General features: G+C 41.7%; 3 protein-coding genes across 3 annotated transcripts; all 3 read left to right on the forward strand.

The window, feature by feature from the left end:
• Window positions 1–4,578: 4,578 nt before the first annotated feature.
• Window positions 4,579–8,985, forward strand: LOC121829019 (odorant-binding protein 2b-like). Its single transcript, XM_076568624.1, has 6 exons — window positions 4,579–4,713; window positions 5,850–5,983; window positions 6,719–6,792; window positions 6,871–6,972; window positions 8,584–8,685; window positions 8,795–8,985. The coding sequence occupies exons 1-6, from the start codon at window positions 4,579–4,581 to the stop codon at window positions 8,821–8,823; spliced, it is 576 nt and encodes a 191-aa protein (XP_076424739.1). The 3' UTR covers window positions 8,824–8,985.
• A 12,149-nt stretch (window positions 8,986–21,134) lies between these two features.
• LOC121828539 (uncharacterized) lies at window positions 21,135–25,463 on the forward strand. The gene is made up of 5 exons (XM_076568750.1): window positions 21,135–21,269; window positions 22,631–22,764; window positions 23,488–23,561; window positions 23,637–23,738; window positions 25,303–25,463. The coding sequence occupies exons 1-5, from the start codon at window positions 21,135–21,137 to the stop codon at window positions 25,461–25,463; spliced, it is 606 nt and encodes a 201-aa protein (XP_076424865.1).
• A 15,290-nt stretch (window positions 25,464–40,753) lies between these two features.
• On the forward strand, window positions 40,754–44,872 carry LOC143272800 (odorant-binding protein 2b-like). The gene is made up of 6 exons (XM_076568751.1): window positions 40,754–40,855; window positions 41,852–41,985; window positions 42,706–42,779; window positions 42,863–42,964; window positions 44,465–44,566; window positions 44,678–44,872. The coding sequence occupies exons 1-6, from the start codon at window positions 40,754–40,756 to the stop codon at window positions 44,704–44,706; spliced, it is 543 nt and encodes a 180-aa protein (XP_076424866.1). The 3' UTR covers window positions 44,707–44,872.
• The last annotated feature ends 27,217 nt before the right edge of the window (window positions 44,873–72,089 follow it).

Genomic DNA, 72,089 nt, shown 5'->3' on the forward strand with positions numbered 1-72,089 from the left:
AGGTGGGTAGCCCCGGCAGCAATGACTGACCAGTTCAGCTACTACCCAGGCCCACAGATGGGCCTTGGGTTGACCCACCCTAACATCTACCCCATCTAGGACCTGCTGAAGCTTTTGAAGGGACTGGTCCTGCAGAACAATACCCTCAGAATCTCTAAAACTTGGGGCATCCATGGGATATGCCAGAGGAGTTTCAGTGAGGATCCAGTGATGGTGGTATACCAGAAACCCCTGGCCTTGAACTGGAGCAATGACTCATTGAAATGAACAGTTGTTAGTAAGCTGATGGGACAAACGTGTACACTATATGACACAGAGGCTCCCAATGCCACCAGGATGAGTGAAGAGATGTTAGAGAGGTGGAAAAAGACTTTTTTTTTGGTTAGTTTTGTTCTTTTTTGTATGTGTTTGTTCACTTGTTTTGTTATATGTTGTTCGGGGGGTGCTGCAGGAGTGATGGGAGAATATGGTGGGACTGGAATACGATCAGAATTGGGGTATATGATGTAAAACTCCCGAAGATTCAATAAAGAAGTTAATTAAAAAAATAAATAAAAATAAAAACAATGACACCATGTAATTTGAAACAAATGGATGGAACTAGAAAAAAAATCATGCTGAGTGAGGTAACCCAGATCAAGAAAGATAAATATGGTATGTACTCATTTATAAGTGGATATTAACTGTAAAGTAAAAAATAATCATGCTACAAATCAATGACCCAGAGATGCTAGCTAAAAAGGAAGTCTCAAGGAGTTAGGGTCCTTGGGTCTCCCTGGGAAGGGGAAATAGAAAAGTTTTTGTGGGTAGACCTAGGTAGGAGGAGAGGGGAACATAAGGGATCATGTGGTGTGGAATGAAGGAGAATACTGAAAGAGATGACTGGAAAAGGCATTTCATGTCAGGTAAACCTAGTACAAATGAAACTTCTAGGAATCTACAAGGATGACCCCAGTTAAGACTCCTAGCAATAGGGGATATGTGGCCTGAACTGGTATCTTCTATGACCAGGCAAGACTCCTAGGAGTTAGAACAGAACATCAAACCAGCCACATAAGCTTTGACCTACAGTCTGTCCTGCCTATGGGATGTGCTGGGATAAGGGTAGTGCAAAGACTGTGGGAGTGGCCAACCAATGACTGGCCCAGCCTGAGACCTATGCCACAACAATGAGCCTACCCCTGACACTCACTGCCTATAGCACCAGGACCCATAGGCTGAATGGCCCAGAGACCCAGGATAGAACCAAACACAACTGAGCAAAAATAAAAACATCATTGTAATGGTGCCAATGATATTCTGCTCTACTCACAGATTTGTGCCTGGTACAATTGTCATCAGAGAGGCTTCATCCAGCAATAGATGGAAATAGATTCAGAGACCCACATCAAAACATTAGACAGAGCTTGGGGAATTCTGTAGATAAGTGGGAAGAAGGATTGTGGGAGCCCGAGGGGTCTAGGACATCACCAAAAAACCTACAGAATCAACTAACCTGGGCTCAGAGACTGAATGGATAACCTGGAGCATACATGGGATTGACCTAGGCCTTCTGCACATTTGTTACAGTTGTGTAGTTTGGTCTTCTTCTGGGACTCCTAACAGTGGGATCAGGGGCTACATTCTCTTACAAGTTTGTCAGCTTTTAGGATCCTATTCCTCAAACTTGGTTTCTTTGTCCACCCTTAATAAGGGGGGAGGTGCTAAGTCTTACTGCAACTAGATATGCCATGTTTTGTTGATATCCATGGAAGGCCTCCCTTTCCTTATTAGGGACAGAGAAGTATTGGATGGGAGCCAGCAGAGGGGATGTACGGTATGGATGGGGAAGAGGGAATGTAGGGGATGTAAAATAAACAAATAAAGGGAGAGAATATTCCATGAAGAGGAAATAGCTACATTGAACTCTACTCCTTTCTCAGGCTCTTCCATTTTCTCTGGCCTCTCTTTATTTTTATTATTATTGTTAAGAGATATTTTTATCCATTTTACATACCAACCACAGATTCCCCTCTCCTCCCTCTTGCCTCCCCCCAGCCTTCCTCCTCAACCCATCCCCATTTCCACCTTCTCCAAGGCAAGGTCTCCCATGGGGAGTCAGCAGAGCCTGGTATATTCAGTTGAGGCAGGTCCAGGTCCCTCCTCCCTGCACCAAGGCTGTGCAAAGTGTCTCACCATAGGCACTAGGCTCCAAAAAGCTGGTTCATGCACCAGGGATAGGTCCCAATCCCACTCTCTGGGGCCCCTAAACAGTTCAAGCTAAACAAGTGTCTCGCCTATCCAGAAGGCCTAGTCTAGTACCAAAGGGGCTCCTCAGCTATTGGTCCACAGTTCATGGATTTCCACTAGTTTGGCTGGTCATCTCTGTACATTTTCCCATCATTAACTCGATGTCCCTAGATATTACCTTAGATAATACTTTAAGGTATAGGATAGAAGAAAGAGGACAGCCCTGTCCCTGCTGACTTCAGTGATATTGCTTTGATGTATCTCCACTTAGGATGATACTGGCTGTATGAATTCACTCCTCCTAGGTATAGTTCCTTCAGAGCTATGATCATGAAGGATGGTTGGCCTTTGTCAAAGGGCTTCTCTCCATCTCAGATGGTTGTGCCATTTCTGTCCCTAAATATTTCAGTGTGATATATCCCATTTATTGCTTTTTATATATTGGACCAGAAGGATAGTAGTAAAATATATTGATATGTTGTTAAATGCTTTCTCTAAAGGTAACTGACAGGTTTTGCTTACATGTTGATCAGGAAATCAGCCTACAATTTCCTTGCTTGGTTATGTCAAGATGATACCAGCTTATTCAAAGAGTTTGGTAGCATGCCACCGCCTTTTTGATTTCTGGAATGGATTCAGGAATGTTGTGTTCATTCTTCGGAGAATTCAGCATTGGACACATTTGGCCCAGGCTTGCTCCAGTGAGAAGACATTTTGTTGCTATTTAATCTCACTGCTCACTGCAGAACTCTTCATGTTGTCCGTGTTTTCCTTTTTAATTTTGTGTATCTCAATGTAGAACACTGGTCATTTCTTTTTTATTTTCCAATTTATTTGTGTATAAGTCTTTAAAGTATATCCTGAAGGTCCTCTGATTTTGAGGGATTATCCACATGTCTTCTCTTTTATCTATTGTATTTAATTTTAGTTTTTATTTTGCTTTGTTTTGCTAAAGGTTGACATTAATGATACTCTTTTCAAGATATAAATTTTTATTTTATTTCCTCTTAATGCTGTTAATTGTGAGATCTTGCCCCTAATCTTGTTTGCATCTTGGTGGATTAGGAAGCTGAGTGCTCAGGAGAGACCCAGATGGGAATTCCACTGACATCCATGTCTTCTAGAGAGGACACAGTGCCAAAAGTTCCACATTTCCCCCAAAAAGTCCTTCACAAATGACTAAGCATTCAAAACCCAGATCCTGTGTATGCTATTTCATATCCAAAAATACCATCCTAGAAACCAATACATAAACATTAATAAACAGACATTAAACACACACACACACACACACACACACACACACACACACACACACTGATAGGAATGCACACAGACACATGTGCACACACAGAAAAATGCATACACACAGTCACACATAGAATGACATGCCCATATATGGGCAATGGCACTATTCATACAGAAAAACACACAAACACGCTGTATCTGCATATTCAAAACAGACACAACTGATACAAATGCACAAAAGAACTACACAGACACAAATTTACACAAGCAGGCAAAGGCACTAGCACATAGAGACAGTTGCACACATTAACACAAAAACATAAATATTCATGTGCAATCTCCACAGCTACCCAGACACATAAACACATTTTATGCACTCTGACACAGACAGCTACATACACACACAGAAGTAGGACAATGCATTTACACTGTGATGTGACAGAGAACTAAAGAGAAATGAGAAGTAGGAAACCTGGGAACTATTGTCAGAGACCCTCCTCCTAAGGAATCCTGGAAAGTGTGAAGGCCGTTGCTCAATGAAAAGGTGGGTTGGGATTCATGTGCATTTTAGGGCCAGGCTGCTAGCTTGGTAGAGATCAGCTGTGAGGGTGTGGAGAGTCAGGGAGGTGTGCTGCACTCTCATAAGGATAGAAAGCAGAGGGGAAGACAGGACACAGGGGTCAGGGTGCTGAAGTATAAAACCATAGCCAAGTCCTCAGGGGAATGTGCCGGAGAACACACTGCCGGGTACTACCCTGTTGTGTGGAGACAGGCTGGTGGCTCCTCTTGAAACAGGAGGTTCTTAGGCGGACAAGAAAGTATTGTGGCATCGTTTAACAGGAGTAGAGCCAGGCATGGGGAGGTTGAGACCATGGGAACCCTTGTTATCCTTCTGGCTCTGAGTTCTCAGGTGTCACTTCCCACTATGATGACATTCTCTCTCCTGACAAGGCTTCCTGAGATTAAGTGAAAGCACAGGCAGTTGACTAATTATAGGAATTAGCACCATGTATTCACGAGGTCCAAACAAAACAGTGCAACCAGCCTATAGCATGGATGGAGGCTTTGTGCAGATGAGGTTCCACCCAGTGCAGGATATAAATGCTGCAGCAAGGCCCGGAGCACAGAGGCACCATGATGACCATGCAGTTGCTCCTGCTGACTGTGGTTATGACCCTGCCCTCTGTGGAGCAAAAATCATTTGGGAATTTAGAATTTGATGTCACTGCTGATGAGGTGAGAGTTCTGGGCAGACAGAATATGTACAGTGGATTCTGATGGATTGAGTGAGAGTTTCTGGGCTGTTGATGAGAGCTGAAAATGCACACCACTGAGATGCTACTATATATATAATTTCCCCTGTCCTCCCTCCTCCCATTCCCCATCCCTCCCCCTCAGTCCACCCCCAATTCCCTTGGTAATGGAGGGCAAGGGTCATGGGGGGGTAGGAAAGAGAGCTTAGGAGATGCTATTTTAAACACAATGTCTAGTCTCCAGCATGACTTTTCATCATATCTGACATCAGGGATACCCAGAGGCCAAATGATGGTTTGAGGATGCCTCTGTCTCATCTCATACCACAGAAACACACATCTTCCTCTGTCAGCCTGCAGTCTTCTAAAGCCTTCTAGAAATTCCACAGAAATGACTCTTTCCAGAAATTCTATTTCTCAATGAAAGCCTCATGCAGCATGATGTGCACAATACACGGCTGCTGTCTGCAGAGGGCTGAGCACTGCTGGGTATGGGGAGGTGTTGATGGAGCGACATCCTAAGATGTTTAGATGTTTAAATTGATGACAGGTTTTGAGAAGATAAAAGACTCTGGAAATGATTAGGCTTGCTCCCATGTCCTGGCACTGATGGATAAGGATGCCATTGTGGCTTCCCTGATCTCCCGGGGCCTCCTCCTGGAAACTCAGTTGACATGGAGGCAAGCACTCCTCATGGATGAAGCTGGCATCTGGGTACTCTGCCTCCCTCTGACAACTACAGATAATCTGGAGCAACAATCTCTCTCAGTCTTAGAATGAAGGGACTGGACAGATTTAGATCATGTTCTTAGCCTGATGCTGTTTGTGATTTTCTCTTCTTATGTGAGACATGTGCAGGTACCCTAGAATCATCTGTCCCAGGAATGATATCAAGGTCCCAGGACTATCCTGCCAGGATCTGCCCACTCATGACAGAGAGGGGCAAACCAAGACCAGGACTCTTTTTGATGCTTCAGTGTATCATGTCCCTTTAAGTGGTACCTGGCCTAAAACCAAGTCCCTTCTTTCATCTCTTCCCATCTCAATTACTTCCTAGAACCACTTGGCTTAGCTTCCTCTTTCTATGCTCCCTCTCTAATGGGTGGCTTTGCTCTCTAGCTTCTAGGAAAGTGGTACATAGTTGCCTGGGCGGGAAACGTGTTTCTTCCTGAAAAGAGGAAGTTCAGCCCACTGCCACCGTTCACATTCGTCAGGAACATTATTGGCAAGTTGGAGTTCAGGATGAACATCTCGTAAGTACCTGTGCTCAGCGAGCGCTCTCTGCACTCGGCTCCGTGGAATCACCACACTAACCATGTGCATGCCCTAGACATCAGCTGGGTACTTGATGTCAACAAAAATCCTCTTGTGTTGTTTGGACAATGGTTCAGGTGACTTTCATAAGCACAGGAGACATGTTCACAGGACACCAGATTCAAACGGAAGGTCCAGCTCATCACATGCTATCCTCCTATGACATTCCCTGGAGGACTGAAGCTTTCCTTCCTAGTGGTGCTGTGCTCCCTGGAGCCCTGTAGATGCTGTGCTTATTTCTGTGCAGGCACAGAACCTCAGACCCCTCAAGATTTCACTGAGTTCCTTGTGCAGTGAGGACCCAGGGGTAGTGACAGCAGGTGCAGGAATCAATCATGGCGCGGGGGGCGGGGGGGATACCCTTGGAGACACAGTAGCAGAATCAGGGCAAGACCTGGCCTCCTGGGGAAAATAGACTGGGCTGGCAGGTGTATTGTTCAGAACAGGGAAGATGGGATGGCTTCAGATATGGACCATCTTTCTGTTGCTGCCACCTGCTTTGATGTTTAGAACACAAGAAGGTGACTCAGGGGTTGTGGAAAGCCATGTGCTGATGCTTGGTTAGCTGCTATATGTACCAGATGGAGGATCTGGGGTGTGTAGCTCAAAGATGACAACAGGGAAGGACAGGGCTGATGTCATGGAGAAAGCTATGCTTTTTTTCTGTGTTACAGAAAACCCATCGGGTGTATTGAGTTCAGGATATATATGGATGAACATAAATCTGTGCTTGGTGTCTTCAAAATCTGTGAGTGCTTGGGTTTATGTTCTTCATTTTCCAAGGGTTCCATTGCCCTTCAGCTACATGATTTATTTTTCTCCACAGGGCCAGAACACATCATCAGATTCGTATTTGTGCAAGGGAAGGACTTCGCTGTAGCCGCTTATATTAACAAAATGAATAAATACAAGTTGACAATGCTCATGGGTACGTCTCACCTTGCCTAAGGTGTGGAGATTTGTATGGGTTTGGGCATGGTCAGTGTGTACAGAGTGGATCACAATCTCAGGCTCTCATGCTCTAGTCTCCAACTTGAGGTCTTTTCTGAGATGATTGGGGTCTTTGAGAGAGGGGATTGTAAGCTTTTCATGTGTCTTCAGCCCTCTCCAGATGGCTACTGAAACACTAGGCTCACAACCACACCCCACACACTGAGCCCTAGCTCCTCCCTTCCTTTCTCTGTCAGCCTCTTTTCTCATCCTGTTCTAAGAAGAGATCTGCTTGGAATCATTTCCCACGGTGACACTGAGAATCATTTGGAGACAATGTGCTCTTGTCATGGTAACAGGTCCTTATCTGACAACCAGTCTGTGGAGGACAGAGTTGTACTCAACTCCTGTTGTAAATAAATTGCCACACTCTATCCAGATAGATACAAGGTACTGGAATCCACATTTATCATAACATCAAAAGAGAAGTAAGAGATAAATTGCTGAAGTAAGGTTTCATGTATAGTTTTAGTCAGTGCTAAGTAGAGAAAAATATTTTGTTACTCTCTTCTTCCCTCAGATTGTTTAAAATGCAAAGAGAAGCTTGAACAAGGCTTAGGAAGTCTCAGTGGTTAAGAGTTCTTGTTCTGCAAGCATGAAGACCTGAAGCTATGTCACAAGAGTTCACATAAATAGCTAGACATGGCTGAGCATGTCTGCTAACCATTATTATGGAAGAGACAATGGGTCCTCAGAGCTGGATAGTCAGACAATCAAGCCACATTGATGAAGGTCCAGATCAGTGAGTGACTGTGTCTCAAGGAAACAAGGTTTAGAGCTGTGGAGGAAGATGATTGATATTCTACTCTGGTAACCATGGTTGCAAACAGACACACCAAACCATCCACCATATATAAACACACACACACACACACACACACACACACACACGCACACGCACACGCACACGCACACGCACACGAACACGTACACTTGCTACTTGGGAGCAAAACCAGGACTTATGTGTGTGTTTTTTCCTCAAGAGAGATTTTCAGTCACATTCTGAGGAATGGAGGTGTCCTGATTCCATGCTGTGTCTGTTCTCACAGAGGAGTTCTAGACATTAAAGTACACATGAAAAGAACGTGGGTGCTAAGTTACCAGTGTTGGGTAGAAACCTGACTTCCACCATGCAACATCATCAAGCACTTAGATCCCAATGCTGGCAGCACATTTCTAGCCTCTGCTTGTATTCTCCAATTGCTCTTTTCTCATGGTCCTTCTGAACATCAGATGGCACTGTGCTTCCTCCATCTCTCTAGGTCATCCTGAACACACACAGTCCTCAACCAGTAGTCTCTGCACACAAGATATTTCAACAATGGCCTAGGAGTCCCCCAGATTCGACATGGAGACTCTAGATACACCTACTGCTGTCCTTTGGGACTCCCACCTGGTCCTTCTCCAGCTCATGAATATTCAGCTGGAGATTCTTTTTCTCTGGCTTGAAATCTCTCAGTTTCAGAAAAATACCTGTATGATACATGTGTTAAATGTCTATAGTAAGAGTCTTTTCCACCCCCTTGTCCCATACCCATGTGTCCTGCAGGTCGCAACATGACTCCAAAGCGAATAATACTATCAGAGTTTGAGGGTTTTGTGGTAAATTTAGGGCTGAACCGAACAGACATCATCCGCCCTAAATGTGATGGTAATGAGATTTATATTTGCTTATTTTTATTTCCTTCTCAATCATGATTTTCCTGTAAGACAATGACCATACCAATACCACTCTCAGACAACTATGTCTGTGTTTATAGATTCCTGTGAGCTGTCCATTGAAACTTAGTGCATGGAGAAGCACCACAGAGTCTGCACAGGACCTTGAATCTGGGACCACTGCACTTACCCTGTCATCCTGTACATACCTGTTACAATTCTAGGTGTCAAGAGAAGGCAGACCATACATCCACACCCCTCATGTCTCAGCTTTCAGTAAAAGTCTTCTGTATGTGTCACGTGTGATCAAATGGTGCCTGAATTTGTTTTACTCTGGTGTGAGAAGCCACACATTCCTGAACTTGATTACCAGCACTCATGGGTCCCTATAGAAGTGACATGTGATGGCTCATGAGGTCATGGTGCTCAGGTTTGGCAGGCAGAAAATCTAGAGGGGGGGGGGCATGCATTATGTCTAGTTAGAGAAGGAGAGGATCATTACTGTCACCACCAAGCTGGTGTAGGTCAGCTAGTGTGGGTCAGTTTAAAAACCTGGGTCTCAGTACTTACCTTAGGTTCTGGTGCCTAGTGTTGGATTGTTGTCCTGTTGAGAGGCCCATGGAGGAGGTAGCATAGGCTCTGTAAATTTGGAATACAGGGTAGCAGCCAAGGCCTTTACTGTCTCTACCATTTAGGTAACCTGGGACTGAGGTCACCAGAAGCAGAGAGGTCCAGACACAGAACTCCAGATACAGAGGAAGTCAAACACAAGCATACTTCTCCTCAAGCCAGGATAAAAAGAAAAGGAAAATTTACCCTACATCTCCACTTCAGTTTCAATAAACAATCTTCTTTTGCACACCACATACCTTTTCTTTTGGAAAGATATATTTATATAAAATACAGAAATCCTCTTTCTGCTGTCTTCCAAAATTCAGGGAAGCCTGTGGGTTTACTGTAATGAGTCAGATCCACATGGGGTCACCCTCTGCATGAGGTTCCTGAAGGTCAGGCTACTATGGCCATGAAACATGTGCAGTGACATGTTAGCCCATCTGGCCCTGACCCTTGGGTATGCCAGCCATAGTTTGTCAGCCAGATTGCATTTGTGTCCTGAGGAAGGAATAGAAGAGAGGACCTCAGAAGATACAGTGATAGCTCAAGATGATCATGTTCATTGATCAGGATGAAGAATGAATCCTCTTCATGGAAGTCACAGAAAGGGTATTTGTTGTGTCTTCCAACTGTCTCACACTGAGCTTCCGGGACAGGAAAATGGCAGCATTCTCCTAGGACCTGATAAGTCTTGTGTTAATCAACAAACATCTTCTCATATCTGAGTATCATATACAAAAGATTGAAGTACGGTTCCACTGAAAAGTAATTAGATGAACCAAAGAGCAATTTGATTATACAGTGATCAAGGGTGAAGGGGTGTTTACAGGGGCATGACTGACCTATAAGAAGCCACATCACTGAAACAACTCACCAGGACATGGATAACAAATTACCAACAGCAGTATAGATGGAGTTTTCTCCAGTTAACTCTTTTGTGTATTCCAAGATACTCTTTGTAAAGAGTTACAGGCATCCTGAAGGGAGTTCCAGTAGGGAGTGAATGGAATCTCAGTTGAAGATGTAAGGACCCACCACAAGCTTATTGGAGGGAACTTCTATAGACCTGCTCTCAATGGTGTTTTGATTATCACAGCTGCTGATAGAAGATGGTTGTGGATGTTATGCTTGGAGCACAGAATTCTGCAACAGGCCAGGTCAGGAGTATTCATAGTCCTCTACCGTGTACAAATGTGTTGGGAGTCATCATTGCTGTAGATCCCTGTAGTGAGGGAACCACCCAAAATGTAATTCTCATAGGAGGCTCATTCACCCTGGTGACTCCATTCCCAAGGAAATTCAAATCCCATTTGTACAATCCCTTTGGGGTGAGACAAGTGATGCTAGACTTTCTTTAGTCATTTGGATCATAAATGGGAAGAATTACTGGTGCCTGTGATATCTGTGCATACACTTGACCCACTGTGGAGCCTGGCTGGCATTGCTTGATCTACAGAGTAGAGGCCATGGGATTTAGACAATTGGCAGGATGGACTTCATTCAGAGTAAACCCTGACAGAGGAGATAACTGTTCCCTTGATGGTGTGTATTCTAGCCTAGAAGCAGAAACTGGTTCAAATAAATGGAAGAGATTATCAGGGAAACAGGGTTATGGGTTCAGAAACTGTGACACCTGTCAGGAGAACTTTTCTGGATCAGGGTGTATTGAAAGGTGGATACTATTTTGTGGTCATGCCCACAATGACCTCAGGAAATGTAAGGCAGAGTTCTTCTTGACTAGAGACTCAAATGTAGAAAGCAGATCAGAAACTTATCCACAGGGAGCCTTGCTTCTGGGATATGGTAGATGTGAGCTAGGTCTTCTTGACATCAGATATGTATTTCATTTCTTTGATTTCATGAAAGTTAACCAATTATGGATCCTCCAGGTTACAGTGGATCTTGTTTTAGGTTATTATAGTTGTGTGTGGACCCAGAGTGTGATAGTAGTGTTGGGACTGTGTAGATTTTTGCCTAAATTGTTCTAGTATTAATGAAAACTCAGTAGTCAGAATTTGAGATAAAAACCTGGTAAATGTAAGGAACAGCAGGGAGCAATCAGTTGACCCTACTTTCCATGTTTTAACCATCCAAATAACCCGGAAATCTCCCCAACCCTTCATTTTCTCTTTCTGTTGTTTCTCCAACTTCCTCACTTTTTCAAAAAAATCTATGGCAATTTTGGTCAGCCAGTCACTGACTCTATCCTTGATTTAAGGTGGATTTATTGGCATGGCAGTTTCAATAATTATTCCACATTTCCCTGATTTTGTCTGGATGAAAGGGAAGAGTCTTAACTCTTACATAGTAAAACTGTTTATAATAAGAACAATTTTCAAGCAAAAATATATTATTTTTCTTCCTTTGTTCCTTCCTTCCTTTTTTTTTGTTTTTTTTTGAAACAGGTTTCTCTGTATAGCTTTGGTGCCTGTCTTGGATCTCACTCTGTAGACCAGGTTGGCCTCAAACTCACAGAGATCTGCCTGCCTTTGCCTCCTGAGTGCTGGGTTTAAAGGCATGCACCACCACTGCCTGGCCAAAAAGTACATTCTTAATGTCCAATCTATTAGTATGTTGAAAATATGAAGAAAATACTCCTATCTTGGTGAGCCCAAAATTTTGTATCTGATTTACTTCCTATAAACTACAGAAAACTCTAATTATAACTATCTAATTTTCAACCCTGTCAGACACCTGAAAGGGTTATACTATTACTCATTTAAACAGATTGTGCAGAGCTATCAATTTCCAAAACTAAAAACAAAAACAAAAACAAAAAACAAAAAACAAAAAACAAAAAACAACAGAGACTTCTGACTGGCTAGACAAGCACACCAAGGTTCCTCTGGAACACTGTGGCATGCCTATTGGGCCTCCAGGCCTAAATATCTGACAGACATTTCTGCGAAGCAAGAATTTTGAAGGACTGCCCTACCTTGTCTTGGCAATTTTGACAGTTGCCTTCCTTTGTGTTCTGCTTGTCCAATTTGGACAGCATATACCAGCAGTCGAGGCAAGGACAGCTTCTTTGCTCAGTGACTAACTTTGACACAAATGAAAGCAAAGTCTACATGGAGATTCTTTAGAGCCTGTCATCCTCTTGTGAAGTAAATTGGTGTTGCCAGGAGCAAATATGTGTTCCTGTCATAAAAAGCCTTGCATGATTGCCATTTAAAATGACATATTCTGTAGGTTTCTGAAGTGTTTGAAGGCCATCTATTCATTTAAAATATGTCTGTGTTTGACCTTGAAAACATACTTAACATGACTAGAAGTTTGATTCTTATAGATGATTAACTACTAACCTCTAGTTCTTTGTTGTCCTAAATAGCTTTCAAGGACTAGAATTTAACATTGCATATATATATATTTTATTTTACAATACCATTCAGTTCTACATATCAGCCATGGGTTCCCCTATTCTCCCCCCTCCCACGCCCTCCCCTTACCCCCAGCCCACCCCCCATTCCCACCTCCTCCAGGACAAGTCCTCCCCCAAGGACTGTGATCAACCTGGTAGACTCAGTCCAGGGAGGTCCAGTCCCTTCCTCCCAGACTGAGCCAAGTGTCCCTGCATAAGCTCCAGGTTTCAAACAGCCAACTCATGCAATGAGCACAGGACTCGGTTCCACTGCCTAGTTGCCTCCCAACCTGATCAAGCCAATCAACTGACTCACCTATTCAGAGGGCCTGATCCAGCTGGGGGCCCCTCAGCCTTTGGTTCATAGTTCATGTGTTTCCATTCATTTGGCTATTTTTTCAATAATTGAGTAAAACTGAAATTTATTATAAGCCACAGTCGTCCTAGGGACCTCCATGCTATATATATAGCCTCTATGGTTCTATGAGTTGTGGTCTGATTGTTCTTTATTTTATATCTAGAATCCACCTATGAGTGAGTACATACCATAACTGTCTTTCTGGGTTTGGGTTACCTCACTCAGGATGATTTTTTCTAGTTCCATCCATTTGCCTGCAAATTGCATGCTTTCATTGTTTTTCTCTGCTGAGTAGTACTCCATTGTGTATATGTACCACATTTTTTTCATCCATTCTTCCGTTGATGGGCATCTAGGTTGTTTCCAGGTTCTGGCTATTACAAATAGTGCTGCTATGAACATAGCTGAGCATGTATCTTTATGGTATGAATCAGCATTCCTTGGGTATATGCCCAAGAGTGGGATGGCTGGGTCTTGAGGTAGTTCGATTCCTAATTATCTGAGAAACCGCCATACTGATTTCCACAGTGGTTGTACAAGTTTACATGTGGGTGAAGGGAGAGAGTGCTGAGAAAACTAACTGGAATGGGGATTTTATGGAGTTGAGTGAAGCTCAATGCAAGGTAAACTTCCATGAGTCTACAACAATAAGCCCAACTATGACTTCTGACAGCAGTAGATGATTAGCCAGTAGCATAAGGCAATATGGTGGGTTCTTAGTGCATAGCTTGCACTCAGGGCACTGGTAGGATTGTAAGTGTTTAAGAAGCTCAGTTCACTCCTCAGCTTTGGTAAAAGAGAAGCCAGCTTCTAGATAAGATGGCCAAGGAAGACAACAGTGGCTAGAGATCAAACACAGGGGAGCAAGAGTAACAGGAGGAGGCCATGGCCATCCCAGCCTGCATGTTTATTCTCTACTCATGTACCGGTTTAATTTACCAAGTGTAGAGGGTTCTTGGTTTGTGGTAACCTTGGATGGTACAGATATTGTAGGGAATTGTGTCTTTTATCTATAATAGGAACAAATTGATCACCAGGTCTCAACAAAAATAATCTCCAGTACTGTGATGGATATGAATTTGGCTTGGAGGGGTGTGGTCAATGCCACTTGTGGCCATAAAGGGCATTCTCTGAGGAACCAGCACAGCCTCATCATGTCACCCAAATGATGTGCCTTCTCTAGAGGACAGAGACTAAAATGAAGAGCCTGCTCCTGACTGTCCCACTATTTGTCACAGTAGCTGTGCTACAGGTCCAGGATGACCTGTCCCTCTTCTCAGAAGACAAGGTCAAGAAAGAGAGAGGGATAGTGAACAGGGGTAGATGGAAGGGTTGACTATTGTATAGATCCTGAGGGCAGGAACTAGAACTCATGAGCTGTTAGGTCCTCTTAGTCTGGTCTTTAGCATTGTACCTCGATCTGGAGTCTTATCTGCTGTCTACAACTCTGCTGTCTCTTCTGCTGTTCTACCAGCAGCATGGGATCTCCTGGCTAACATAGCTCTAACACTGAAGGGTTCTAGTTCTTCTGACACACAAGAACCAGAATGCTTTCACAGAACATGGACTTTCATGCCCTGATCTAGACCCAAAGACTTTGGGGGTTTTGAAACAGTCATCTCCTATCTCGCTGAAACATGGATTTTCAGGCACACTTTAATGAACACAGGACTGAGAAATAGGGCTAGTCTATGTCAGTGGCTGCAGTCTGGGCTCTGGAATGTTTTATTCAGGCCCCTGTCCATGTGCTGGAGCCTGGAGGAGAACTTGGCCTGGATTAGGGTATACTCAGGGATCTGTCTGTTATAGTCTCAGGAACCTGGTACAGGAAGGCCAGTGAATGACTTAAACATCAGAGAGTGGAAGAGACCTATGGAAGAATTCTCTTCTGTAGTGAGAGCCCTGAAAAGGGGAAACATGGAGGTCATGATCATTTCTATGTCAATGTCACCACCAGGAATCTTTATGCTTTCCCTTCACTCTCATCTCTGCTCTTAGTGTTGATGACAAGCAGATTCTTAGTGTAAGGGGCACCATAACAATAACCATTTGAAATCACAGAATATGAGACCATGCTCAAATTTCAGAACCCTAGAGGCCATGCCATTTTCCAGAACCCCAGAATCTCAGAAGAAAGTGAAGAACCAAAACCCCAGAAGCAAAGTAGGTCACATTTACCCTATCAGAGACATGTAACTGGACCTGAAGACTTACTGGTCACCAGAATCACAGGCCACTCAGGCCAGAATACCAGAAAAGATGCAGAAAACAATGGGGAAATTATGCATAAGACAACCATCCAACAAATATAAACTCAGAAATCAGCACATAAACTGATAATAATCCCAAGCCCAGATGACTAGAGGACTGCATAAGGACACAATCAACCATACCCAGGGCAATAGGGCACCGCAAGCTATCCTACTATAGAAAGCACTGGATATTTCAATACAGTGGAAGCATAAGATCAGGACCTTAAATACAATCTTATGAAGATTATAGAGACCCTATTAAAGAGGAAATAAAAAAGGCTTAAAGAAATGCAAGAAAACACAAACAAACAGGTGAAAGAAATGAATAAGACCCCTCAAGACCTGAATATGGAAATAGAAGCAATAAAAAAAGACAAACAGAGGGAATCCTGGTTTTGGAAAATATGGGTAAGTGAACAGCAACTATAGATGCAAGTATCACCAACAGAATACAAGAGATGGAAAGGAGAATATTGGGCATTGAGATACAATAGAAGAAATCTATACAGCAATCAAAGAAAATGTTAAATATAGAAATTTCCTGACACAAAACAACCAAGAAATCTGGGACACTATGAAAAGACCAAACCTAAATATAATAGGAATAGCAGGAGAAGATACACAGCTGAAAGGCCCAGGAAATATCTTCAACAAAATTATAGGAGAAAACTTTCATAACCTAAGATGAAATCAGAGGGCCATACTGAGCAGAACCCACCCTTCACTGGCCCAGGAAAGCTAACCTTGTTTCCCACTGGACACTGCAGCAAGAGAGCTGTCCCTGATCAGAATTGGGGTGCATGGTGTGAAACTCCCAAAGATTCAATAAAGAAGTTAATTTTAAAAAAATAAATAAAATAAAAACAGGAGAGTTGGCTCCTGCATTCTGGATAGATGGATCCACCCCTCACCACAGAGAGAGTGAACTGACCCTGAGGGTATGGGCATAGGGCAGCTGACTCCACCCCTTGCTCCCTGAGGTGGGTAGGCCTGGCAGCAATGACTGACCAGTTCAGTTACTACCCAGGCCCACAGATGGGCCTTGGGTTGACCCACCCTAACATCTACCCCATCTAGGACCTGCTGAAGCTTTTGAAGGGACTGGTCCTGCAGAACAATACCCTCAGAATCTCTAAATCTTGGGGCATCCATGGGATATGCCAGAGGAGTTTCAGTGAGGATCCAGTGATGGTGGTATACCAGAAACCCCTGGCCTTGAACTGGAGCAATGACTCATTGAAATGAACAGTTGTTAGTAAGCTGATTGGACAAAAGTGTGCACTGTATGACACAGAGGCTCCCAATGCCACCAGGATGAGTGAAGCGGTGATGGTGAGGTGGGAAAGAAGGAGAAGGGAAGACTTTTTGGATTAGTTTTGTTCTTGTTCTTGTTTGTTCGCTTGTTTTGTTATATGTTGTTTCATGGTGCTGCAGGGGTGACATGAGGATATGGGGGCACTGTAAGGTGATCAGAATTGGGGTGCATGATGTAAAACTCCCAAAGATTCAATAAAGAAGTTAAATTTAAAAAATAATAAATAAAAATAAAAACAATAACACCATGAAATCGGAGACAAATGGATAGAACTAGAAAAAAAATCATGCTAAGTGAGGTAACCCAGACCAAGAAAGATCAATAAAGTATGTACTCACTTATAAGTGGATATTAACTGTAAAGTAAAAAATAACCATGCTATAATTCAGTGACCCAGAGATGCTAGCTAAAAAGGAAGGCTCAAGGAGTTGAGGGGTGCTTGCGTCTCCCTAGGAAGGGGAAATAGAAAAGTTTTTGTGGGTTGACTTGAGGTAGGTGGAGAAGGGAACATGAGGGATCATGTGGTGTGGAATGAAGGAGAATACTGAAAGAGATGACTGGAAAAGGCATTTCATGTCAGGTAAACCTAGTACAAATGAAACTTCTAGGAATCTACAAGGATGACCCCAGTTAAGACTCCTAGCAATAGGGGATATTTGGCCTGAACTAGTATCTTCTATGACCAGGCAAGACTCCTAGGAGTTAGAATAGAACATCAACCCAGCCACATAAGCTTTGACCTACAGTCTGTCCTGCCTATGGGATGTGCTGGGATAAGGGTGGTGCAAAGACTGTGGGAGTGGCCAACCAATGACTGGCCCAGCCTGAGACCTATGCCACAACAATGAGCCCACCCCTGACACTCACTGCCTATAGCACCAGGACCCATAGGCTGAATGGCCCAGAGACCCAGCATAGACTGAGACACAACTGACCAAAAATGAAAACATTATTGTAATGGTGCCAATGATATTCTGCTCTACTCACAGATTTGTGCCTGGTACAATTGTCATCAGAGAGGCTTCATCCAGCAACTGATGGAAATAGATTCAGAGACCCACATCAAAACATTAGACAGAGCTTGGGGAATTCTGTAGATAAGTGGGAAGAAGGATTGTAGGAGCCCGAGTGGTCAAGGACATCACAAGAAAACCTACAGAATCAGCTAACCCGGGCTCAGAGACTGAATGGATAACCTGGAGCATACATGGGATTGACCTCGGCCTTCTGCACATTTGTTACAGTTGTGTAGTTTGGTCTTTTTCTGGGACTCCTAACAGTGGGATCAGGGGCTACATTCTCTTACAAATTTGTCAGCTTTTAGGATCCTATTCCTCATACTTGGTTTCCTTGTTCACCCTTAATAAGAGGGGAGGTGCTAAGTCTTACTGCAACTAGATATGCCATGTTTTGTTGATATCCATGGAAGGCCTCCCTTTCCTTATTAGAAACAGAGAAGTAGTGGATGGGAGCCAGCAGAGGGGATGTAGGGTATGGATGGGGAAGAGGGAATGTAGGGAATGTAAAATAAACAAATAAAGGGAGAGAATATTCCATGAAGAGGAAATAGCTACATTGAACTCTACTCCTTTCTCAGGCTCTTCCATTTTCTCTGGCCTCTCTTCTTTATTTTTATTATTATTGTTAAGAGATATTTTTATCCATTTTATATACCAACCACAGATTCCCCTCTCCTCCCTCTTGCCTCCCCCCAGCCTTCCTCCTCAACCCACCCCATTTCCACCTTCTCCAAGGCAAGGTCTCCCATGGGGAGTCAGCAGAGCCTGGTATATTCAGTTGAGGCAGGTCCAGGTCCCTCCTCCCTGCACCAAGGCTGTGCAAAGTGTTCTACTGTAGTCCCTAGGCTCCAAAAAGCTGGCTTATGCACCAGGGATATGTCCCAATCCCACTGCCTGGGGGCCCCCTAAACAGTTTAAGCTAAAACAACTGTCTCGCCTATCCAGAAGGCCTAGTCTAGTACCAAAGGGGCTTCTCAGCTATTGGTCCACAGTTTATGTGTTTCCACTAGTTTGGCTGGTCATCTCTATACATTTTCCCATCATAAACTTGATGTCCCTTGCTTATAGAACCCCTCCTCTCTCTCATTGATTGGACTTCTGGAGTTAGGCCTGGCACCTGGCCATGGATCTCTTCCCCTGCAAGTCAGCGACTTTTGTCCTTCTTATCCCAACAGTTCCAAGGAAGACCTGATCCAATTTTCAGAGCTTCCATGAAAGGAAGTTCACCTTTCCTGGCAGCTCTTTTCAATCTAGGAACCCAATAAAACTTGCGTCAATCACTACCACCATTGCCACATTGTCTCCACACTCCTTCAGGAGGAATCAGAATATCTGGATTAAAGTTGTCATCTCCCTTTCATGGTGGAGGCCACCATTTCCCTCCTATTCTAGGTTCCCACTCTTCTAGTTTGTCATCCCATCTATATGTTGCTCCATCCACAGTCTTCAGCCAATACCCCTTAGGGTCTCAAGTTATACACAATGTCCTTGGAATATCCTCAGAAACTGAATTATTCATCGTGGTCAAATTGATTTCAGTGCACTGATACACATAATACTATGTGCTAGAGTTGACCACACATTTGGTACAGTTTATCCAAGCCTGAAAAGCTTCCCCAGGCTGCAGGTTCTTTCCCATGACCTGCATAACTGCCTTGACCCCAGCCTGGGTGATCATCTCTGTATAATTTCCCATGAAATTTGTTTCATTCCCATCTCTTTTCACAGAATATCAGCTTCATTGAAGAGTTTGGTAGCATGCCACCCCCTTCATGATTTCTGGAGTGGATTCAGGAGTGTTGTGTTCATTCTTGGGAGAATTCCGCATTGGACACATTTGGCCCAGGCTTGTTCCAGTTAGAAGACATTTTGTTGCAGTTTAATCTCACTGCTCACTGCAGAACTCTTCATGTTGTCCATGTTTTCCTTTGTAATTTTGTATCTCAGTGTAGAACACTGTTCATTTCTTTTGTATTTTCCAAGTTATTTGATTATAAATTTTTAAGGTATATCCAGAAGGTACTGGGATTTTCATGGGTTATCCATGTGTCTTCTCTTTGATCTATTATATTTAATTTTTAGTTTTTCTTTTGCTTTGTTTTGCTAAAGATTGATATTCATGATACTCTTCAAAACATCAGTTGTTATTTTATTTCCTCTTAATGCTATTAATTGAGAGATCTTGCCCCTAATCTTGTTTGCATCTTGGTGGATCAGGAAGCTGAGTGCTCAGGAGAGACCCAGATGGGAATTTCACTGACATCCATGTCTTCTAGAGAGAACACAGTGCCAACAGTTCTACATTTCCCAAAAAAGGGCCTCCACAAATGACTAAGCATTCAAAACCCAGATCCTGTGTATGCTATTTCATATCCAAAAATACCATCCTAGAAACTAATACATAAACATTAATAAACAGACATTACACACACACACACACACACACACACACACACACACACACACACACACGGACCCACTGATAGAAATGCACACAGACACATGTGCACACACAGAAAAATGCATACAAACAGTCACACATAGAATGACATGCCCATATATGGGCAATGGCACTAGTCATAGAGAAAAACACACAAACACGCTGTATCTACATATTCAAAACAGACACAACTGATACAAATGCACAAAAGAACTACACAGGCACAAATTTATACAAGCAGGCAAAGGCACCAGCACATAGAGACAGTTGCACACATTAACGCATAAACATAAATACTCATGTGCAATCTCCACAGCTACCCAGACACATAAACACATTTTATGCACTCTGACACAGACAGCTACATACATACACAGAAGCAGGACAATAATGCATTTACACTGTGATGTGACAGAGAATGAAAGAGAAATGAGAAGTAGGGAATCAGAGAAATTTTGTCAGAGACACTACTCACAATGAATCTTGGAGTCCGTAAAGTGTGAAGGTAGCAGCTCCACGAAAAGGTGGGTTGGGATTTATGTGTATTTTAGGGCCAGGCTGCTAAGTTGGTAGAGATCAGCTGTGAAGGTCTAGAGAGTCAGGGAGGTGTGCTGCACTCTCATGAGGATAGAAAGCAGAGGGGAAGACAGGACACAGGGGTCAGGGTGATGAAGTATGAAGCCATAGCCAAGTCCTCAGGGGAATGTGCCTGGAGAACACACTGCCGGGTACTACCCTGTTGTGTGGAGACAGGCTGGTGGCTCCTCTTGAAACGGGAGGTTCTGAGGCGGAAGAGAAAGTGTTGTGGCATCTTTTAACAGGAATAGAGCCAGGCATGGTGAGGTTGAGAACATGGGAGCTCTTGTTATCCTCCGGCTCTGGGTTCTCAGGTGTCACTTCCCACTGTGATGACATTCTCCCCACTGACAAGGTTTCCTGAGAATGAGTGAAAGCACAGGCAGGTGGCTATTTACAAGAATTAGCACCATGTATTCATTAGGTCCAAACAAAACAGTGCAACCAGCCTATAGCATGGATGGAGGCTTTGTGCAGATGGGGTGTCACCCAGTGCAGGATATAAATGCTGCAGCAAGACCAGGAGCACAGAGGCATCATGGTGACCATGCAGCTGCTCCTGCTGACTGTGGCTCTGACCCTGCCCTCTGTGGAGCAATCATCCTACAGGAATTTTCGACATAAGGCCACTATTGATGAGGTGAGAATGCTGGGCAGACAGAATATGTACAGTGGGTTCCGATGGATTGAGTGAGCGTTTCTGGGCTGCTGCTGAGAGCTGAAAATGCACACCACTGAGATGATATATATATAATCTCATGTATTATTTTGTAATTAACTTAATTTCACGTATCAGCCATGGATTCCAGCATCCTTCCTCCTCTCACACCCTCCCCCCAGCCATCCCTCTCAATCTACCCCCATTACCTTGGTAATAGAGGGCAAGGGTTGGGGGGAAAGAGAGCTTAGGAGATGCTATTTTTTTTTTTTTTTGGTTTTTCAAGACAGGGTTTCTCTGTGTAGCTTTGCGCCTTATCCTGGAACTCACTTGGTAGCCCAGGCTGGCCTCGAACTCACAGAGATCGCCTGCCTCTGCCTCCTGAGTGCTGGAATTAAAGGCGTGCACCACCACCGCCCGGCAGGAGATGCTATTTTTAATGCAGTATCTATTCTCCAGCATGGATTTTTTTTCATATCTGACATCAGGGATACCCAGAGGCCAAATAATGGTTTGAGGATGCCTCTGTCTCATCTCATGCCACAGAAACCCACTGCTTCCTGTGTCAGCCTGCAGTTTTCTAAAGCCTTCTAGAAATTCCACAGAAATGACTCTTTCCAGAATTTCTATTTCTCAATGAAAGCCTCATGCAGCATGATGTGCACAATACACGGCTGCTGTCTGCAGAGGGCTGAGCGCTGCTGGGTATGGGGAGGTGTTGATGGAGCGACATCCTAAGAAGTTTAGATGTTTAAATTGATGACAGGTTTTGAGAAGATAAAAGACTCTGGAAATGATCAGGCTTCCTCCCGTGTCCTGGCACTGATGGATAAGGATGCCATTGTGGCTTCCCTGATCTCCCGGGGCCTCCTCCTAGAAACTCAGTTGACATGGAGGCAAGCACTCCCCATGGATGAAGCTGGCATCCGGTTACTCTGCCTCCCTCTGAAAACTACAACTGAATCTGGATCAACAATCCCTCTCAGTCTTAGAATGAAGGAATTGGACAAGTTTAGATCATGTTCTTAGCCTGGTGCTGTTTGTGATTTTCTCTTCTTATGCGAGACATGTGCAGGTACCCTATAATCATCTGTCCCAGGAATGATATCTTCCACTCAAGGTCCTAGTACTATCCTGCCTGGGTATCCCCACTTATGACAGAGAGGGGTAAACCCAAACCAGGACTATTTTTGATGCTTCAGTGTATCATGTCCCTTCAAATGGTACAGAGCCCTTACCCCAGGCCCTTCCTTCATCTCCTCCCATCTCAATTACTTCCTAGAACCCCTTTGCTTAGCTTCCCCTTTCTATGCTTCCACCTAATGGGTGGCTTTGCTCTCTAGCTTCTAGGAAAGTGGTACATAGTTGCCTGGGCAGGGAACATGCCTATTCCTGAAAAGAGGAAGTTGAGCCCACTGCCACCCTTCACATTCGTCAGGAACATTATTGACAAGTTGGAGTTCAGGATGAACATCTCGTAAGTACCTGTGCTCAGAGAGCGCTCTCTGCACTTGGCTCCATGGAATCACCACACTAACCATGTGCATGCCCTAGACATCAACTGGACATTCGATGTCAACATAAATCCTCTTGTGTTGTTTGGACAATGGTTCAGGTGACTTTCATAAGCACAGGAGACATGTTCACAGGACACCAGATTCAAACAGAAGGTCCAGCTCATCACATGCTATCCTCCTATGACATTCCCTGGAGGACTGAAGCTTTCCTTCCTAGTGGTGCTGTGCTCCCTGGAGCCAGTGTAGATGCTGTGCTTATTTCTGTGCAGGCACAGAACCTGAGACCCCTCAAGATTTCACTGAGTTCCTTGTGCAGTGAGGACCCAGGGGTAGTGACAGCAGGTGCAGGACTCTGTCTTCGGGGGGATACCTTTGGAGACACAGTAGCAGAATCAGGGCAAGACCTGGCCTCCTGGGGAAAATAGACTGGGCTGGCAATATACTGCTCAGAACTGGGAAGATGGGCTGTCTTCAGATATGGACCATCTTTCTGTTGCTGCCACCTGCTTTGATGTTTAGAACACAAGAAGGTGACTCAGGGGTTGTGGAAAGCCATGTGCTAATGCTTGGCAAGTTACTATATGTATCAGAAGAAGGGTCTGGGTTGTGTTGCTCAAAGATCACAACAGGGAAGGACAGGGCTGATGTCATGGAGAAAGCCATGCTTTTGTCTTGTGTTACAGAAAACCCATCGGGTGTATTGAGTTCAAGATATATATGGATGAAGATAAATCTAATCGTGGTTTTTTCCATATCTGTGAGTGCGTGGGTTTATGTTCTTCATTTTCGGGTTCCATTGCCCTTCAGCTACATGATTAATTTTTCTCCACAGGGCCAGAACACATCATCAGATTTGAATTTATGCATGGGAAGGACTTCGCTGTTGCCGTTTATGTTAACGAACCGAAGTACTACATTATGACAATGCTCATGGGTACGTCTCACCCTGCCTAAGGTTGTGAGAGATGAGCATGTGTGTACAGAGTGGATCACAATCTCAGGCTCTCATGCTCTAGTCCCCAACTTGAGGTCTTTTCTGAGATGATTGGGGCCTTTGAGAGAGGGGATTGTAAGCTCTTGATGTGTCTTCGGCCCTCTCCAGATGGCTACTGAAACACTAGGCTCACAACCACACCCCACACACTGAGCCCTAGCTCCTCCCTTCCTTTCTCTGTTAGCCTCTTTTCTCATCCTGTTCTAAGAAGAGATCTGCTTGGAATCATTTCCCATGGCGACACTGAGAATCATTTGGAGACAATGTGCTATTGTCATGGTAACAGGTCCTGATCTGACAACCAGTCTGTGGAGGACAGAGTTGTACTCAACTCCTGTTGTACATAAATTGCCCCATTTTATTCAGATAGATATGAGGTACTGGAATCCACATTTATCATAATATCAAAGAAGAAGTGAGAGATAAATTTCTGAAGGAAGGTTTCATGTATAGTTTTAGTCAGTGCTAAGTAGAGAAAAATATTTTGTTACTCTCTTCTTCCTTCAGATTGTTTAAAATGTAATGAGAAGCTTGAACAAGGCTCAGTGGTTAAGAGTTCTTGTTCTTAGAGCATGAAGACCTGAATCTATGTCACAAGAGTTCACATAAATAGCTAGACATGGCTGAGCATGTCTGCAACCGTTATTGTGGAAGAGACAGTGGGTCCTCAGAGCTGGATAGTCAGACAATCAAGCCACATTGATGAAGGTCCAGATCAGTGAGTGACTGTGTCTCAAGGAAACAATGTTGAGAGCTGTGGAGGAAGATGATTGACATCCTACTCTGGTAACCATGGTTGCAAACAGACACACCAAAACCATCCACCATATATAAACACACACACACACACACACACACACACACACACACACACACACACACACACATACACACTTGCCAGTTGGGAGCAAAAACAGGACTTAGGCATGTGTTTTTTCCTCAATAGAGATTTTCAGTCACATTCTGGAGAATGGAGGTATCCTGATCAAGCATGCTGTGTCTCTTCTCACAGGAGAGTTCTAGACATTAAAGTGCATATGAAAAGAACTTGGGTGCCAAGTTACCAATGTTGGGTGGAAACCAGACCTCCACCATCCTCCATTATCAAGCACTTAGATCCCAATGCTGCCCGCACATTTCTAGCCTCTGCTTGCATTCTCCAGTAGATCTTCTCTCATGATTTTCTGAATATCAGGTGGCACTGTGCTTCCTCCCTCTCCCTGATAAACCCCACAGTCCTCAACCAGTAGTCTCTGCACACAAGACATTTCGGGCAATGGCCTAGGAGTCCCCCAGATTAGACATGGAGACTCTAGATACACCTACTGCTGTCCTTTGGGACTCCCACCTGGTCCTTCTCCTGCTCATGAATATTCAGCTGGAGGTTCTCTTTCTCTGGCTTGAAATCTCTCAGGTTCAGAAAAATACCTGTGTGGTACATGTGTTAAATGTCTATAGTAAGAGTCTTTCCCACCCCCTTGTCCCATACCCATGTGTCCTGCAGGTCGCAACAGGACTCCAAAGAGAATAATACTATCAGAGTTTGAGGAATTTGTGGTAAATTTAGGGCTGAAACGAACAGACATCATCCGCCCTAAATATGATGGTAATGAGATTAGTATTTTGCTTATTTCTATTTCCCTCTCAATCATGATTTTCCTGTAAGACAATGACCATACCAACACCACTCTCAGACAACTATCTCTGTTTATAATAGATTCATGTGAGCTGCACACTGAAACTTAGTGCATGGAGAAGCACCACCGAGTCTGCACAGAACCTTGAATCTGGGACCACTGCACTTACCCTGTCATCCTGTAGTTACAATTCTAGGTGCCAAGAGAATACAGACCATACATGCACACCCCATCAAGTCTAAGCTTTCAGTAAAAGTGGTAAATATTCTCTTCTGTATGTGTCACGTGTAATCAAATGGTGCCTGGATTTGTTTTACTCTGGTGTGAGAAGCCACACATTCCTGAACTTGATTACCAGGACTCATGGGTCCCTATAGAAGTGACATGTGATGGCTCATGAGGTCATGGTGCTCAGGTTTGGCAGGCAGAACATCTAGAGCGAGAGAGAGTGAGGATAGGAATATGCATTATGTCTAGTTAGAGAAAGAGAGGATCATCAGAGTCACCACCAAGCTGGTGTAGGTCAGCTAGTGTGGGTCAGTTTAAAAACCTGGGGTCTCAGTACTTACCTTGTGTTCTGGGGCCTAGTGTTGGATTGTTGTCCTGTTGTGAGGCCCATGGAGGAGGTAGCATAGGCTCTGTAAATTTGGAATACAGGGTTGCAGCCAAGGCCTTTACTGTCTCTACCATTTAGGTAATGTGGGACTGCGGTTACCAGAAGCAGAGAGGTCCAGACACAGAACTCCAGATACCGAGGAAGTCAAACACAAGCATACTCCTCCTCAAGCCCAGATAAAAAGAAATGGAAAGTTTACCCCAAATCTCCACTTCAGTTCCAAAAAACAATCTTCTTTTGCATACCACATATCTTTTCTTGTGGAAAGATATTTTTTATATAAAATGCAGAAACCCTCTTTCTGCTGTTTTCCCAAATTCAGGAAAGCAGGTGGGTTTACTGTAATGAGTCAGATCCACATGGGATCACCCTCTGCATGAGGTTCCTGAAGGTCAGGCTACTATGGCCATGAAACATGTGCAGTGAAAAGTCAGCCCATCTGGCCCTGTTCCTTGGGTATGCCAGCCATAGTTTTTCAGCCAGATTGCATTTGTGTCCTGAGGAAGGATTAGAAAAGAGGACCTCAGAAGACACAGCAAAAGCTCAGGATAATCATGTTCATTGATCAGGATGAAGGATGAATCCTCTTCATGGAAGTCACAGAAAGGGTATCTGTTGTGCCTTTCAACTGTCTCACACTGAGCTTTTGGGACAGGAAAATGGCAGCATTCTCCTAGGACCTGATAAGTCTTGTGTTAATCAGCAAACATCTTCTCATATCTGAGTATCACATACAAAAGATTGAAGTACGGTTCCACTGAAAAGTAACTAGATGAACCAAAGAGTAATTTGATTATATAATGATCAAGGGTGAAGGGGTGTTTACAGGGGCATGACTGACCTATAAGAAGCCACATCACTGAAACAACTCACCAGGACATGGATAACAAATTACCAACAGCAGTATAGATGGAGTTTTCTCCAGTTAACTCTTTTGTGTAATCGAGATAAAAACATGTGTGGTTTGTAAAGAGTTACAGGCATCTTGAAGGGAGTTCCAGTAGGGAGTGAATGGAATCTCAGTTGAAGATGTAAGGACCCACCACAAGCTTATTGGAGGGAACTTCTATAGACCTGCTCTCAATGGTGTTTTGATTATCACAGCTGCTGATAGAAGATGGTTGTGGATGTTATGCTTGGAGCACAGAATTCTGCAACAGGCCAGGTCAGGAGTATTCATAGTCCTCTACCGTGTACAAATGTGTTGGGAGTCATCATTGCTGTAGATCCCTGTAGTGAGGGAACCACCCAAAATGTAATTCTCATAGGAGGCTCATTCACCCTGGTGACTCCATTCCCAAGGAAATTCAAATCCCATTTGTACAATCCCTTTGGGGTGAGACAAGTGATGCTAGACTTTCTTTAGTCATTTGGATCATAAATGGGAAGAATTACTGGTGCCTGTGATATCTGTGCATACACTTGACCCACTGTGGAGCCTGGCTGGCATTGCTTGATCTACAGAGTAGAGGCCATGGGATTTAGACAATTGGCAGGATGGACTTCATTCAGAGTAAACCCTGACAGAGGAGATAACTGTTCCCTTGATGGTGTGTATTCTAGCCTAGAAGCAGAAACTGGTTCAAATAAATGGAAGAGATTATCAGGGAAACCGCGTTATGGGTTCAGAAGCTGGACACCTGCCAGGAGAACTTTCTGGATCAGGGTGTATTGAAAGGTGGACACTCTTTTGTGGTCATGCCCACAATGACCTCAGGAAATGTAAGGCAGAGTTCTTCTTGACTAGAGACTCAAATGTAGAAAGCAGTTCAGAAACTTATCCACAGGGAGCCTTGCTTCTGGGATATGGTAGATGTGAGCTAGGTCTTCTTGACATCAGATATGTATTTTGTTTCTTTGACTTCATGAAAGTTAACCAATTATGGATCCTCCAGGTTACAGTGGATCTTGTTTTAGGTTATTATAGTTGTGTGTGGATCTAGAGTGTGATAGTAGTGTTGGGACTGTGTAGATTTTTGCCTAAATTGTTCTAGTATTAATGAAAACTCCGTAGTCAGAATTTTAGATAAAAACCTGGTAAATGTAAGGAACAGCAGGGAGCAATCAGTTGACCCTACTTTCCATGTTTTAACCATCCAAATAACCCGGAAATCTCCCCAATCCTTCATTTTCTCTTTTTGTGTTTTCTCCAACTTCCTCGCTCTTTCAAAAAGTCTATGGCAATTCTTGGTCAGCCAGTCACTGACTCTGTCCTTGATTTAAGGTGGATTTATTGGCGTAATAGCATGGCAGTTTCTATAATTATTCCACATTTCCCTATTTTTGTGTGGATGAAAGGGAAGGGTCTTAACTCTTACATAGTAAAACTGTTTACTATAAGAACAATTTTCAAGCAAGAAGTACCTTTTTTTTTCTCCCTTCCTTTCCCTTCCCTTTCTTTCTTTCTTTCTTTCTTTCTTTCTTTCTTTCTTTCTTTCTTTCTTTCTTTCTTTCTTTCTTCCTTCCTTCCTTCCTTCCTTCCTTCCTTCCTTCCTTCCTTTCTTTTTTTTTTTTTTTGGTTTTTTTGAGATAGGGTCTCTCTGTGTCATTTTGGTGCCTGTCCTGGATCTCACTCTGTAGACCAGGTTGGCTTCAAACTCACAGAGATCTGCCTGGCTCTGCCTCCTGAGTGCTGGGTCTAAAGGAATGCACCACCACTGCCTGGCCAAAAAGTACATTCTTAATGTCCAATCTATAAGTATGTCGAAAATATGAAGAAAATACTCCTATCTTGGTGAGCCCAAAATTTTGTATCTGATTTACTTCTTATAAAAACTACAGAAAACTCTAACTCTATCTAGTTTTTAACACTGTTAGAAACCTGAAATGGTTATACTATTATCTAATTAAACAGAATGCGCAGAGCTATCAATTTCCAAAACTAAAAAAAAAAACCAAAAAACAAACAAACAAACAAACAAACAAAAAACAACAGCAGAGACTTCTGACTGCCTAGACAATCACCTCAAGGTTCCTCTGGAACATTGGGGCATGCCTATTTGGCCTCCAGGCCTAAATATCTGACAGACATTTCTGCAAAGCAAGAATTTTGAAGGACTGTCCTACCTTGTCTTGGCAATTTTGGCAGTTGCCTTCCTTTGTGTTCTGCTTGTCCAATTTGGACAGCATATACCAGCAGTCGAGGCAAGGACAGCTTCTTTGCTCAGTGACTAACTTTGACACAATGAAAGCAAAGTCTACATGGAGATTCTTTAGAGCCTGTCATCCTCTTGTGAAGTAAATTGGTGTTGCCAGGAGCAAATGTGTGTCACTGTCATGGAATGCCCTGCATTAATGCCATTTTAAATGGCATATTCTGTAGGTTTCTGAAGTGTTTGAAGGCCATCTATTCATTTAAAATATGTCTGTGTTTGACCTTGAAAACATACTTAACATGACTAGAAGTTTGATTCTTATAGATGATTAACTACTAACCTCTAGTTCTTTGTTGTCCTAAATAGCTTTCAAGGACTAGAATTTAATATTGCATTTTTTAAATGAGCTGCACAAGTACAATACCTTAAACGAGAAATAGAAACATATAATGTAGTATAACAAAAATAACCATAAATTTATATCAATATACACAAATATCTTAAGCAAGAGTAAAAAGATAGATACAATATAATATAAATAACCTTAAATTTGTATTAACAGAAAAAAATCAGTATCAATGTAAAATATTTGAGATTGGTAGTTTCTTTTTTAGTTTTAAAGTAGATTCAATAATCTACCCTTTTATCCCATCTTCTCTATAGTCTCCCTTTTTGTTTTCAGAAGAAGATCCATTTATCTAATTTCCTTTACTTAGTTTTCTCCCTGACCATGACCAATAACAAATTGTAATCAACCCCCCTAAACAATGACAAAAATCCATTGAACAACCAAAAAACTTCCAGCACACCTCTTGAGTTATGGGCAACATGTTCCTGATGTCTGGGAGGTGAGAGCATTCTAATGGGACCTTGAAATAATTGAGATAAAGATCAAGACTTGGGAGAGCTACCAGTTGTCCAGTCTGTGTATAATGGAAAAGTGAAAGGCTTATCTCAATTTCTGGCTGTAGTAGTCCATGATGCTTTACCAACTTAGCTACCTACCTTGAAATTGTCATGAGCAAATTGTAGACCAAAGCTGATCTTTGTATCATGTTTGTGAGCTTAGCGGCATTATCACAATCAAGGTGTAATTATCCTTGTGGGGATCTATCATCATTTTAGAGACATCACAAAGTTCATTGTTAGGAATGGTCACAGATCACTGTAGAAATCTTACCCATTTTCAATGTCACATACAGCAGATCTTAAACTGTTTAAAGGACTACTATCTACAAAATTCATGTGGAGTACACAAGCTTAGTTCCTAGTGACCTGCTTTAGACTCAGAACTGAAATCCTGTACAGAAAGGCAGATAGATAAAGCCTATTTCTAGGATTAGTTAGTACTCTGTATGACCAATAGTATCAAACATCCTGACAGAAGTTTAAATAAGTAAATAAATATCTTATAAATTGTAAGGTAATATTTACACCTTAAGAGAAGTTTTAAAGCATCTTTAAAAAAGAGGATTATGAGATTAGTGACATGGAACAGTCCCTTACTTTTGGATTTCTTCAGTCTCATATCAGGTGGCATTCTGACATGAGACAGAAACCTTGGATTTTCCTCTAACAAGTATGCTTGGGTTTAGAGAAGGAGAGAGCCACATTCCAACCCCAAAGCCAGCTTTAAAATTTAGTTGTGTTGGAAATAATAAAAAGATCATTTGTCTTATTTGTCTGTAGAGAACAGTAGAAACAAACATCTGAGAAGACATGAAAATTCTACTGATGGAACTGTGCTATACCATTAAGCTAATTTATTTTTTCTTGGGACATTTTCTCTGTATGACTTATGCTTCTTTAGATGTCTTATTTGTCCAGTGGTGTTCATATTCTGTAGCTGGATGCTTTTATTCTCATGGAAAGAAAAAAAATACTGTCCCAACTCTACCTTTGGGGAGTTTCCTTTTTTTGGCAGCTTATGTCTGATCAAATCAAAGACATATGTCAGTCCTATAACTTAATTTAGATGAAATGGCTATGCAGTTGAGGGACTACCATCTCTCTTAATCAAGAGGTCTCTCCTAATTGAATCAAATCTTTATCAATCTTGATAGTATCCATAACTTTCCTTCTCTTCTAGGAACAAAAGCAAAACTTCTTCCCCAATGTAACTCATATCTTGGTTTCCATTCTGAGGTCAACACATCTTTTACATATACAGGCTGATTTAATTCAGTAGTTTTTTTCCATTATCAAATGTCTCTCCATAGCTTTTGTTCCTTTCTCAGTCACATTGAAAATATTTAAATTTAATAAAATATTGTGCAATCTAACTCTGGAAGCCTTTAGTGTCCCTTTCTGTTAAGTGTATCTCTTAAAGTGAGATTAGAAAATGTAAATCAAATCAAAACAACTCTGAGATACCACCTTAAGCCTGTCAGAATGACTAAGATCAAAAACACGGAAGACATCTTATGCTGGAGAGGATGTGGAGCTAGGGAACTCTCCTCCACTGCTGGTGGGAATGCAAGCTTGTACAGCCACTTTGGAAATCAATATGGTGCTTTCTTAGAAAATTGGGAATCAATCTCACCCAAGATCCAGCTATACCATTCTTGGGCATATACCCAAGGAACGCTCAATCATACTACAAGGGAACTTGCTTAGCTATATTCATATCAGCATTGTTTGTAATAACCAGGACCTGGAAACAACCTAGATGCCCTTCAACTGAAGAATGGATAAACAAAATGTGGTACATATACACAACAGAATACTACTCAGCAGAGAAAAACAATGACATCATGAGATTTGCAGGCAAATGGATGGGTCTAGAAAAAATCATCCTGAGTGAGGTAACCCAGACTCAGAAAGACAAACATGGTATGTACTCACTCATAGGATGATACTAGATGTGGAACAAGGATGATTGGACTGCTACTCAAAACAACAGGGAGGCTACTGGAAAACAGGACCCCAAGAAAAACACGGGAATCACCCAATGACGAGAAATGGATGAGATCTACATGAATAGCCTGGACATGAGTGGGGGTAATGAAAGGCAAGGGTCGAGGGAAAGAGAGCTTGGGGAAGCAGGAGATCCCAGCTGGATCAAGAACAGAGAGGGAGAACAAGAAATAAAAGACCATGGTAAATGAAGACCACATGAGAATAGGAAGAAGCAAAGTGCTAGAGAGGCCCACAGAAATCCACAAAGATGCCCCCACAATAGACTGCTGGCAATAGTCGAGAGACAGCCCAAACTGAATTACTCTGGTGATAGGATGGCCAAACACCCTAATTGCTGAGCTAGAAACCCCATCCAATGACTGAGGGAACTGGATGCAGAGATCCACGGCTAGGCCCCAGGTGGAGTTCCGGGAGTCCAATTGGTGGGAAAGAGGAGGGTTTATATGAGCAAGAATTGTTGAGACCAAGGTTGGATAAAACACAGGGATAAATAGCCAAACGAATGGAAACACATGAACTATGAACCAATGGCTGAGGGGCCCCCAACTGGATCAGGCCCTCTGAATAGGTGAGACAGTTGATTGGCTTGATCTGTTTGGGAGGCTTCCAGGCAGTGGGACCCGGTCCTGTGCTCAGTGCATGAGTTGGCTGTTTGAAACCTGGGGCTTATGCAGGGACACTTGGCTCAGCCTGGGAGGAGGGGACTGGACCTGCCTGGACTGAGTCTACCAGGTTCATCTCAATCCTCGAGGAGTCTTTGCCCTGGAGGAGATGGGAGTGGGGGGTAGGGCTGGGGGAAGGCGGGGGGGGGGTGGGGGACGGGGGGACGGGGACGGACAAAGGGGGGGGAACAAGGGAATCAGTGGGTGATATGTAGAATTAAATTATATTGTAAAATTAAATTAAATTAAATTAAAAAATAAAGTGAGATTAGAACTTCCTATAACTGCTTGTCCTGCAGGATTGTATTGTAAACTTACAATATGCTTTATATTGTAATATGAAAAAAATTATTTTATTTGATTAGAGACATACGCTGGAGCATTGTCAGTCTTAATTTGTATAGGTTTCCCCCTGATGATGATACTTGTAATAAATATGTTTTTACAGAATCTGGCTTTTTAGAACTCAAAACAGTTGCACATTGAAATGCTGAATATGTATTTATGGTATTGTCCACATAGTTTAATTTTCCATACTCTGCAAAATGAAAGACTTCCATTTGCCAAATTTTTATTTTTGACTACTCTTTGGGTTACTTCCTGCAGATACTAGAGTTTGGTTTTATGAAAGACAAGTATAACATTTCTGTATAATTTCTTTGGCTTGTTGACAAGTGATGGAGAAATGTACCTTCAAAACTTTGCTTTAACATGGTGTTGCTTATGAAATTATGAGGTTTCTAGCATATTTCATACTAATAGCTGATCAACTTGATCTGTACTTTGTGCTAGAAGGCCTGGTATGCCCATAAGTAATCTGATATGTGCTATAAATAAGGGATGATTTCTATTCCTGATTATTTCTTGGATTGAATAAATAACAAAGTTAATTCTGAATCATCTAGAAAAAGTTTAACAATTTCAATATGTACAATGGTTCTCTACATACCAAGAATAACTATATTAAGAGGTTCTGGAAAATCTAGTAATACCATGAGAATAGCATATAATTTGAGTTTTTAATTGAATCATAAGGCCTCTGAGCCACTTATTATTTATTTTTTTTTGACTTATAACCTGCCATTCCTGATTTATTTACATCAATATAGAATGTAGGGGCTCTAGAAATTGGTGTTCCCTGTATAATGTGAGGAAGAATCCAATTAGTTCCTTTTATGTATTGAAGTCTCTTGCTTTGGGGATGTTTGTTACTAATCTCTCCACAAAATTACTGCAAGCTCTTTGACAATGTATGAATTAAATGGTAAGATATCATTCATACAATGATAAATTATATATTGAGGAAACTAAAAATTATTTCCAATACCTGTTGTACAAAAAATTGACACAAGATAGGGCTATTTCACATTCCCTGCTGAAAAACTGATTCCTTTTGACAGGCATGGAATTATTATAAGTAGACACTGTCATGGCAAACTGTAGTAAAGGAACAATCTTTTAAATTAACCACTATAACAACTGTGCTTTAAGTAATAAAGAGAGCAAAGGAATTTAAGGCTTTAAAGAGCCCATGGGCTAAATTACCTTATTTATAGCTCTTAAATCTGCTAATGTTCTCCATTCAAGATTTCTTTTGATTACGAATAAAGGAGAATTTTAAGGCCTTGTCCATTCTTCAACATGTTGAGTATTTAGCTGCTCCTGTACCAGTTGTTCTGGTGTTTGTAATTTTACTGATGTCAAAGGTCATTGTTACACCCACACAGGTTTGTCAATTAACTATTTTAAAGATAGGACTTTTGGTACTTTTGAAATATCATCTGCCATTGTGCACTGTTTATGTACTACCCAAATTGTCTGTGACTGTTCTTTATATATTTTAATATTTCTCTCAGAAGCATTCTTTATTTTTTGTTCTTTTTCGGAGATTGGAGCAATGCTATCATTGGACTAATGAATGCAGATAAACAAGGGACATGCAGGGTAACTCTTTGACATTGGAAAATGGCCTCAGGGGCCTCTCATAGGCCCCAATATCAAATTTGGCTGGATCATTCCCTATCAACATCAGAGAAACTCATCCAAAGAGCAATTAAAAGACTTAATACTGCTTGTTAAAAACCACACTATATAGATGTGACCAAAGACAGAGCAACTTGCACAAATAAAAGAAAAAGATCAGGAGATACCAGAAAACAAGTATTTTGGCAAACTGCTATAAATGATCAGAGACCAAAGCTAAAAATAAATATAAAATGGCATTAAAATTGAGGGCTTGATAACAGAGGTGCAGATGTAACAAAAATTTCACCAAAATCTTGGCATCTAGATTAGACTCTTCATAAGGTAAGTGTTCAGCTTTTTGGATTGGGACTTTATCTCATGTAAAACAAATTGCTGAATGTATCTAGTGTATAGGGCCATAAGCACAAATAGGAGAATTAAAACAATATGTACCTAACATAACAATGAATACATGGTTATGGGATTTGTTGTAGCAATTAAAAACACAGATTAACATTGCTCCATCTCAGAAAAAAAAAACATAAAATAAAGAATGCTTCTGAGAGAAATATTAAAATATATAAAGAACAGTCACAGATAATTCAGGTTGTACATAAACAGTGCACAATGGCTTGGGGGAGTGCTGTGGGATATTCTGTATGTCCTGTGGGAGCCCATTCTTGAGTTCCTCGTGGCTTTACCCAGCAGGTCCGCATAGAGGATGATTAGGACCACGGGCCTGAGTGCAGGTGTCTGAGATGGTCTGCACTTGGCTGTGCTGGGGGATGGTCTGTATGTCAAGTTGCTCTGACTGGTCAATAAATAAAACCTGGTTGGCCATGACTAGGCAGGAAGTATAGGCGGGACTAACAGAGAAGAGAAAAAAAAAGAACAGGAAGGCAGAAGGAATCACTTCCAGCTGCCAGCCAGGACAAGCAGCATGTAAAAATGCTGGTAAGCCATGAGCCGTGTGGCAGGGTATAGATTTGTAGAAATGGATTAATTTAAGCTTTAAGAACAGTCAGTAAGAAGCCTGCCACGGTCATACAGTTTGTAACCAATAGACATCTCTGTGTTTACTTGGGTCTGAGCGGCTGTGGGACTAGCGGGTGACAAAGATTTGTCCTGACTGTGGGCAAGGCAGGAAAACTCTAGCTACAGGGCAGGAGCACAAAATGTGCTCCTGGGGCCTAGTGGCTAGGGCCCTGGTCTGCCCAGTCCAGAGATGGGGCCTTACCTGTTCCCAATCAGTGTAGTGTGGACTTATGACTCTGGTTTTCACTGGTGTTGTGGGGGGCTGTTTTATTGGTGAGAGGGCAGGGGAAGAGACAGCAGCCCAGTCCCTGGGGCTCCAATGGCTTGGGGGAGGGGCACAGAATGTGTCCCCAAAGCCTTGGGGGCTAGAGACCTGATCTGCCCAGTCTTGGTCTGTCATCTGTGCTCTCCCCGAACCATGAGACAGATGTCTGATTTTCTTTCATTTCTTGACAAATACTGTCCCCTACACCACACCAACAGTCACTCTCATCAATTTGATCAGATATCAGTTGTAGTAACCACCACTCACAGCACAAATCACTTTCTCACTGGAGTGAGGCTGACAGCATCTGTGACCTATGGGCATAATCAGAAACATTTAGAAGGCATTTGGCAAGCATACCATGTGAAATTACCAAAATAGAAGTAATACTCTCGCCACGGGGGCATTTTTCATTTAAATCACATTTAAAAACGTGATTATTTGCCATTATTCTTTCCATTCTTGAGAATTGTCTGTTCGTGTCATCAGTCCATTTGTTGATTGGATTGTTTGGAGTTTTATTATTTATAGTTTAGAATTGCTTTTTCCATTTCTGTGAGCAAAGATGCTGTAATTTTGATCAGAATTCCATGGAATCTATAGATTGCTTTGATAATACAGACATTATTCCAATATTGATTCTACCATTCCATACACAGGAAACTATTTCCATTTCCGTTCCTTCTTCAGTTTTTTCCCTTGTGATTCAAAATGTTCATTCTTTCATTCTTCACTCCACAGAAAATTTCACTGTTGAGGCCTTTAACTCCCTTGACTGAACTTCTTCTAAGATATTTTATTTCTCATTTGGAAGCCAATTCTAACAGGGACATTTTCTTGACTTCTCTCTCCATATGACCCTCATGGTATGGGGGAAAGGTGCTAGGTCTTATTCATCAATTTTGTAACCTGATGCTTTTATAAAAGTTTTTATTATGGCCGGGCGGTGGTGGCTCACGCCTTTAGTCCCAGCACTCGGGAGGCAGAGGCAGGCGGATCTCTGTGAGTTCGAGGCCAGCCTGGTCTCCAAAGCGAGTTCCAGGAAAGGCGCAAAGCTACACAGAGAAACCCTGTCTCGATAAACCAAAAAAAAAAAAAAAGTTTTTATTAGTCTTCAGAGTTTCCTTATGGATTCTCTGAAGTCTCTTATGTACAGGATCATATCATCAGGCAATGCTGATATTTTGACATCTTCCTTTCCTATTTGTATCCCTTTTATTTCTTGCTCTTGTCTTATTGCTCTAGATAATACTTTAAGGTATCATTCAGTAGGATAGAAGGAAGAGGACAGCCCTGTCCCTGCTGACTTCAGTGACATTGCTTTGATGTGTCTCCACTTAGAATGGTGCTGGCTGTGTTAATTCACTCCTCCCAGGAATAGTTCCTTCAGAACTATGATCACCAAGGATGGTTGGCCTTTCTCAAAGGGCTTCTCTCCATCTCAGATGATTGTGCCATTTCTGTCCCTAAATACTTCAGTGTGATATATCCCATTTATTGCTTTTTATATCGGACCAGAGGGATAGTAGTAAAATATATTGATACTTTATTAAATGCTTTCTCTAAAATTAACTGACAGGTTTTGCTTACATGTTGATCAGGAAATCAGACTACAATTTCCTTGGTTGGGTATGTCAGCACAATACCAGCGTCATCAAAGAGTTTGGTAGCATGCCAGCCCCTTCATGATTTCTATATTGGATTGAGGAGTGTTGTGTTCATTCTTGGGAGAATTCCGCAGTGGACACATGTGGCCCAGGCTTGCTCCAGTGAGAAGACATTTTGTTGCAGTTTAATCTCACTGCTCACTGCAGAACTCTTCATGTTGTCCATGTTTTCCTTTTTAATTTTGTGTATCACAGTGTAGAACACTGTTCATTTCTTTTGTATTTTCCAATTTATTTGAGCATAAGTTTTCTTTTCTTTTTTCTTTTTTTTTTTTTTTGTTTTTCGAGACAGGGTTTCTCTGTATAGTTTATATGCCTGTCTAAGATCTTGCTCTGTAGACCAGGCTGGCCTGGAACTCACAGAAATCATCTTGGCTCTGCTTCCTGAGTGCTGGGTTTAAAGGCCTGTGCCACCACCACCTAGCTTGAGTATACATTTTAAAGGTGTATCCTGAAGGCCCTCTGATTTTTATGCGTTATCCATATGTCTTCTCTTTCATCTATTGCATTTAATTTTTGTTTTTCTTTTTCTTTGTTTTGCTCAAGGTTGACATTCATGATACTTGCCACGGACTGGCCCATTAGGGGTACCACGACCGTAGGGGGACCAGAGCTTGGGCAGTCAGGAAGGCAAGGATTCAGCGAATGACAGACAGACAGACACACCCAGAAGTGGTTTGAATCTGCTGCAATTTTACTTCTGTAAATCAGTAGTTTATATACAGAAAAGAAAACTATCAAGTCATACAAGGAACAACAAGAGCTTGGCAATAATTCAATTACATCACCTTTAAAAAAACAGCAAGCACATGATTATTAATTGGCGCTAGACATATCCCTTCACCCATAAGAACTTTATGACCCAAAGAGCAGTCTGAGTTTTTTAAATTTAGTACAGTCCCTAGACTTGTGTAGGCTTCTTATATTTTTGGTTGTGAGCCTAGCCTTTAACGGCTGAGCCATCTCTCCAGCCCTTGTGTAGGCTTCTTGTAGCTGTGTCTTTTATCTTTATCTCAACCACTCGCTAGTTTATTATTTATTTTTATTTATTTATTTTTTTGTTTCTCACAACCCATTTAGCCAATTTGGATGTTATAGATCCTCTCTAAATTTTTCTTTAGTTCTCTATCACATATCTCTTTAATATAAAATCTTTTTACCTATTGAAATATAGACTCTTATACTTTTACGCCTGTAAGGGGAAGGGTTTTTGCTGTAGTCCTTAAGTTTTCCATGCTGAACTTCCTCAACAGAGGGGCCCAACATCTGTCTCCTATGAGATAATTGTTTTTGTCATTAATCATTTTAGTTGGGATTCTTAAAGGATTTTTAGTGGGTGAGTGTTTATTCTCTAAGTGCCTGAATTATTATACTTTCTTTATCTAGGGGCTTGAGGTCTTAAAAATTAGCTCATTCTGCTATATTTATTTAAGATCCATGTCCAGCTTTCTCTTTCCTCCATAGTTCACAACCCAAGCATTCATTAATTTTGGCTGTGCTTTATAGATTAATTAGAACATTATCAGAAAAGCAGAACCCATAGCCCAGGGAGCTCATGATCTGTGAAGCACGTCTCCTTCGAGAAGGAGGCATAACACAGGCACTCTGCCAGGGACCTCCAGGGAGCTTAGTCCTGTGGGACCCATATTTCCTGTCCACTATTATTGACATAATTGTTCATGTCACATGGACGACACCGGAGTTGGTGTGGCAGATACTCTTTTCAAAATTTCAATTTTTATTTTATTTCCACTTAATGCTGTTACTTGTGGGAACTTGCCCCTGATTTTGTTTGCTTCTTGGTGGATCAGGAAGCTGAGTACTCAGGATAGACCCAGAAGGGGATTCCACTGACATCCATGTCTTCTACTGAGGCCACAGTACCAAAGGTTCCTCATTTCCCCACAAATGGCCTGCATAAATGACCAGGCATTCAAAAATCAGATTCAGTGCATACCATTTCGTATCCAAAAATAACATCCAAGAAATTAACACACAAACATAAATAAACAGACATTGTACACACACACACATGGACCCATTGATAGGAATGCAACAGACACATGTGCACACCTAGAAAAAGACTTACACACAGTCACACATAAAGTGACATGCCCATATATGGGCAATACGACTAGTCACAGAGAAAAATGCACAAACATGCATGTATCTACATATTCAAAACATACACAACTGATACAAATGCACAAAAGAACTAAACAGGCAAAAATTTACACAAGCAGGTAAATACACCAGCACACAGAGATGTTTGCATACATTAATGCGTAAACATAAATACTCACATGCAATCTCCACAGCTACCCAGACAAATAGGCACATTCTATACACTCAGACACAGACAGCTTCATACATTCACAGAAGCAGGACGATGCATTTACACTGTGATGTGACAGAATGAAAGAGAAATGAGAAGTAGAGAACTGGGGAACTTTTGTCAGAGACCCTACTCCTAATGAATCTTGGAGCCTGGGAAGTGTGAAGGCAGCTTCTCCATGAAAAGAAGGGTTGGGATTTATGTGTATTTTAGGGCCAAGATGATGGTTTGTTAGAGATCAGCTGTGAGGGTGTGGAGAGTCAGGGAAGTGTGCAGCACTCTCATGAGGACAGGACAGAGGGGCCAGGGTACAGAAGGCTGGCACAATAGCTTAGTTATCAGGAAGATTGTGGATAGAGAACACACTCCTTTGTCCAACACTGCTGTCTGGAGAAAAGCTGGAGGCTGCTCCTGAAAGTGGAGGTTTTGAGAGGGAAGAAAAAGTGTTGTGGCATCTATTAATGGGAGTAGAGCCAGACATGGGGAGGTTGAGAACACAGGAGCCCTTGTTATTCTACTGGCTCTGGGTTCTCAGGTGTCACTTCCCACTCTAATAACATTCTCTCTCCTGACAAGGATTTCTGATAATGAGTGAAAGCACAGGCAGGTGACTAATTATAGAAATTAGCACCATGTATTCACGAGGTCCAAACAAAACAGTGTAACCAGCCTATAGCATGGATGGAGGCTTTGTGCAAATGTGGTGCCACCCAGGGCAGGATATAAATGCTGCAGCAAGGCCAGGAGCACAGAGGCATCATGGTGACCATGCAGCTGCTCCTGCTGACTGTGGCTCTGACCCTGCCCTCTGTGGAGCAATCATCCTACAGAAATTTTCAGTATGATGTCACTATTGATGAGGTGAGAGTGCTGGGCAGACAGAATGTGTACAGTGGGTTCCGATGGATTGAGTGAGAGTTTCTGGGCTGCTGATGAGAGCTGAAAATGCACATCACTGAGAGGCTCTGTTTTTTGATTCACTGTCCATCCTCCATCATGGCTTTTCTTGATATCTGACATCAGGGGTACCCAGAGGCCAAATGGTGATTTAAGGATGCCTCAGTCTTATCATATGCCACAGAAATCCACTGCTTCCTCTGTCAGCCTACAGTCTTCTAAAGCCTTCTAGAAATTCCACAGAAATGACTCTTTTCAGAGTTTCTATTTCTCAATGAAAGCCTCATGCAGCATGATGCTGTCTGCAGAGGGCTGAGCATTGTTGGGTGTGAGGAAGTCTGGAGGGAGAAACTCCCTAAGATGTTTTTATGTTTAAATTGAAGAGTTTGACAAGACAAGAGACTCTGAAGATAATCCGGCTTCCTCCCATGTCCTGGCACTGATGGATAAGGATGCCATTGTGGCTTCCCTGATCTCCAGGGGCCTCCTCCTGGAAACTCAGTTGACATGGAGGCAAGCACTCCCCATGGATGAAGCTGGCATCTGGTTACTCTGCCTCCCTCTGACAACTACAGCTCAATCTGGATCAACAATCTCTCTCGGTCTTAGAATGAAGGGATTGGACAAATTTAGATCATGTTCTTAGCCTGGTGCTGTTTGTGATTTTCTCTTCTTATGTGAGACATGTGCAGGTACCCTATAATCATCTGTCCCAGGAATGATATTTTCCACTCAAGGTCCTAGTACTATCCTGCCTGGGTATCCCCACTTATGACAGAGAGGGGTAAACCCAAACCAGGACTATTTTTGATGCTTCAGTGTATCATGTCCCTTCAAATGGTACAGAGCCCTTACCCCAGGCCCTTCCTTCATCTCCTCCCATCTCAATTACTTCCTAGAACCCCTTTGCTTAGCTTCCCCTTTCTATGCTTCCCCCTAATGGGTGGCTTTGCTCTCTAGCTTCTAGGAAAGTGGTACATAGTTGCCTGGGCGGGAAACATGCCTATTCCTGAAAAGAGGAAGTTGAGCCCACTGCCACCCTTCACATTCGTCAGGAACATTATTGGCAAGTTGGAGTTCAGGATGAACATCTCGTAAGTACCTGTGCTCAGCGAGCGCTCTCTGCACTTGGCTCCATGGAATCAACACACTAACCATGTGCATGCCCTAGACATCAACTGGACATTCGATGTCAACATAAATCCTCTTGTGTTGTTTGGACAATGGTTCAGGTGACTTTCATAAGCACAGGAGAGATGTTCACAGGACACCAGATTCAAACGGAAGGTCCAGCTCATCACATGCTATCCTCCTATGACAGTCCCTGGAGGACTGAAGCTTTCTTCCTAGTGGTGCTGTGCTCCCTGGAGCCCTGTAGATGCTGTGTTTATTTCTGTGCAGGCACAGAACCTCAGACCCCTCAAGATTTCACTGAGTTCCTTGTGCAGTGAGGACCCAGGGGTAGTGACAGCAGGTGCAGGACTCTGTCTTCTGGGGGATACCTTTGGAGACACAGTAGCAGAATCAGGGCAAGACCTGGCCTCATGGGGGAAATAGACTGGGATGACAATATACTGTTCAGAACTGGGAAGATGGGCTGTCTTCAGATATGGACCATCTTTCTGTTGCTGCCACCTGCTTTGATGTTTAGCACACAAGGATGTGACAGAGAGATTGTGGAAAGCCATGAGCTGATGCTTGGCTAGCTGCTATATGTATCAGAAGGAGGGTTGGGGTGTGTAGCTCAAAGATGACAACAGGGAAGGACAGGGCTGATGTCATGGAGAAGGCCATGCTTTTGTCTTGTGTTACAGAAAACCCATCGGGTGTATTGAGTTCAAGGTGTATATGGATAAAGTTAAACATAAACCAGGTGTCTTCAAGATCTGTGAGTGATTTGGTTTGTGTTCTTCCTTTTCTGGTGCTATCGCCCTTCAGATACATGATTTATTTATTTATTTTTCTCCACAGGGCCAGATCACCCCATCAAATTTGTGTTTGTGCGTGGGAAGGACTTTGCTATTGCCATTTATAAGGGCAATTTGAACAACAGCATTTTCACAATGCTCATAGGTGCGTCTCATACAGCCTAAGATTGTGAGAGATGAGCATGATTTGGGGGGCTCTCTTACTGTAGTCCCACCTTGGGGTCTTTTCTGAGATGCTTGGGGTCTTTGAGAGAGGGGATTTGTAAGCTCTTGATGTGTCTTCAGCCCTCTCCAGATGGCTACTGAAACACTAGGCTCACAACCACACCCCATACACTGAGCCCTAGCTCCTCCCTTCCTTTCTCTGTCAGCCTCTTTCTCATCCTGTTCTAAGAAGAGATCTGCTTGGAAACATTACCCATGGCGACACTGAGAATCATTTGGAGACAATGTGCTATTGTCATGATGGCAGGTCCTGATCTGAAAACCAGTCCATGGAGGACAGAGTTGTACTCAACTCCTGTTGTACATAAATTGCCCCATTTTATTCAGATAGATATGAGGTACTGGAATCCACATTTATCATAATATCAAAAGAGAAGTGAGAGAAAAAAAGCTGAAGGAAAGTTCATGTATAGTTTTAGTCAGTGTTAAGTAGAAAAAAATATTTTGTTATTCACTTCTTTCTTCAGATTGTTTAAATGTAATGAGAAACTTGAACAAGGCTTAGGAAATCTCAGTGGTTAAGAGTTCTTGTTCTGGAAGCATGAAGACCTGAATCTATGTCACAACAGTTCACATAAATAGCTAGACATGGCTGAGCATGTCTGCAACCATTATTGTGGAAGAGACAGTGGGTCCTCAGAACTGGCTAAGCAGACAATCAAGCCACATTGATGAAGGTCCAGATCAGTGAGTGACTGTGTCTCAAGGAAACAATGTTGAGAGCTGTGGAGGAAGATGATTGACATCCTACTGTGGTCACCATGGTTGTAAACAGACACATTCAACTATCCAACACACACACTTGCCAGTTGGGAGCAAAAACAGGACTTAGGCATGTGTTTACTTCCTCAAGAGAGATTTTCCAGTCACATTCTGGAGATCAGGTGTCCTGATCAAGCATTCCATGCTGTGTCTGTTCTCACAGAGGAGTTCTAGACATTAAAGTGCACATGAAAAGAATTGGGTTCAATGTTACCAGTGTTGGGTGGAAACTTGATCTCCACCATCCACCATTACCAAGCACTTAGACCCTAATTCTGGCAGCACATTTCCAGCCTCTGCTTAAATTCTCCAGTAGCTCTTCTCTCATGATCTTCTGAACATCCAGGTGCTTCCTCCCTCTCTCTAGGTCATCCTGAACACCCACAGTCCTCAACCAGTAGTCTCTGCATACAGGAATTCCAACAATGGCCTAGGAGTCCCTCAGCCTAGACATGGAGACTCTACATACACCTACTGTTGTCCTTTGAGACTGCTTGCCCCTGGTCCTCCTCCTGCTCATGAATATTCAGCTAGAGATTCTCTTTCTCTGGCTTGAAATCTCTCAGGTCCCAGAAAAAATACCTGAATGATATGTGTGTTAACTGTCTACAGTGAGAGTTTTTTCCATCCCCTATTCCAATACCCATGTGTCATGCAGGTCGCAACATGGCTCCTAAGCGAACAATACTATTGGATTTTGCAGATATTGTGGTAGAAGTAGAACTGAAACGAAAAGACATCATCAGCCCTAGGTGTGATGGTAATGAGATTAGTATTTTGCTTATTTCTATTTCCCTGCCATTCATGATTTTTCTGTAAGATAATGACCATACAAAAACCACTCTGATACAACTATCTCTGTTTTTAATAGATTCCTGTGAGCTGTCCAGAGAAATTTAGTGCATGGAGAAGTACCACAAAGTCTGCACAGGACCTTGAATCTGGGACCACTGCTCTTATCCTGTCATCCTGTAGTTACAATTCTAGGTGCCAAGAGATGGCAGACTACATATCCATATCCTCTCATGTTTCAGCTTTCAGTAAAAGTGGTAAATATTCTCTTCTGTATGTGTCACGTGTGATCAAATGGTGCCTGGATTTGTTTTACTCTTGTGTGAGGAGCCACACATTCCTGAACTTGATTACCAGCACTTATGGGTCCCTATAGAAGTGATATGTCATGGCCCATGAGGTCATGGTGCTCAGCTTTGGCAGGCAAAGCATCTAGAGAGAGAAACAGGATAGGAACATGCATTATGGCTAGTGAGGTTGGGAGAGGGTTATTACAATCACAGGTAAGCAGGTGTAGGTCAGCTAGTGTGGGTCAGTTTAAGAAATTTACATTCTGGTGCCTAATGTTGGATATTTGTCCTGTTGTGAGGGTCATGGAGGTTGTAGGGTGGGCCTTGTAAATTTGGAGTGCAGGGCTTGTAGGCAAGGCCTTTACTGTCTCTAGCAATTAGATAACCTAGGACTTAGTTAATCAAAAACAGAAAGTTTAAGACACAGAACTCCAGATATGCAGGAAGTCAAACACAAGTATGCTCCTCCACAAGCCCAGATAAAAAGAAAGGGAAAATTTACCTCACATCTCCACTTCAGTTACAACAAACAGTCTTCTTTTGCATACCACATATCTTTTCTCGTGGAAATATATTTTCATATAAAATGCAGATTTCCTCTTTCTGCTGTCTTCCCAAATTCAGGGAAGCAGGTGGGTTTACTGTAATGACTCAGGTCCCCCTGGGTTCACCCTCTGCATGTGGTTCCTGAAGGCCAGGCTACTATGGCCATAAAACATGTGCAGTGAAGTCAGCCCATCTGTGCCTGTCTCTTGAGTATTCCAGCCATAGATTGTCAGCCAGAGTGGATTTGTGTCCTCAGGAAGGAATAGAAGAGAGGACCTCAGAAGACACAGTAATAGCTCAGGATGATCATGTTCATGGATCAGGATGAAGGATGAATCCTCTTCATGGAAGTCACAGAAAGGGTATCTGTTGTGCTTTCCAACTGTCTCACACTGAGTTTCTGGGACAGGAACATGGCTGGGAGTTCCTGAGACCTGATAAGTCTTGTGTTAACCAACAAACATCTTCTCATATCTGAGTATCACATACAAAAGATTGAAGTACAGTTCCACTGAAAAGTAATTAGATGAACCAAAGAATAATTTGATTGTATAATGATCAAGGGTGAAGTGGTGATTACAGAGGCATTACTGACCTATAAGAAACCACACCACTGAAACACCTCACTGGGGCATGTATGACTAATTACCAACAGCAGTATAGAAGAAGGTTTCTTCAGTTAACCTTTTGTGTATTCCAAGATAAGAACATGTGTAGTTTGTACAGTTACATGCATCTTGAAGGGAGGTCCAGTAGGGAGTGGATGGAATCTCACCTGAATGTGTAAGGACCCAACATCTATAGACCTGATCTCAATGGTGTTTTTATTATCACATTTGTTGATAGAAAATGGTTGTGGATGTCATGCTTGGGGGACATGCAACAGGCCATGTCAGGAGTTTTCACTGACTGAGAGTCATCATTGCTGTGGGTACCTGTTTGGAAGGAACCACGCAAAAGCGTAATCCTCATCGGAGGCTCATTCACCCTGGTGACTTTATTCCCAAAGAAACTCAAATCCCATCTGTACCATCTCTCTGGGGTGAGACAAGTGATGCTTGACTTTCTTTAGTCATTTGAACCATAAGTGTGAAAAATTACTGGTGTCTGTGATAGCTCTGCATACACTTGACCTGTGAAGCCTGTCTGGCATTGCTCAACCAACAGAGTATAGGCCATGGGTTTTAGACAATTGGAAGGATGCTCTCCATTCAGAGTAACCCCTGATAGAGGAGAGTTGGGAATATAATTGTGCCCTTGATGGTGTTTATCCTAGCTTAGAAGCAGAAACAGTTTCAAATAAATGGATGAGATTTTTAGGGAAATGGTTTTAAGGGTTCAGAAGCTATGACTACTGCCGGAAGAATTTCCTGGATCAGGGTGTGTTGTAAGGTGGATGCTATTTTGTGGTCATGCCCACAATGACCTCAGGAAATGTGAGGCAGAGTTCTTTTTGACTAGAGACCCAAATGTAGACAGCAGCTCAGAAATCTGTCCACAGGGAGTCTTGCTTCTGTGATATGTTAGAAGTGAGCTAGGTCTTATTGAGATTAGATATGTATCTTGTTTCTTTGACTTTAGGAAATCTAAACAATTATGAATGCTTGAGGTCACAGTGGATCTTGTTCTAGTGTATTAGAGTTGTGTGTGGATCCAGAATGTGAGAGTAGTGTTGGGACTGTATAGATTCTACTTAAATTGTTCTAGTATTAATAAAAGTTCAGCAATCAGAAATTGAGATAAAAACCTGATAAATCTAAGGAACAACAGGTGGCAATCAGCTGACCCTACTCTCCATATTTTAACCATCAAACTGACCCAGAAATATCTCCCTTTACTTCATTTCCTCTTTCAGTTCCTGTCTCTCCAACTTTCTCACTCTTCATAATATCTATTGCAAATCTTGGTCAGCCAGTTGCTGACTCTGTCCTCAATTTAAGGTGGATTTATTGGCATAGCATGATGGTAGTTTGAATGATTATCCCACAACATTTCCTCATTTTTGTCTGGATGAAAGGGAAAGGTCCTAACTCTTTTTTTTCCCCCGAGACAGGGTTTCTCCGTGTAGCTTTGCACCTTTCCTGGGACTCACTTGGTAGTCCAGGCTGGCCTCGAACTCACAGAGATCCACCTGGCTCTGCCTCCCGAGTGCTGGGATTAAAGGTGTGTGCCATCACCGCCCGGTGGTCCTAACCCTTACATAGTAAAACTGTTTACAATAAGAACAATTATCAAGCAAAAAATACATTCATAATGTCTAATCCATTAATATTTTGGAAAATATGAAAAATACTCCTATCTTGGTGAGCACAAAGTTTTGTATTTGATTTACTTCCTATAAAACTACAGAAAACTATATCTGTAACTATCTAATTTTCAACCCCATCAGAGACCTGAAAGGGTTATAATATTGCCTGATTAAACAGAATTTGCAGGGCTGTCAACTTCCAAAACTAAAAAATAACAACAAAAAAACCAACAGCAACATCTGACTGCCTAGACAAGCACCTCAAGTTTCCTCTGGAACATTGGGGTATGCATTTTTGGCCTCCAGGCCTAGAATATCTGACAGACTTTTCTGTGAAGCAAGAATTTTGAAGGACTGTCCTACCTTGTCTTGGCAATTTTGGCAATTGCTTTCCTTTGTGTTCTGCTTGTCCAATTTGGACAGCATATACCAGCAGTCGAGGCAAGGACAGTTTCTTTGCTCAGTGACTAGCTTTTCCACAAATGAAAGTAAACTCTATGGAGATTCTTTAATGCCTGTCATCCTCTTTCAAAGTAAATTCTTGGTACCTTGATCAAATGTGTTTCACTGTCAAGAAAAGCCTTGTGTTATTGCCCCTTTAAATTATGTAGGTTTATATTATGTAGGTTTCTGAAGTGTTTGAAGGCCATCTATTTAAAACATGTCTCTGTTTGATCTTGAAAACATACCTAACATGACTAGATGTTTGATTTTTATAGATGACTACTAACCTCTATTTTTTTGTTATCCTAAATAGGTTTCCAGGAATAGAACTTAACATTACATTGTTAAATGAGCCACAGAAGTACAACACCTTAAACAAGAAATAGAAACATATAATGTAGTATAACAAAAATAACTGTAAATTTGTATCAATATGCACAAATACCTCAAGCAAGGGTATAAAAATACATACAGTATAACAAAAGTAACCTTAAATTGTATCAACATACAAAAATCCATACCAATGTAAAATATTTGAGACCAGTAGTTGCTTTTTTAGTTTTAATGTAGGTTCAATAATCTACCCTTTTATCCTATCTTCTCTATATCCCCCTTTTTTTTATTTTCAGAAGAAGATCCATGAATCTAATATCCCTTGTTTAGTTTTCTCCCTGACCATGACCAATGACAAGTTGTAACCAACCCCCCTAAACAATGACAAAAATCCATCAAACAACTAAAAAACACTCAGCACACCTCTTGGGTATGTGGGCAACTTGTTCCTTCTGTTTGGGTGGTGACAGTGTCTTTAGGGGATCCTGAAATAATTGAGGTAAAGATCAAGACCTGGGAGAGCTACTTGTTTTCCATTGTGTATATGATTGGAAAGTGCAAGTTTTATCTGAAGTCCTGGCTGTAGTCTATGATGCTGGACCAACTTAGCTACCTGTCTTGACATTGTCATGAGCAAATTGTAGACCAAAGCTGATCTTTGTGTCATGTTTGTCAGCTTAGTGGCATTACTACAATCCAGGTGGAATCATCCTTGTGGGGCCCCATCATCATTTTGGAGACTTCAAAGGCCATTGTTTTTTGTTTTTGTTTTTCCCCAGGTTGTAAGTAACTTTTTTTCTACTCACTCCACATGATATCCACAGACCCTCCTCCTCCCTCCTCCCACTCCCAGCCCTCTTTCCCAAGCCACACCACATCCCCACATCTCCCAAATCTAGGTCTCCCATGGGGAGTCAGCAAAGCCAAGCACACTGAGCCCAGGCAGGTCCAAGCCCCTTCTCACTGCACCAAGGCTATGCAAGGTGTCTCACCACAGGCACTGGGTCCCAGAAGCCTACCCATAGACCAGGGATATATCCCGACCCCCCTGCCTGGGTGCCCCCCAAACAGTTTGAGCCAATCAACCGTATTCCATATCCAGAGGGCCTAGTCCAGTCCCATGGGGGCTCCACAGCCAACAGTCCACAGTTCATGGGCTTCCACTAGTGTGGCCAGTCATCTCTGTGTGTCCTCCCATCATGATCTCGATGTCCCTTGCCTGCAGTATCTCTCCTCTCTCTCATCAGTTGGATTCCTGGAGCTCAGCCTGGTGCCTGGCTGTGGATCTCTGTATCTGCCTCCATCTGTCACTGAACAAAGGCTCTATGATGACAGGTGCTGTGGATGATTGTTTAATAAATAAAACACTGATTGGCCAGTAGCCAGGCAGGAAGTATAGGTGGGACTAGAGAGAGGAAAAAGGAAAGGACAGGAAGGCAGGAAAGGGAGACACCAGCTGCGGTCCAGAGAGCATCGTGTAGAGGCAACAGGTAAAGCCATGGAACATGGGGCGACATATAGATTAACAAAATTGGGCTTAGTATAAGAGTAAGAGCTAGATAATGGTAGGCCTGAGCTAATGGCTGAGTAGTTTAAATAATGTAAGAGTCAGTGTGTTTATTTTATAAGTGGGCTCTGGGACTGGCAGGGCTTGGTGGGAGCTGGAAAGAAACTCCCCAGCTACAGTTAGGTTATTTGCTAGGCTGGTCACCAGAGTAGACCAGTCCAGGCACCTTCTGGATCACTGCCAGTAGACCAAGGTGGGGTCAAACTTGTGGATTCCTGAGAGCCTCCCCAGCACCCTGCCTCTTCCTATTCCTATGATGTCCTCATCTATCATGGTATCTTCCTCCCTGCCCTCCCACTCTGTCCCTGTTCCAGCTTGAGCCTCCCATTTCCTATGTTTTCATCCCCCACTCCTCACTCTCTGCCATCCCCCCCCAGTTCACTCATGTAGATCTCATCCACTTCTCCTTCACAGGATCATCCATGTGTTCCTCTTATGGTCTCAAAGGTCCTTGTTAAGAATGGTCACAGATCACTGTAAAAATCTTAGCCATTTTAAATGTCACATGCAGCAGACCTCAAACTGTTTAAATGTCCACAATCTACAAAATACACCTGGTGTACACAAACTTAATTCCTAGTTACCTGCTTCAAACTCAAGACTAAAATCTTGTACAGAAAGGCAGATGAAGCCTACTTCTAAAATTAGTAAATACTCTATATGACCACTAATATATGACAGAAGTTTAAAAAAATAAACATTTATAAATTTTAAGATAATATTTATACCCTAAGGAAAGTTTTGAAGAGTCTAAAATAAAGGATTGTGAGATTAGTGACATGAAATAGTCCCTTAATTTTGGATTTCTTCTGTCTCCTATCAGGTGGCTTTCTGACATGAGACAGAGACCATAGATTTTCCTCTAATATGCATTCTTGGGTTTAGAGGAGAGAGACACACTCCAACCCCAAAGCCAGCTTTAAATTTTAGTTAAGTTGGGAATACAAAAAGACCATTTGCCTTATTTGCCTGTAGAGAACAGTAGAAACAAACATTTGAGAAGACATGAAAATTCTATTGGAACTGTGTTATAAAATTAAGCCAATTTATTCTTTCTTGGGGCATTTTCTCTGCATAACTTGTCCTTCTTTAGATGTCTTATTTGTCCAGTGGTATTCAGATTCTATAGATGGATGGTTTTATTCTCCTGGAAAGACAAAAAGAGGACAAAAAGAAAACGCTGCACCAACTCTACCTTTGGGGAAGTTCCTTTTTTTGGCAGCTTACATTTGATCAAATGGAAAACATATGTCAGTCATATAAGTTAATTTAGATGGAATGGCTATGCAGTTGAGGCACTACAATCTCTCTCTTAATCAAGAGTACTCTCCTATTTGAATCAAATCTTTATCTATGTTGATGGTATCCATAGTGTTTCTTCTCCTGTAGAAACAAAAGCAAAACCTCTTCTTCAATGTAACACATATCCTGATTTCCATTCTGAGGTCAACACATATTTTAAATATATAGGCTGATTTAATTCAGTAGTTTTTTTTCATTGTCCAATGTCTCTCCATAGTTGTTGTTCCTTTTTCAGACACATTTAAAAATTAAAGTTAATAAAACATTGTGCTATCTAACTCTGGAGGCCTTTAATATCCCTTTCTGTTTATTTAGTGTATCTTTTAAAGTGAGATTAGAATTTCTTATAATTGCTTGTCCTGTAGGATTATATGGTAAACCTGTAATATGCTCTATATTTTAATATCCAAAAAAACCCCTTTTATTTGACTAGAGACATATGATGGAGTATTGTCAGTTTTCAATTGTATAGGTGTCCCCCTGATGGCCATATTTGTAATAAATGTTATTACAGAATCTGGCTTTTTAGAACTCAAAACAGTTGCCCATTGAATTGCTGAAAATGTATCTATGTAATGGTCCACATAGTTTAATTTTCCATGCTCTGCAAAAAGAAAGACATTCATTTGCCAATTTTCAATTTTTGAGTCCCCTTTGGGTTACTTCCTACAGATGCTAGAGTTTGGTTATACAGAGACCAAGTATGACATTTCCATATAGTTTCTTTGGCTTGCTGTCATGTGATAAAGAACTCTATCTTCAAAACTTTGATTTAACATGGTGTTTTTTTATGAAATTATGAGGTTTCTAGCATATTTCCTACTAATAGCTGATCAACTTGGTCTTTACTTTGTGCTAGAGGGTCTGGTATGCCCATAAGTGATCTGATATGTGCTATACATAACAGATGATTTCTATTCCTGATTATTTCTTGGATTGAATAAATAACAAAGTTAATTCTGAATCATCTGGAATAAGTTTAGTGATTTCAATATGTACAACAACTCTCTGCATACTGAGAGTCAGTAACTATATTAACAGGTTCTAGAAAATCTAATAATACCATGAGACTAGCATATAATTCTGAACTTTTAACTGAATCATAAAGCCTTTGAGCCACTTATTACTTACTTTTCCCAACTTATAACCTGCCATTCCTGATTTGTTTGCATCAATATAGAATATAGGGGCTCCTGATTTCTGTTCCCTGTATAATGTGAAGAATTATCTAATTAGTTCCTTTTATAAATTGAAGTTTCTTGCTTTTGGGATGTTTGTTACTAATCTCTCCACAAAATTACTGCAAGCTCTTTGCCAATATTCATTTTCCATACATAATGAGGCAATTTCAGCATTAGTAAAAAGTATCACAACTACTGCTGGCTCTATTCCTGCGAATTGATGAAGTCCCAACTTTCCTTTCAGAATCAATTCAGAAATCTTTTTAACATAGGTCTTTACTTTTTACTCTGTGCAGTAAAAATATCCATTTTAAGATATTATCTTCTCTCTGTGTAAGAATTCCCATGGGAGAATGTACAGAAGGTAAAATAAGCAGGGTACAATCAAACTCTGGATCCAAGTGATCTATGTTACATGTTCATCCTATAATTTCTCCTATACCAAAGCCAATTCTCTCTCAGCCTCAGGTGATGATTTTCTTGGACTATGTAAGTCCTTATCACCTTGTAAAGGTTTGAAATAAATTATTTAGTTCTTGAGTTGTTATTCCAATTGTGGGCCATAGACAGTTCATTTCTCCCAGCAGTTTTTGAAAGTCATTAAGAGTTCATAATTGATCTCTGCTGATTTATACCTTCTGTGGTTGAATTTTTTGTAAACCTATCTTATATCCTAGGCAATTAATAGAATCCTCTCCTTATATTTTTCAGCAGCAATTTGTAATTCTCTGCAAAACAAAAATTTCTTTACCTCTTCAACCTTTTTCTAAGGTGTCCCAGTCTGAATCAGCTAGTAAGGTATCATCCATTAATGAGAAATTATATATTGAAGAAACTAAATATTATTTCTAATGCCTGTTGTACAAAATATTGACAGAAGATGGGGCTGTTTCACATCCCTTGTTGAAAACTTTCCACTGATACCTTTTAATAGGCTTGGAATTATTATAAGTAGGCACTTCAAGGCAAACTTTTCTCTATCCTGTGCTTGTAAAGCTATAGTGAAGAAATAGTCTTTTAAATCAATCACTATAATAAGCTGTGCATTAAGTAATAAAGAGAGCAAAGGAATTCCAGACCCATGGGCTGAATTACCTTATTTATGGCTCTTAAATCAGTTAACATTCTCCATTTTCAAGATTTCTTTTTAATGACAAATATAGGAGAATTTTAAGGCCTGGTCAATTCTTCAATATGTTGAGCATTTAGCTGCTCCTGTACCAGTTGTTATAGTGCTTGTAATTATGCTGATATCAAAGGCCATTGTTCCATCCACACAGGTTTGTCGGTTAACTATTCTAAAGGTAGGACTGTTGCTACTTTTGAAATATCACCTGTTGTTGTGCCCTGTTTATGTACAACCTGAATTGTCTGTGACTGTTCATTATACATTTTAATATTTCTCTAAGAAGCATTCTTTATTTAATGGTTTGTTTCTGAGACTGGAGCAATGTTAATCTGTGTTTTTTATTGCTGCAACAAATCCCATCCCCATATATTCATTGCTATGTTAGCATAATATTGTTTTAATTTTCTTATTTGTGCTTTTAGCTCCATACACTTGATGCATCCTGCACTTTGTTTTATATGAGACAAAGTTCCAATATCAAAAGCTGAACACTTACCTTGTGAAGAGGCCAATTTAGATGCCAAAATTTTGGCGAAAATTTTGTCACATCTGCACCTATATTTATCAAACCCTCAATTTTAATGCCATTTTATATTTTTTAGCTTTTGTTTGTGATCACTTATAGCAGTTTGACAAAATACTTGTTTTCTGGTATTTTCTGATCTTTTTCTTGTATTTATGCAAGTTGGTTTGTCTTTGGTCATACCTAGAGCAGGTTTTTAACAACAGGTATTAAGTCTTTTTTTTTTTTTTTGAGACAGGTTTTCTCTGTGTAGCTTTATGCCTCTCCTGGATCTCACTCTGTAGACCAGGATGGCCTTGAACTCACAAAGATCCACCTGCCTCTGCCTCCCAAGTGCTGGTATTAAAGGCATGAGCCACTATTGTCCGGCGGTATTAAGTATTAAGTCTTTTAATTGCTCTTTGCATGAGTTTCTCTGATGTTGACAGGGAATGATTGAGCCAAATTTGATATTGGGGCATGCAGAAGGTCCCTAAGGGCATTTCCCAATGTCAAATGATTACTTTGCCTGTCCCTTGTTGATTTACATTCATTTGTTCAATGCTAGCCTTTGACACATCTTATGTATTCTCCAGAAGACTGGGGCTTTCTGTTTGAATTATCTCTAGAAAAAACATTGTTTCTAGGACCATCTCACCTACAATTTCTTTTTAAGTGACCTTGTTTATCATTTTTAAAACATTTCACATTTTTATTTTTCTTAAAATTTCTAGAAATTACCTCTATCAAAGCTGCATCATTAGTGTAAGAGCCAATATCAGCCATATTTCTAATCCATTCTTCCATTAGTGCTAATATTGCCTTTAAATCCCTAATCACCATTCTCAATTCTGAATTAGCATTTTCAAAGCCAAAGTTTCAATTAATATTTGTCTAACTTCTCGATCTGATATTCTATTTACAGATGAAGTCAATCTTTGTAAAAAAAAAAATCAGTGAAGTATTCCTTTAGGCTTTGTATAAGTGACTCAGTACTCCTTCATGATTCTTCTACCCTGTCCCAAGCATTCAAAACCACTATACAACAGAACATCAAGGTTTGATCATCAAATCTAGATTTCCATTGCAAACCAGCATACTAGCCTTCCCCAAGTATGTGGTCTTAGGAAACTTCCATACCTCTAACCTTACCTCACTGTTCTATGACCCTACCTTCCTCTTTCCACCATGTTTTCCATCATGACTGAGGGCTAGCTTCCAATATTACTGTAGCTACATCACCCTAGTCTTTTGGATGTTCTGATTTACTCATGAATTTTACATCTGCTTCACATAGAGTTAATTCATGGCATATGAAAAGACAGCTTCTTTAAATCTCTTCAAATTTAAAACTTTTGCAGTATTCCAGTCATCTTCTGTATAGCCTTGGGGATGACTATAATCTGGTGGTTGCTCTTGTAAGGGAACTGGACAAACTAAGGTTGATTGTCTAAAATCCTTGGGAAATTCCTCTTCAATTTTATCATGCAATGGTATGGTAGGTTCTGTTCTAAATTCTTCTATCTGTGTGAATATTTTTCTCATTTACCTTATTGGGTCTTTCTAAGGCCTGTCTCTTATCAGTTAAAATTTCATTATTTTCATTAGTAAATCTTTCTAAGTCTTCTATCTTATCAGTAGTCCATCTGTCTAAAGCTTGCATACTATCAATAGTAAGTCTTTCTATCAATCAAATTTCCATATTTGGCACAGTTATCAAAGCATTTTTAAGGATAAATTATGATTTAACAAACTGATAATTATTAAAATCAATATTATGTCAATGTCAGCTAAATGGTTTATCTCATTTATTTTTTTTCCATCTGCAATCCATCCATACTAGCACTTTTCAGGGTCTTAACTCCCTGCATTGTGATATTTCTGAATCTAAACATGGGCAAGATTCCATCCTCCTCCCCTCCTTTTAAAACCTATATTCCCCATTAAGAATTCCCAGGTGTCTCAGTGGATCTACTGGCAGCATAGGTGGAGCTCTGCAAGACTAATCAGCTGCAGTGATTATGTTTGACTATACCTGATGTTTGACTGTGCATGATGTTTGAATATGTAGGCAGGAGAGCAGGTACAGTTGGGTACCTCCAGCTATACTAACTGAATGCCTGGGCCAGGAGACACTCTGGATGCTCACACACTGTATGGGGAATGGTGGTTTGCTATAGGAGAAACCCATGCAGCTGGAATGCAGCACTAGAAAAGACCAAGTCAACTGCAGGGAGCAGCAGAATGCAAGACACAGAATGAGTGAGGACCAATCTGCGTGCCATTGTGATGCATGGCCAGTCAATACAACATTTTGTTAAACAGTCCAGGCAAGAACAGTTTCTTGCTCAAATGGCTTTTTCCATAAGGAAAGCAAACTCTATATGGAGTTTCTTCAATGCCCATCATCTTCTTTGAAGTAAATCAGTGCTGCCAGGAGCAGACATGTCTCACTGTCCAGAAAGTCTAAATTTTTAAAACATTTTAAATGCCATAGTCTGTAGGTCTTTGAAGTGTTTGAAGATTACCTATTTACCTGGAATATATCTCTGCATATCTAGAAAACCTAATTAATATGACCATAATTTTTAATATTACAGATGTCTATTAATTTGTACTTTAAATTATATATAACATTTTTTTTTTTTTTGGTGTTTTCGAGACAGGGTTTCTCTGTGTAGCTTTGCGCCTTTCCTGGAACTCACTTGGTAGCCCAGGCTGGCCTCGAACTCACAGAGATCCACCTGGCTCTGCCTCCCGAGTGCTGGGATTAAAGGCGTGCGCCACCACCGCCCGGCTATATATAACATTTTTAAATGAGCTGCATAAACATAATACCTTAAACAAGAGTAGAAATATACATACAGTATAACAAAATTACCTTTAAATTAGCATCAATAAACTAAAATCCATAGCAATGTAAAACACTTCAAACAAGTTATTGCTTTTTAAAGGTAGATTCAATAATCTATTCTTTTATCTTATCATATCTGTATCTCCCTTCTTCTTTAGAAAGATATTGCATTTATAATCAACCTCCTTTAAATAAAAATAAACATTTATAAAAAACATTTTAGAAATTTGGGCATAGCTTTTCATACTACTTCCTGGTGATTGGGGGCACTGGTAATCTTATGGGGATATTGAGAAAATTAAGAATTATAGTTAAATCTTGGCTGTAAGCTGTGAGGATGGATCATCTCTGTCAGTTGCTTTGAAGCTGATTTTGGATGTTGGACCCATGACACTGGCCTATGATGTCATTGGAGACCTTTCAGGTAGTCTTGGCTGATCAAATCATATTAGCTTTGAATCAATCCACAGCTCCTCATCTTCTGTGGAAACAAAAGCAGAACCTCTTATTCAAAGCAATGTATCCTTAGACACAACTTTTGAAGTCAAGATACCTTTAAAATACATCTATTGATTTAATTCAGCAGCCTTTACAATCAAATGTCTTTCTGCAGTTAAAAATCCCAAGGACAACATAATCCAGACTCCCTGTGTGATTTCCATCTTTCTGTGGCTTATTGTGTGTTATTTTTATTGTCTCTCTAAAGACTCTGTTTAAAAGTATCTATTTCTGTATATAACTCTATTCTCCTTCTCCTCTCTCTTCCAAGCCTGCATAACATTTTCACATACAATGTAAATCATTTAGATGTTTATTTCATCTGAATCTGTCTTTTGTGTATTTATAATTCTTTTCTGATCATTTCAAATTGCAGAGTGGCTAAGATTGAAGCAGCAACCTTGGCTGCTGACTCTACCCACTTCAGTTTTTCAACATGGCAGAGGTACCCAGTACCTTACCCTGCCAACTCTGGAGTCCATGCTGCCATCAGGTAGCATGCAGCTGGCCCATAAACTCTTTTTGTCTGTATGATTAAAGGCTAAATCCACCATGCAGTGTGCTGGGCAGCTTCAAGACACCTCGGTGTACTGAAGTGGGAATCTGTCATGCGGTGCTCAAGCCCAAATGTTGGGGCATCTTGTGGCCTACATGAGACATGAAGCAGGAACTTGTTTTTAGCTCCATTTTAGAATCTCTTATTAAGTTCTCTTGGTTTTTAGATAAAAACTGAAGCCAACACATTGGGCAGCCAAATGGAGCGAGAAGGTTTTCCTTGGTCCTGCCCAGCTCTGTAGTCACACAGCTGTTTCTAAAGCAATCATTCAGAGGCTTAATATTAATTGTCAACTGTATAGCCTATGGAAGGCCTCTTGTGAGCTAGTCCTTATAACATAACTCAACCAATGACTATTAATCTATCACCATATGTTCTGTGGCTTTACCAGCATTCCATTACATGGTGCTCCTAGGATGCCATTCTGGCATCCCCCAAGACTCCACCTTTCTCTTTCCTGTCTCTCTCCTTGTATTTCCTGTCTGCCTCTAAGCTACTTTGCCATAAGCCAAATCAGCTTATTGACTAACCAATGGGAACAACATATATTCACAGCATACAGAAAGACACCCCCGCCTCCGAAAGAAGCCTTTTGCCATTGGACCTAAGGGTTTGGCATTGGTTTACCCACCATGATAATAATGAACTTAACCCCCGAAGTGTAAGTGAGCCACCCCAACTAAATATTTTCCTTTAAAAGAGTTGTCATGTTCCACACTTTGAGAATACTCATCATTGTAAGGAGTCACTGGAAACTGATATAATCAGTAAGAATGGGACAAGGAATTGAACTGAATAAAAGCTTCATGGGGAGGGGGATATTTTGTTCACGGATGCATTCCCAGTACCTGCTACTAGCGCCAGGCAGAGCAGATACTTACCCATGACTGTAGAATGAACAAATGGGTAAAGCAGCAGTGAGAAAGGAGGAGCCTGAAGGTGGAGGGATTTGAATGCTTATCTGCAAGGTTGTGTGGATCTGATATAGTCAGAGAGGCACTTGTGTTGTAGAGCACAGGGCTTATGTACTACTATTTCTCCAAGGAAACTGTCCCTTAGCTGCCACTGCAGAAGGAGAGCTGTCAGCAACCAAAAGCTCTGCTCCTGTAAACCAAGCCAAGAGGTGGGCTTGTGAATCCTAGGCCAGCCAAGTTTTTTTTTCCTAATTAAAAAAATTTGTTTAAAAAAAAAAAAAAGAGTTGTCATGTTCATAGTGTCTTTTCATAGAACAGAAATTCTAACTAAGCCAGAAGCTGGCACCAGGAACTGGGGTATTATTGTGATAGTACTGATCATGTTTTTATTTGGAAGAATTTAGAGTTTGATACTGTGGGTTAGGAAAGCAGTAGAATGCTTTAAGCACTACTTAATGGGCCATACTAGTAGGAACATAGAAGACAGTGGTGCTGAGTGTGATTTGAACCCTGGGGACCAAAAGTTTTCAGAGGAGAATAATATTAGTATGTGGCCTAGAGAGTGGTCTTGTGATATTTTAGTAATCAAAGTGGCTGGGTTTTGCCCTTGTGTGAAGAGTCTGCCTGAGGCTAAAGTGAAATGCTTTGAATTTATTCAGTTGGCAGAAAAAAATCACAAAACAGCCTAGTGTAGATTCTATTGTGTGGTTATTAGTATAAATTCTGATGCAGATCTATAATATAAAGAAGCAATCTGAGCAAATAAAAATACAAACTTTACAGATTGAGAAAAGGGGCATAGGAAGTGGAATAGAGCTAAATCTTGTGTTCAGACTGATAAACGGATTAAGAAATGGAATAAAAGGAGTGGTGACTTCAAGGCAAGACCCCATCCAGCTAAGTTTCCAACTTCTGAAAAGGAGTTATAGAAAATCTTAGAACCAGATATGGTGGTGCACATCTTTAATCCCAGTACTTAGGAAGCAGAGGCAGGTGGATCTCTGAGTTTGAGGCTAGCCTGGTCTACAGAGCAAGTTCCAGGACAGCAAAGCTTATGCAGTAATGCTGGAAAACAAAAAGCTGGTAAAGATGTAATCAAGTGAGGGGCCATATTTCAGCCCCATTAAGCAGCAGAACTTGATGGCTTGGGCCACATGGTTCTGGAGTTAAGGGTAAAAGAAAGGAGCTTTGGAATTTGCTTCTATATCTAAGAAAAGCTGCTAAGGCCAGGCATATGTCAGGGATGCCCCTGAATGGAGGTCTAGAGAGGCCATTGCATGAAACTATGAATTTGAAGCCTGGATTGCCTTGGAGAACCCAAAATGTTGGAGATGACAGAGTAGTGGGATAACTGCCAGGGAAAGCTGCTAAGAGGGAATGGAACCAACCCAAGAGAAAGAAGTGTGTGGCAGTCAACAAAACTAAAAGTAGTTGGAGAACTGAAGAGTGCGTTGATATCAGACATGGAGATGCAGAGTTTGGAATTTGCCCAGCTGGTTTTTGATCTTGCTTTGGTCCAGTGTTTCTTCACTATGCTCTCTTCCATAAGTTTTGTAATGGTAATGTATATCCCTTGACATTATATGTTGGAAGTATATGATCTGCTTTTTGATTTTGATTTTTTAGGGGATTACAAATAAGAGATTGCATGAATCTCAGAAGAGACTGAACTTCAGAATTTTAAACATTGTTGAGACTGTAATTGACTATGGTGACTTTTGGAGTTGAACTGAATGCATTTTGCATTAGGATATGGCTACAAGCATTTAGGGGACATGGAGTGTTGAATGTGGTGGTTTGAAAAAAAATGGCCCCCAAAGAGAATAGCACTATTTGGAGCTGTGACCTTGTTGGAGTCAATGTGGCCTTGTTGGAGAAAGTGTGTCACTCTGGAGGTGTGCTTTGAGTTCTATGCTCAAGATACTCCCAGTGTCATACTCTGCTTCCTGTTGCCTGCATATCAACAAGTAGCAGCTCTATTTCCAGCATTGCCTATATGGATGATGCCATGCTCACATCATGATGATAATGGACTGAATCTCTAAAGTGTAAGCAGCAATTAAATGTTTTCCTTTATTAGAGTTGACATAGTCATGGTGTATCTTCATAGCAATAGACACCCTAACTAAGACATAGGGTGATTTCAATTCTTTTGGTGTTTATCAAGAATATTCTCCAACCACATGCAAAGTAGAGTGTAATATCTTACATTCTTTTCTGTGGTTGGAAAATTTCCTGAATTCTGGGTACTTTCTGAAGTATCCCCAAAATGATAAGATAGGGGGTGTAGACAAAATTCCTTGAAGCCAGGGAAGTCATTTAACTTCAGAGAGTTTGGTAGTTAAGAAAAGTAAAAGGAGGTTGGTATTGTGGGGATTCAACAAGTCTGGAGTTGGAAGGGCCCCATGAAATTTTAGGCGCTTCTTCTTGTCCTCTTCAATGACTCTCTGTTTTCATTCCCATTTGGGATTGGTCTCCAGCTATCTGATGTTGGATGCTGGGAGTTAGAAGTCTTTAAAGGAATGGTTAAATAAGGTACATATCTGAATATTTAGATGAAAAAAGTCAAATTCTCCTTCATTTTAGGGGCTTCCTGGGTGTCCTCCTTTTTCTTGTTTCTCCAAACTCCCATCTCCATTTTGAGAAGAACCAAAATGTCTCCACACAGATGCTATCAGTGGAGACACCACCAAGGTTCCTGGAGCAATGCCTCTCCTTTGTTGTGTCTGGCCTCCTTCCATCGGGCCTGTGCTCACAGGTTCACACCATAGAGCAAAGATAAATAAATAGATAGATAGATAGATAGATAGATAGATAGATAGATAGATAGATGGATGGATGGATGGATGGATGGATGGATGGAAGGAAGGAAGGAAGGAAGGAAGGAAGGAAGGAAGGAAGGAAGGAAGGAAGGAAGGAACAAAGGAAAAAACCACGACGTCACCTTCAGTTTCTTATCAAGTTTAAGGATAGTTTCAGCTACAAGTGACCTGGTCTCAAAATGTTAAAAAAATAGAATAAAATAAAGGCAAATAATAGTCTTAGGAAGTTTGATTCATGGTATAGAGAATGGTGTTATGCATAATTAACTCAGATTCCCTCTTTGGTCACCCCTACCTGACTGTACTATGATGGCAGAGCCAAGAAGCTGTGCTGGGAGAACATTTGTTTTCCACACTTCTTTCCCCACTAAGACCCCTGAAAGCATAGTGATGGGATGGCCCCTGATGTTTGAACTGAACCCCCGTCCCACCATCTGCTCTGACCAGTTTCTCTTGTTGCTGACATATGTTCTGTGCCTGGATGTGGCAGTCCATCTAATCCAGTGATTCCTTTACTGAAGGGCATTTCGATTCTCCCCAGTTTGAGATGAGGGCAGAAATGAACATTTGTGTGAAGTTTCCTCATGGATCTACCACTTCAGTTCTTACCTTGAGTGAGATGGGTAGATTGGAGAGGAGATAGTGTCTTAGTTAGGGTTTTCGATTGCTTTGAAGAAACACTATGACCACGGCAACTCCTATAAGGAAAACATTTAAGTGAGGGGGCTCACTTACAGTTTCAGAGGTTAGTCCATTATCATCATGATGGGGAGCATTGTGGCTTGGTGGCAGATGTGGGGCTGAGATGAGAGTGCTAGATCTTGCAGGCAACAGGAAGTTAGCTGCTGAGGGCTGTGAGAATATATAGCAGCTGACTGGTGTTTGACAAGTCAATCCAACTTCCTGATGGGGAGCCCCACCTGGCAAAGCTGTGGGGTCACTGGCTGTGGAAACCAGTTGTTTTCTGTCTGTAAATTTCCCAGGTACCACTACTCTACCTCCCTAATAAGAACAGCTGTGGGGTGCTTCCTACAGCCCTTTGATAGTGTGTTTTACATCTCTGGACACACATTTAGCTGTAGATTTCTGTTTTAGTTGTATAATTCTGATGAACAGAAGTATTACCAGAATATTCTTTTTTACTGACACAGGAAGGTAACAGTATTATCAATCTCAAAGACAGCCTTTTACACATTTTGCAAAGACCTTAGACAAGTCCAAAACAGACTAAGCTGCTCCTACAGAATGTACACAAAGACTAATTCCCAGGTGTTGTTTATTGCTAAATCAAGGACAGGCTGTTTACACTGAGATTGGTTCTTTGCAATAGCTCTCTTTCTGCATATACCCTGACTGTTTAAGGTTCAGCCAGTTGTTCAATGTCTGGGACCCCTCACCAACTTAGAGCTATGAGCATGGGTCAATGTGACATTACTAGCCTAACAGAAATGACATGACTTTTCTTGTGTTTTGAGAATGGGTAGGATCCTGAAAATGTAACTTAAATTGGCCAGAGTTCTGGCTGTGAGAGAACAGCAGCAGTGGTGTGGAGAGTGAGGGCCATGTAGAGCTATGTGAGAGTTGATGCAGGATGTGAGTAAAGTGTGTGTGCTCGTGTATGTTGAGTGAGACATGAAGAAGAAGCATGAGAGAAGTGTGAGGGATTAAGTGGGCGAAAGAGTGAGTAAAGAATGAATGAATAATCTATGTGAATAAATGAGGGTAAAAGAGAGAGCTATGTGAAAGAGCTGCTGCTACATAGAGGAGCTGTGCCTGGGAACTGTGTAAAGTATGGTGAGAGATATATGTAAATGAGATGTTTATCTGTGGCTGTAGGAGATTTGTAACTGTGTGGGGTTAAGGAAGATGAAGCTGTATGTGGGAGCCCGTTTTCAGGTTCCTCGGGGCTTTACTCAGCAGGTCCACACAGAGAGGATGATTAGGACCATGGGCCTGAGTGCAGGTGTCTGAGATGGTCTGCACTTGGCTGTGCTGGGGGAGGAGGTCTTTTACTCCACCCCTTGACATCTCTATAAATACCCTGGGGGCAGAGACAGTCTGGGCCCATTGGAAAAGATTCCAGGCCCTCTCGTGGCTATCCTTTATTTTCTATCTGTTTATCTCAGCAATATAAATCCTTCTATCTAATATTTCCTGCTGCTTGCACTCAAGAAAACTCTGGGGAACTGTGGGGTTGGTGGGTAAATGCCCCACAGCTGTATAGAAAAGAGATGTGGAAGAGAAATGTATGTAAAAGAAAGCTGTATAGCCATGTGAAAAGATGTATGTATATAAAGATATGTAGCTGTATGCAGCAGGGTGGAGATATATAGTAGTGTGGAGACAGAGTCAGAGACCATTTTTGAGATGAAGTAAAAGAGAAAGTTACCATCAGAAAGCATGTGCGTTTCCTTATTTCACCAGTCATAGATAGATTAAAACTTGTTTCTAATTACCCTCAGATAAAAAAGTTTCCCACCCCTCGCTACTCTGAGGCATTCTTCTTATTACCCTGAGCTGATTATAGGAGCTGATCTCTCATGGTCTGCATTAGTTAACCAACTGTCACATTAGGGAATCTTGAGCAAAAGAGACCTCAAAGCCCGTCCCCACAGAGACATACTTCCTCCAACAAAGCCATACCTCCCAGTAGTGCCATTGCCTTTGGGGACCATTTACTTTCAACCCACCACAGGTGGTTAAGAGTGCATTCCATTTTGTGAGATGCTTCCATCATCTCCCTCAGTGACTACAGCATTTTGTACTCCCTCAAGGATGAAGTTCCCCGTTGCTCCCTTCCTTGCCAGAATTGACAATATCAGTATTCAAGGATCTGTCCTTTTTACCACAGGCATGTCCTGTTTCATTTTGTGGTGTGTGTGTAAGAAAGAGTGAGAGTGTGTTCATATACCATGAAGGACATGTGGGAGTCAGAGGACAACATTTGGGGGCTGGTTCTCTTGCTCAACAATGTGGATCCCTGCAGAATCCAGTTTCAAACTTGGTGGCAAGCACCTCTGCCACTGAAACTTTTGTTGGCCTGTGTTTTAATTTGAATTCCCTGATGCCTGATGACTTTTGATGTGAAGTATTGTCTTATTTATGGTTTTTATTGCTCTAAAGAGACACCATGACCAAGGCAACTCTTATAAGGAAAACTTTTTTTTTTTGAGACAGGGTTTCTCTGTGTAGCTTTGCACCTTTCCTGGGACTCACTTGGTAGTCCAGGCTGGCCTCGAACTCACAGAGATCCGCCTGGCTCTGCCTCCCAAGTGCTGGGATTAAAGGCGTGCGCCACCACTGCCCGGCAGGAAAACATTTAATTGGGTGGCTTGCTTACAGTTCAGAGGTTCAGTCCAGTATCATCATGGTGAGGAGCATGGCATAATGAAAGCAGATGTGGTGTTGAAGATGAGAGTCCTACAGCTTGCAGGCAACAGAAAGTAGACTGAGACAGTGGATGGTATCCTGAGCATAGGAAACACAAAGCCCACTCCCACAGTGACATACTTCCTCCAACAAGGTCATACACACTTGAATAAAGCCACAACTCCTAATAGTTCCATTCTCTATGAGATTATGGGGGAAAATTACATTCAAACTACCACAAGTTTCTTTTCATGTTTATTTTTATCTACAGCTTTCCTCATGAGATCTCTCTACAACTTTAGCCAATTTTCTAGTTGTGTTATTTATTTTCCTATTGCTGAGTGATGAGAGTTCTTTGTGTATTTTGTATTTTAACTACTTGTAAGAGATGTACTTTGCATTGTTTTCCTATAGTTGGTAATCTTATCTTTTCATACTTTTCACAGCATCTTTTTTTTTTTGAGACTGGCTATTGTGTGTCACATGTTGGGTTTGAACTCGCTATGTACTTCTTAGTGCTTAAGTTGCAGATGTCTACCACCACACCTGGTCAATGCAATGGTGGGGACTGGACCCAGGGCTTCATATATGCTATGTAAGTGCTATATCACCTGAGCTACATCATAACATGATCAGAGCATCCTTTACATAACAGAAATATTTCATTTCAATGGAATTATCTCATCAGTTGTCTTTCATGACTTGCACTTTTTAAGTGACCTTGCCATAGTCACTTGGACTTTCTCCTAGGTATTGTCTAGGCATTGTATGATATTTCACTTCATACTTAAGTTTAAGACATTTTATTTATTTATTTATTTATTTATTTATTTATTTATTTAATTCTTCCCTCATATATTATATCCCAACCACTGTTTATCCACCCTCCTCCAGTCTCTATCCCCTACCTCCTTTATTCCACCCACTCTGCCTCTCTCAGAAAAGAACAGAGCTCCCATGGATATCAACCAAACTTGGTATTGTAAGCTGCAATAAAACCAGGCACATACCATCATAACAAGACTATATAAAGAAACCCAGTAGAAGGAAAAGTGTCCCAGAAGTAAGCAAAACAGAGACAGCCCCCACTTGACTGTTCGGAATCCTAGAAGAACACCAAGCAACTTGGACATAACACATATGCAGAGGATCTAGGTTGGATTCCTACAGGCTTCCTGATTTCTGGGAGTCTCCATGAGTCTTGGTCCATTGATTCTGTGGGCTGTGTTCTCATGATATTCCTGACACCTCTAGTTCTTATAATCCTCCCACACTGTCCTCCACAGAACTTCCTCAGTTCCACCTAGTGTTTGGCTATAGGACTCTCCATCTGCTCCCATTAGTTCCTGGATGAATTCTCTCTGGTCTCTTTGATGACAATTGTGGCAGGGTCCTGTGCTGTTGTTCCTTTTTGGGGAGGGGACCAAGTAGGCACAGAGTCAATGACACAGACTCTGGGAGAATGTTGAAACAACAAGCTCAGTTTATTCAGGAAGAGGTAAGCCTTATATACCCTCCAACCCACCCTGGGAGAAGATCTGGATGAATATGCATCTGCCGGTGGAACATGGCTGCCTCTCATTGGTCCAGGTCAATACCAGATCATGTCTCAGCTGCTGTTGCTAAGGCCCTTAGGCAGACCCAGGTTGGCTCTCAGAAAGTATCTTTTTACTGATTTGGGCCAGCTGGCCCTCAAGCCTGTTAGGGATTAGTTATCCACATATCCACCACTTTTTATTATTTTATGGGACATGCTCAGTGAGAACTAGGGTATATTGCCCTAATCTTGTTGACCCCATCTCAGGAGAGCTCAGCATAATGGACTGTGCCTGGCTTAGGTTGGCTTGCCAAACAAGCTTATACCAGTCTTTGACTATCAACCCTTGAAGAGCATCAATCCTGGAGAGCTGTCTGGGTGGTGGGTTTTAGGGAGTAGCCTTCTGTATCTCAGTGAGCCATGCATGCATTACCTCTCTAGGAGGACTTTGATCTAGGTGTCTGAGAGCCAATAAAACCTGTAGGTTCACCCTTGTGGCTGCCTCCTGTTAGTGAACCTGTTGTAAAAGAAATTTGAACAGGAGAAGGATTAGTCAAAATTCAGTCTCAAGGACATGGATGGGACCCTAGTCATGTTTATTGTGTCAACTGAAGTCTTTCTGATGATGCATTAGCAACCTTGTAGGGGGTGATTCAATTCCTTGATATCGAGGGTCACATGTCAGTAATGACATGACCTTTACTAATGCCTAAGTAGGAGAGCAAAGCATACATTACCCCTCTGAAGCTTCTTCTTTGGCCAAAGTCTCTTGGTCTGCTGCCAGATGCACATCTCTGGAGGTTATCCATATTGGTGTCTTGGTATTCTTGGGAAAAATGCGAGCATACCCTCACCCTTGGGTTAATATGGGAGCAAGGGGTTGTCATTGAAGTATGATGGGATCCCTCCAATGCACCAAGGGCAATGGTGTCTCCTGAGGCAGATAAATAAGCTTAATGTCCAATTGGGGTGTGTGTGACAGGGTTAACATATGGTTTTCAGCCTATGAGCATCTCAAGAGAATCAGTGATGTTGTACTGCATATTAAAATGAGTCTGAGTCTCAGCGTGGTAATCATAGGCAGCTTGCCAATTAAGGAAGACTGCAGGCTCTAACACAGCCTTCATCAAATAGTACCAGTCATAATTAGTCTGTAAATGCATTGCCCATTGCCATAGGACTTGCTCAAAACATAGCAAGTCAGGACCTGATTCATTAGCAGCCTTATGGAACAAAGACAGGTCTGCAATAGAGGTAAGTATCCATGATTGGTTGGCTGCATTGGGGCCCACATTAACTGGAAATGCCATGGTGGGCATGTGTGGCACCATAGGTGGAATTTTCTGAGCAGTGAGGTGAGAAAACAGGGTGCCCATGACTCTATCTCATGTCCTTTCTGTGTCGACCATGACCTTAATCAACTCTTCTGTTTCTCAGTTTCCTTGTTGTCTTTTTATGTCACCATGTGCCCTGCTCTGTCCTTATAAGGACTGAAGAGCCCTTCTTCCAAACTCAGTCATGAACCTTCTAAGCTGCAGGTGTGATGGTGTCTGGGTCTTCACCCAGTATACTTCCTCTTCAACCCTGGTTTTTTCATTTTTTTCTACAGAAATGTGTATCCCTGAAGATCACAATAGTAAGTGACTCCCTGTGAGAACCTTAGGAGAGCTCAGACTCCTCAGTTCCTGAGGGCTGTGATCCATCTGCCTGGACCCTGCTGCCAAGTCAAGAGAGTCCCTGCTTGTCCAAATATGAGTATCTACACCAGGATGTAACCCAAGCACAATTCCCAAGGCACTTAGGAAGTGTGTCTTTTCTACAGAGTCCTTACTATACCCTGGTCTCCACTTTACCTCATCTTCAATCCAACATACTCACCAAAAATACTTAGCAATCTAGGTGGACCAGAATTATGTTTGAGATTTTATGACTATCCAGCAGTGACTTCACCATATCTTTGGGAATGACATTCTTTGTTTGGCATCTGTCTCCCATGAAGCACCTCACCTACTGCTACTCTTATGGTAGAAGAAAGGGTCCCACATATGTGTTTCTCTTCCTGTTACAGATGCCCCTCAGAACTACAAATTCTATGCCAATTCTCATTCACACATAGCATTGTCTTTCCTGGAGTACACATTTCCCTGCACCACACTACACTGAGACACACCCTCCCTCTCATCCTAGATCCCTACTACCCACTGGACCAACCTCCTGCTAGAGCCCTCTACTCCACCCCAACTTAACCTGAATCGAAGTAAGGCACTGAGCAGCCATTCTGGATCAGCATCAGTGAAGTCTTCTGTAAGCTCCTAGAAGTTCTAGCACGAGGCTGTGGAACTCTGAGACCCAGCAGTTGTCAGAACCCAAGAACCATGACATCTCACAGTCCTGTAGGATACAAGATGTACTAGAACAGTTGTTTGTAACCTGAGTATTGTGAACCACTTGGGGGTTGAACAACCTTATCACAGGGGACACTCAAAACCATCAGAAAATGCAGTTATTTACATCACATTTTATAAAAGTAGCTAAATTACAATTATGAAGTAACAATGAATATGAAGTAATATGAAGTAACAACAATCTTAGCTGAGTGATGGTGGTGCATGCCTTTAATCCCAGCACTTGGGAGGCAGAGCCAGGTGGATCTCTGTGAGTTCAAAGCCAGCCTGAGCTACCAAGTGAGTTCCAGGTAAAGCTGCAAAGCTACACAGAGAAACCCTGTCTCAAAAAAACAAAAAAAGAAAGAAAGAAAGAAAGAAAGAAAGAAAGAAAGAAAGAAAGAAAGAAAGAAAGGAGGGAGGGAGGGAGGGAGGGAGGGAGGGAGGGAGGAGAGAGAGAGAGAGAGAGAGAGAGAGAGAGAGAGAGAGAGAAAGAAAGAAAGAAAGAAAGAAAGAAAGAAAGAAAGAAAGAAAGAAAGAAAGAAAGAAAAAGAAAATAATCTTAAGGAGGTTGGGGTCAACAAAACATGAAGAGCTGTATTAAAGTGTTGCAACATTAGGAAGGTTTAGAACCCTGTTCTAGAAGTTCAACCACCCAATATGGCTTCAAAAGATGTATAACAAGGGGGCAGGAGAATTTGGGAAGCTACTTGATTGGGCAGAACATGAGAGATAGTATCACATCTTCATATGTGTGGAGGTTCCCAAAAGGATCTTGCTCCAGTAGGTACTCCATCAGTGAGTGGCCTGGGAGCAGGGGGTGGGATGGAGGGAAGAGGATGGCTAGATTCTCTGTCATCACCCCTGAAGCAAGACAGAGTCAGCTACAGCTCCACTAGTCATTTTGACACACTTTGCCCTCCATGTGATTTGTCCAGTGTACAGAGTCTGTGCAGCCACTGCCTCCTGGGGATATGGGGGCCAAAGTGAGGGAGGAGTGGCCATATACCTTGAATAATATAGGCAGATCCATAAATTCCCATCTCAATGATACCTAGATTCCTGGAGGATGAACATTCCTGGAGGTACTATTTTCCCCTGAAAGGCTGTTGATGGTTCCCAACTCAGCAACTCTTCAGCTCCCACCCTAACTTATTATCCTTTCCTTGAACCTTTCTACTGGATATGATTCTTGTTGAGGAACATAGGTCATTCTGATAGGAAGCAACTACTTTCAAATTCCTGGTAGAGCCTGAGGTGATTAGACATATTGGTGGTGAGGGTTAGCTAGAACTCTACAAAACCAGTTAGCACAGAACCCCATACTACAGGATAACAGAAAATATGGAAGGCCTTCATTTAGCATTGTAAGAAAACAACACTTGAACAATGACATGTCAATAGGCAAGTGTGCTGATATATTGTGTATCAAATAAAACTTACCTGAGGATCAGAGGACAGAGCCAGCCACTAGATTAAACATAGAGACCAGGCAGTTGTGGCACATGCATTTAATCCTAGCACTCGGGAGGCAGTTCAAAGACACACTGGACTATGTGAGATTAATTCATTTAAGGACAGAAACAGCACAAGGCAGTGGTGGCATACACCTTTAATTCCAGTACTTGGGAGTCACACACCTTTAATCCCAGCACTTGAGATCTCATGACTTTGCTACCAGTATTTGGGGAGCACACACACCATTAATCCCAGCACTAAGAAGGAAGTTATATGGCTGGGTAGAGAAAGGTATATAAGGCATGAGGAGACAGGAACTAGAGCCTTGTCAGCTGAGAACTCAGAGGCTTTCAGTCTTAGGATTCATGGAGATAGGATCTCATCTTCCATTCTGCCTGAGGATTTGGCAGTAGTGAGAAGTTTCTCTAGTGGCTTGTTCCTTTGTCTCTCTGATCTTTCAGCATTTACCCCAATATTTGGCTCTGGGTTTTTATTATAATACCATTAGAATTTGTGGTACAGGCAAGCTAAAAGTTGAAGGGGGCAATCTCATGGGTTCCTTCCCATAGACAGAGAACTACAGGTAGTCAATGACAGATGGGAGAGGGAGAATTAGAGATGAGCTCTCAATTGTGTTATCCATTACAAAGCAATCAGTTCCAAAATCATGTACAGCAAACCAACACCAAACAGACTCAGCAGTTGTATTTAAATATTTATGTGTATACTCACACGTGCATATGTAAAGATAATTATCAAATAAAAAGAGGCCATCAGTTTGGGAGGGTATGTGGGGCTTGAAAGAGTTTGAGGGAGGAAAGGGAAAAGAAAATTGATGCGCCAGGCGTTGGTGGCGCACGCCTTTAATCCCAGCACTCGGGAGGCAGAGCCAGGCGGATCTCTGTGAGTTCGAGGCCAGCCTGGGCTACCAAGTGAGCTCCAGGAAAGGCGCAAAGCTACGCAGAGAAACCCTGTCTCGAAAATCAAAAAAAAAAAAAAAAAAAAAAAAGGGCTGGAGAGATGGCTCAGAGGTTAAGAGCACTGACTGATCTTCCAGAGGTTCTGAGTTCAATTCCCAGCAACCACATGGTGGCTCACAACCATCTGCAATGAGATCTGGTGCCCTCTTCTGGCCTCCAGTCATACATGCTGTATACATAATAAATAAATAAATCTTAAAAAAAAAAAAAAGAAAATTGATGCAATATTTTTAAAAATTTCTTTAAGTGAAGGAAGTGGAAATCTTTCAGCAATATCTGGAAACTGAAGGAGTTATGAAGCACTGGAGCAATGGTACAAAATTCTGGGCTTCACAGTCCAGATTGTTATTTAAGAAGTATCACACATATCTGTAGAACGCATTATTAACTTTTGTTTTAGTGGTCATATGTTTACTACTTTAGAGGCAATAGGACCTGGAAGAGTGGGGCCAATAAATGAGGTGGATTTAAATCTGAATCAATAGCCAACTTTATTCAGAGCCTCGGACAATTTGTAGTTTGAGAGTTAAAAGGAGTCATATGAGTAAAATGTATAATCACAAGGGCAAGCCAAATG

Source organism: Peromyscus maniculatus, chromosome 4 (assembly GCF_049852395.1).
Source record: "Peromyscus maniculatus bairdii isolate BWxNUB_F1_BW_parent chromosome 4, HU_Pman_BW_mat_3.1, whole genome shotgun sequence".
NCBI classification, from domain to species: domain Eukaryota; kingdom Metazoa; phylum Chordata; class Mammalia; order Rodentia; family Cricetidae; genus Peromyscus; species Peromyscus maniculatus.

Excerpts from the sequence above, each read along its gene's own strand:
- LOC121829019 (XM_076568624.1), top strand. The coding sequence starts at position 4,579 with ATGCTGCAGCAAGGCCCGGAGCACAGAGGCACCATGATGACCATGCAG. Across the intron at positions 4,714-5,849 it reads TTGATGTCACTGCTGATGAG|CTTCTAGGAAAGTGGTACAT; the intron begins GTGAGAGTTCTG and ends TTTGCTCTCTAG. Across the intron at positions 5,984-6,718 it reads GAGTTCAGGATGAACATCTC|AAAACCCATCGGGTGTATTG; the intron begins GTAAGTACCTGT and ends TCTGTGTTACAG.
- LOC121828539 (XM_076568750.1), top strand. The coding sequence starts at position 21,135 with ATGCTGCAGCAAGACCAGGAGCACAGAGGCATCATGGTGACCATGCAG. Across the intron at positions 21,270-22,630 it reads ATAAGGCCACTATTGATGAG|CTTCTAGGAAAGTGGTACAT; the intron begins GTGAGAATGCTG and ends TTTGCTCTCTAG. Across the intron at positions 23,562-23,636 it reads TCGTGGTTTTTTCCATATCT|GGCCAGAACACATCATCAGA; the intron begins GTGAGTGCGTGG and ends TTTTCTCCACAG.
- LOC143272800 (XM_076568751.1), top strand. The coding sequence starts at position 40,754 with ATGGTGACCATGCAGCTGCTCCTGCTGACTGTGGCTCTGACCCTGCCC. Across the intron at positions 40,856-41,851 it reads ATGATGTCACTATTGATGAG|CTTCTAGGAAAGTGGTACAT; the intron begins GTGAGAGTGCTG and ends TTTGCTCTCTAG. Across the intron at positions 42,780-42,862 it reads ACCAGGTGTCTTCAAGATCT|GGCCAGATCACCCCATCAAA; the intron begins GTGAGTGATTTG and ends TTTTCTCCACAG.